Source organism: Urocitellus parryii, chromosome 7 (assembly GCF_045843805.1).
Source record: "Urocitellus parryii isolate mUroPar1 chromosome 7, mUroPar1.hap1, whole genome shotgun sequence".
In the NCBI taxonomy this organism is placed as follows: Eukaryota; Metazoa; Chordata; class Mammalia; order Rodentia; family Sciuridae; genus Urocitellus; species Urocitellus parryii.
The window spans coordinates 60393205-60465293 of NC_135537.1; the positions used below are offsets into that span (position 1 = coordinate 60393205).

The 72089-nt window shown below is 34.3% G+C and overlaps 2 protein-coding genes across 3 annotated transcripts in view; one reads left to right on the forward strand and one right to left on the reverse strand.

Annotated features, from left to right (window-relative positions):
• Positions 1-17139: 17139 nt before the first annotated feature.
• Xkr9 (XK related 9) lies at positions 17140-42065 on the reverse strand. The gene is made up of 3 exons (XM_026397319.1): positions 41794-42065; positions 21005-21225; positions 17140-17768 (listed from the first exon to the last, which is right to left on the reverse strand). The coding sequence occupies exons 1-3, from the start codon at positions 42063-42065 to the stop codon at positions 17140-17142; spliced, it is 1122 nt and encodes a 373-aa protein (XP_026253104.1).
• A 5621-nt stretch (positions 42066-47686) lies between these two features.
• Positions 47687-72089, forward strand: part of Lactb2 (lactamase beta 2) — a 28070-nt gene continuing 3667 nt past the window's right edge. Inside the window, exons 1-5 of one of the 2 annotated variants that reach the window (XM_026397302.2) lie at positions 47688-47936; positions 53214-53377; positions 58208-58334; positions 68301-68479; positions 70341-70489. In XM_026397302.2, coding sequence (XP_026253087.1) covers positions 47815-47936; positions 53214-53377; positions 58208-58334; positions 68301-68479; positions 70341-70489 — 741 coding nt within the window. In that variant the 5' untranslated portion in view covers positions 47688-47814. Of the gene's footprint in view, positions 47937-53213; positions 53378-58207; positions 58335-68300; positions 68480-70340; positions 70490-72089 lie in introns of both variants that reach the window. The other variant, XM_077800654.1, reaches the window with a different exon arrangement.

Consider the following 72089-nt stretch of genomic DNA (forward strand, 5'->3'; position numbering starts at 1 on the left):
AAATACTGGAAAAACATCCCATATTCATGAACCAGAAGATTTAACATAGCTAAAATGAAATTACTCCAAAAAACTACATGTAAATTCAATGCAATCCCTACCAAAATCCCAGCTGACTTATTTTTAGAAATTGACAAAGTGACTCAAAAAATCATATGAAACTGCAAAGGATCCAGAAAAAACAAAACAATCCAGAAAGATAATAAGCTAAAAGGAATCATTCTTTTAAATTTTAACACTTCCTACAAAACAAAAGTAATCAAGACAGTGTGGTATTGATATGAGTGAAGGCATACGGACAAGTGGAATAGAATTGAAAGTCCAGAAAATAAGTCCATATATCAGAGGTCAACTGACTCTCAACAAAGGTGCCAAGAGACAGTCAATGGATAGACTAGTTTTTTCAACTATAATCCTAATTTCTTGGGAGGCTGAGGCAGGAGGATTACAAGTTCAAAAGCCAGCCTCCACAATTTAGCAACGCCCTAAGCAATTCAGTGAGACTTTGTATCAAAATTAAAAAATAAATAAAAAGAACTGGAGAACTGGGATGACTGGATAGCCGTAAGCAAAATTAGTAACTAAAAATGAATCAAAAACCATGTAAGAACATAAACTATAAAACTCTTAGAAGGTAACATAGGAGTAAATCTTTACAATATTGGGTTTGGCAAAGGACATTTGGGAAATGACATTAAAATTATGAGCAGCAAAAGAAAAAAGTTGATAAATTGGACTTCATCAAAATTAAAGATGTTTGTGCTTTGGACTACCAAGATAGTAAAAAAGAAACCCTGAGAAATGGAGCATATACCTGCAAAACATATTCTGATAAGGGACTTATGTTTACAAATATAAGGGACTTAAGTCTACAAAATATAAAGAATCCTTACAAGTCAATAATAAAAAGCCCAATTTTAAAATGGGCAAGGGGGCTGGAGATGTGGCTCAAGCGGTAGCGCGCTCGCCTGGCATGCGTGCGGCCCGGGTTCAATCCTCAGCACCACATACCAACAAAGATGTTGTGTCTGCCGAGAACTAAAAAATAAATATTAAAAATTAAAAAATAAATAAATAAATAAATAAAATGGGCAAGGGACCTAAATAGACAAATAGAAATACATGTTTCCAAAGAAGATATATAAATTATCAACAATAAGCATTTTTTAAAAATGTGTTTGACATCATTAGTTATCAAGGAAACACAAATTGAAACTACAATGTGATACCATTTCACACAACTAGGGTGCCTAGAATAAAAGTCAGATAAAGGATGAAGAGGATGTGAGAGAATCAGAAACTCATGTACTGCTGTGGGGAATATACATTGGTATAACTGCTTTGGAATGTTTGGCAGTTCTTCAAACAAACATGATTACTATAGGATCCAGCAATTCCTCTCTCAAAAGAGGTAAAAACATGACATAGAAACTTGTATACAAATGTTTATAGTACCATTATTCATATTAACCAATAGTGTCCATCAATAGTCAACTGGATATGTAAAATGTGCTTATTCATACAATATTATTCAACCATAAAAGGAAAAAAAACACAAAATATGCTACAACATAGACGACCTTGAAAACATTGTTAAATGAAAGAAAACAGTCACAAAAGACTACATCCTATATGATTCCATTCACATAAACCCATAATAGGGAAATCTATAGAAACAGAAATTAGCTGAAACTAAGGAGAAGGAAAATGGAAAAGGGAAGGCTGTATGAGCCAGGATTCTCCAGAAACAATTAAGGAGAAGAGATATTTATTTTAAGAACTTGGCTTAGACAACTTGTTGGTTGAGATTCTCCCAAGAAACAGAACATAGATAGATGAGAGGAAGTTTATTATAGGAATTAGCTTGTAATTATAGAGACTAAGAAGTCCTGGAAAGCTGGAAAGCCAGGGAAACTTGTGATATAGTTCAGATAAAAACCAAAGACCTGAGACTCTGAGAGGCTGCTTGTACAAGCCCCAGAGACTGAAGGCCAACAAAACCTAAGGTTCTGACATCCAGGGGTAGAAGATGACAGAAGTCCGTGCTCCAGAGAAGAAAGTAAATTTGCCTTTCACTGTTTTGTTCTTTTGGATTATCAACTGTTTGGATGGTACCTGTCCACATGGAGTGAGGGTGAGTCTTCTTTACTTAGTCTACAGATTAAAATGCATCTCTTCTAAAAACACCCTCACAGACATACCCAAAAATAATGATTTTCTACCTACAAGAACATCCCTTACTACAGTCAAGTTGACACCTAAAATTACCATTACATCAATTATATGGGGGCTAGCAAGTCCAAAATCTGCATAGTGGGCCAGTAGATTCTAGACACAGAAATGAACCAATGATGCAGTTCAAATCCAAAGGCCAGAATTCCTTCTTGCTTGGGAGAAAGGTCAGTTTGGGGTTTTTTGTGTATTTTTTTTGTTGTTTCTTTTCAGGCTTTCAACAGATTGCATGAGGCCTATTCATTTTATGAGGGCAATTTGCCTTACTGCAAGTTCATCCATTTAAATGTTGATTTCATCCAAAAACACATTCATAGAAACATCCATAATAATGTTTATCTATAATAATAATAACATATCTGGCCCAGCTGAACTGACACATAAAATCAACCATCATAGAAGTGATAATTAATGGTATAGGTTTCTTTTTTAAGGTAATAAAAATGTTCTAAAATTGACTATGATGATGGCTGAAAATGAGAAAAAGTTTACTATAAAGCACTGTACACTTTAAATTGGTGAACTGTAGAGCATGTAAATGATATCTTGTTAAAGCTGGTACTGAAAAAGAACAACAGACTACCACAGCAATCTTCATGTCCTTGGAGACTGCAATAAACTTATTTTACCCAGAATTTTTTAAAAAGCACTTTTCATCTACAGACTACCAGGAAAATACAAACCACTCTCTGGAATGGTGATCAATCAATAAAGCAACAGGTACTTATTAAGATTTAACCTAACACAATGCTGAATACATTACATAGACAGCACTCAGAAGTACATGCTGATGGACTGATTCCTTGCCCTCAAAGGGGAATCAGATTTTTCAATGGAATAAAATATACTCCATTCACTTTTCTAGGAGTTCAGAAAGAGTTAACAGTATTCTGCTGCTAATAGAAACCTCTGGAAACTATGCAAAGTCCTCTGAGGAACACAGAATTATATTCCCTGATTATGGGTTTGTACTCTAGTTAACAAAGCAATCTGCCAGATACATACACACACACACACATACACACACACACATGAAACATCATAAATTGGATTTTTCTAGTTAATTTGCCAGTGATTAACCTTAAAGCAACCACAGCTAAGGGATTCTATGGTCTAGGAAAAAAAATAAAGAATTAATGTTTATTACAAATCTTATAGTAATAATTTATCCATTATAATAATAATAATTTCATTATAATATATAATGAAATCAACTATTAAATGCATGTACATATATACACCCCACACACATTCATATATTCTTCCAAAGGCCAGAAAATTACTTGCAATTTAAACCTTATTCCTAACCTCATTACAAATTAGCTGTATTTAAGAGTCTTATACATTATATTTTGTACAAATCAGGAACAATATGTAACACAACATCCCAGTGAAAAACTAAGATGTTTTCTACAAAAGAATTAAACTTGTTACTTAATTCCTGATTTTTTCATATGATTGTGGCTACTTATACATATGTAATTAATTTCATAAAGGCATAATAATGACATCAAAATAAAGTTAAAAATATATTGCATACTGGTGGAAAAATGTCAAAAACAAAAAATTGCAGAGATAGTTACAATCAATAAAACACTCTCTCATGGAGTATATTACTGACTTTTACAAAACCCCAAGAGACATTGTTATTATTACTAAATATGTAATTATTATTTTGCATATGGAGAAATAAGGACTTAGGTTAAATGTTTTGTCAAGGCAATACAGGTAATAATGTCAAACCCAGGCATCAAACTCAGGTTTTTTACTTTAAAAACAAACTTCTATAATGCAATAAAAAGTAATTGTTGGTTCAAGTTGATAATTAAGAAACACATATTAAGGCCTTGGGATGTCGTTCAGTTGGTAGAGTGCTTGCCTTGCAAGGCCCTAGGTTCAATTCCTGGTGTTACAAAAAAAGAAAAAGTATATTAAGTTTATCTACTAAGTGAGAATTTTTAGGGATTAGCAACAACAGCAGTAAAAAGTAGCTTTCAATCCTATACCATATTAGGCAGAAGAAAATTTATCAACATCCTGATGAACAACATCTTTTGGTATTCCTCCAGTTCTTTTCTACTATCAAAGTGATAAATCTAGGAGAAAGGAACTATAAATTCCCTATACTCTGTGATCTTTATATTCTGCAAATTTAGGTTTATTTATAGGAAGTTTTGTAAAGAGTATGTGAGCTCCGAATTCACAAAATAAAAGCAGACATTTTAAAACAATAATTAACACTTAATGGGAAAACAATTATTTCCATAACAAATTAGGTCTAATATTAATATTTAAACTTTTTAGAAAACCACAAATGGTTCCTAAAGAGTAAGTATAAGTGCTCATCTAGAAAAGTACAAGTTTGAATACATTGTGATGACTAAATGGGACATCAGCCAGATGACCCCCGTGATGACAAGAACAAGCTTTGTTCAAATTACAATTGAGAATGAGCCCCAAGATACCATGTAGAAAATCAATGTTTGGCTTTGGTGTCCTTATAACAATAAGTAGTTGGTAGAAAAAAACAGAGCTGATTAAACAGTATATCCAATTTGTCTGTGGTTCCATTGCCCTCTAGTGGCTATTTAGAGACTAGGTTCATAACAGTAAAACTAAGCTTAATTTGGTGCTGTTCTTCAAAGAAGGGTGAGGAGAATAGAGCATCAGCAATATCTGGGACCTTGAGACATATAAATTTCAAACACCACCTAGGCCTACTGAAAGAATTTCTGGGAGTGATGGCCAGCAATCTATTTTAATAGGCCCTCAAGGTGATTCTGATGAACACTAAAGGTCTAACCAAGAGAAATATCCCATTTGTATTTAAGTAGATCTGAAAGATACAGTCATATGAGGTTCTTTTTTGAGAATATTGCTCAGAATTACTTCTCTGGTCTTTTTAAATTTCAACGTGTCTTTTATATGCACAGAAAAAAATCTATAAAAAGCTTACATTTAGTTTGGGGAGATTTAAAGTTATTATAAGTCATGACTGGATGATACAGAAAACAAGGGGATAAAATCAATTAAAGGAAATTCATTAGCTATTCAAAGGTCATCTTAAGAGCTTTCAAACTAGCCAAAACATCTGACCATATCTACTCATTTATTCTTGGTTACAAAAATCAATCAAAAAAGTTGTTCAATGTAATATTTAGTCGAATTTTGTGTAGTGTTTAATACTCAGCCTCTTTAGTAGATATATATTGTTTTCTACACATTTTTTCCAGTATGTAAATTAAAATTTCCCCTTACATATATTGTAAATTATATTATTCAAACTATCAGTGAAATAATTCAGCCCTATTCTAATATAAGGCTGAAAATTATTTGGGTGGGAATTTTTTTAATTACACTGGGAGCAAAAAAAATAACTTAATGATTTTAAAATCATGAATAACTCAGTGTCAGTTCTAGCCTACTGTTCACTCAACCTATTCCTTTGATAAAGGCAGCATGGTTCCATAGAAAGTTAACTGAACTTGAGGTCAAAAAGTCTGAGAGTTGATCTGTGTGAATTTCAGCAATTTACGAAAACTCTACAAGTCTTGGTTTTCCCAGTTAAAGGGTACTGATGATAAGATCTATATTGCATGATTTTTGTGAAGGTCATAAAAGTAGGGACAAGAGAGGATTAAGTATAAATAAAAGCCTCTGTATAGTCTGTTTAAGCAAATATTAGAGAAAAATTATTGAAAATGACATAGATTAATAAAAAGGTAGGCATGGGCTCATAGAGCACAACCTTTCACAAATATGACCTCTGGACAAAACATACAAAAAAAAATAGGCAAACACTCAAGAGGGATCAACATTTAGAAGAAGGAATGGCATTGAGTAATGACAAACCCCAGATAGCACACTGACACAAACCATATCACAATAAAAAAAAAAATGCAGTCATAGTGGTTTTAAGACCCAGAGGATAAAACAGAGGGACCACAGCCATTGAAAAGTAAGGGGGAAAATCTTGGGAAGGAAAGAACAGAGAAGAGATTTCAGTTCATATGCTAACTGCTTAAATCTCCCACTGGTCTTGCATATCAAGAGCAACCTCTAAGCAGCCTACAGAAATCTGAACAAATAAAGATTAGAGTTCAGAATTTAAAGTTCAATTTAATTGCCTTTTATCAGGAAAACAAAACAAAACTCTACTAAAGAACAAACAGAAGCAAAAGAGTCTAATATGAATCATTTCTAAAATCCAAGACACAATTCAAAATTAGTGAAAATGTGAACCCTACTCATGAGAAAAATGCAATCAATGAAGACCAATCCTAGGATGACCTAAATATTAGAATTAGCAGACAGATTTTAAGCAGCTATTACAACCATGGTCAAGGAAAATATGCTTATAATGAATAAAAATAGAAGAAATTTCAACAGAGAAATAGAAAAAAAAGAACTAAATGAAAATTCTAGAACATAAAAATATGTGAAATTACTTTAAAAATCCATTGGATGATTGTAAGAAAAGACTTATGGTAGAAGAAAAAGTCAATTAACTTGAAGACAAATCCAATATGAGGAAAGAGAAAATAAACTGGGAAAAAATGAACCTCAGGGATCTGTAAGATAACATGAATAGGACTAACATACATATAAATGGATTCTAAGAAAAAAAAGGCAGAAAGAATATGGAAATAATGCTGGCCAAAAACTTCCTAAATATGGTGAAAGATGAAAATTTACAGGTTCAAGAAGCTTGGAAAAATGTACAGTATATTTCCAAAATTTGGAAGTGATCAATGTTTGAGGAGATAGATATGTTTGACCTGATTTAAACATCATAAAATGTGTGCATGATACTGAAAGATCACATGGTACCCCATTAATATTCTAATTTTTCTGCTTTTATGTAACAGTAAAAACTAAATTAAAAATTCCAGAAATTAAAAAAAAAGAAGCTTGGAAAACCCAATTGTGATAAATACAAAGAAGAAACTATATCCATAAACATAGTAGTCAAAATACTGTAGACCAAAACTAAAGGCAAAAATCCCCAAGACAGTCTGAGGAATTATATACAGGGAAACAGGATCTGAATAATAACTTTTTTATAATAATTTTTTTAGTTGTAGATGAACACAATACCTTTATTTATTCATTTTTATATGGTACTGAGGTTGGAACCCAGTGCCTCAAATGTGCTAGGCAAGCACTCTACCACTGAGCCACAACTCTATCCCAACAACTACGTTTTATGAAAACCATGAAAGCCAGAAATAATGGAATAACTAATAGTGAATTTAATAGCAAATTAAGTCTTCAAGCACTTCAATGGAAAAAATATCTGTCAACCCAGAACTCTATATCCTGCAAAAATATCATATGAGAATGAAATAGAAATAAAAACATGATTAGATAAAGAGAAATTTATCACCAACAAATCTAGTCCATGGAAAATGCTATAGAAAGTTATTCAGGTTGAAGGAAAATAACATATGGACATTAAAACTTCATGAACAAATGAAGAAAAAAATCTTTTGGTTCTTTGTGACTCAAAAATGCTAAATCAGATGCTGCCAAATATACCTAACTTATTTTCTCACCTTCAACCCTTCAAACCTACCAAACACACAGAGAGAGGGAGATACTCAACAAATGAGGTTAATATATACAAGGAACACATGCCCAAGTACACTGCAGATTCCCTAGCTCTTTCAAAAGTAACGGTCCTTCCACACTACCTCTCTCTCACAAAGAGTAGCACAGAGGACATCTTGAGTTTTATATGCTCCATGTAATTATATAAATATAGCTATATTTATATAATTCAATATTTGTTTCATTTACTACTGGAAAGGTTGCAAGTAAATTTATGAAAAATGTTTCAGCAAATATCAATTTCTGTAAATGCTTCAGTATGTAATGTTTTTAAGTAACAGAATTCTATTCTATACCTGTTTTGGATCCACAACAGTATCTCACAAAGTGCTAGGCACAGAATTAGTGCTTAATATTTACATATTGTTTTCATATCACTTTGACAGTTGAAATGTGTTGTGTTCTTTAAGTTCACCTGTGTTCCCAAGAGCTACCTAGCAGTTATATATTAAGTTATAAGACTAAATGTGGAACTGTCCATCTTTTCTGTCAATAATAGAGAATGATGTTTTTGAGGATTCATTCTAAGAACTGAGTCAAGTAAAAGAGTGAGGAACTGAAAAAGAAAAGGAAATTTAAAGCTTTGTTATTTCTAGTTAAGCCTAACCCAAGCATCCTATTACTCCTACAACCAAAATTTACTTTTTAGTAGAAAAAAAAAACTATTAAAATATGATTTGGGCATCACAGTACATTCCCTTTTTTTTTCTTTTCCTAAAAGGAAAATGGCTCAGAAAGGCCTTTAGTTTAAATCAAATGTAAGTTTAGCCATGCCACCCACAGTCGCCCAATCTCCAAATGAGGCCACCTCTGTCTTAGGACATCACCACTGCCGCCATTGCCATCTTGAGATGAGGTGGCCTCCATCTTAGGACACTGGCCAGGGCTTAGAGGTCTGTTGTAAAGGTGTCTGCAGGTTTGGTTGCACTTGGAGTCCTCTTGCTAGATGTGCTGATAGCCACCATCTTGCTGCAGAGGCAGGAGAGAACCAGGCTCACCCCAGCTCCGTAAGTCCTAAGGAACGAAAGGGGCTGACTACAGCAGATCAGGGTTTGAAGACACCTTGCTCTCAGTTTAGCCAATCCAGCACCCACCAGGTTCCCAGGGCCCACTCGGGCAGGCACTCTCTGAGCCAGATTATCAGCCCAGTCCCCAACTCCCTCCCCAGTCAGGCATTTCTCCTGGTCCTACCAGATACAGCATCAGTCCAGTACCCAGCAGGGCCCTCCAGCTCCCCCATCCTCAGTCTCCCATCTCATCCCTAGCCACCAAGCTGGCCCAGCACTCATAGCTACAGGGCCAGCCTGCAGCTCTCAGTGCCTGATTGTGATCTTCCCTATACAGAACAACTCTCCACTACAAACATACATATCCAAGTTCTCAGCCTTCATAACTGCCTGAGAGAAAAATGCCTAGGATCTTAAGAGGAGCTATCTCATTTAAGACTATATATTGTTTGCATTGGGTGCTGTTAATATTGATCTTCCCCTTAAACAAGAGCTACTGGAAACATTCAAGGACACTTTAAGTCTACAGAGTAGAAACTGTACTACCTCAAATCCATGTTGCTAGATGGGAAGACACACAAACAACATGAAAAATCAAGGGAACAAAGTACCCCAAACAAACCAAGATGTTCCAGTAATAGAAACCATTGACAAAACAGTAGAAGAAATGTCAGAGAAGGAGTTCAGAATATATATAGTTAAACTGATCCGCAACATAAAAAATAATGTTATGAAGGAAATCAGAGATAAATTTCAGAAGGTGAAAGATCACTTCAATAAAGGGATAGAGATTATGGAAGGAAATCCAGCAGAAATTTTCAAAACAAATAAACCAAACTAAAAATTCAATGGAAAGTATCACTAATAGACTAGACCATTTGGAAGACAGAACCTCAGGCAATGAAGACAAAATATATAATCTTGAAAATAAAGTTGATCACACAAAGAAGATGGTAAGAAACCATAAGCAGAACTTTCAAGAATTATGATTATACAATGAAAAGACCAAATTTAAGATTTATCAGGACAGAGGAAGGCACAGAGATACAAGCCAAAGGAATGTACAATCTCACCAATAAAATAATATCAGAAAATTTGCCAGAAAGCATGCACTGGAGAAAGGATAGCATCTTCAATAAATGGTGCTGGAAAAACTGGAAATCTATATGCAACAAAATGAAATTGAATCCCTATCTCTCACCATGCACAAAAGTTAACTCAAAATGGATCAAGGATCTAAGAATTAAACCAGAGACTCTGCGTCTAATAGAAGAAAAACTAGGCCCTAATCTCCATCATGTGGGGTTAGGCCCCAATTTCCTTAATAAGACACATATAGCACAAGAATTAAAACCAAGAATCAACAAATGGGATGAATTCAAACTAAAAAGTTTTTTCTCAGCAAGAGAAATCATAAGTGAGGTGAATAGGGAGACTACATCATGGGAACAAATTTTTATCCCTCACACATCAGATAGAGCTCTAATCTCTAGGGTATACAAAGAACTCAAAAAGCTATACACCAAAAAAACAAATAACCCAATCAACAAATGGGCCAAGGATCTGAACAGACACTTCTCAGAAGAGGATATACAATCAATTAACAAATATATGAAAAAAATGCTCATCATTTCTAGCAATCAGAGAAATGCAAATAAAAACTACTCTCAGATATCATCTCACTCCAGTAAGAATGGCAGCTATGATGAAGACTAACAACAACAAGTGCTGGTGAGGATGTGGGGGAAAAAGGTACACTCATACACTGCTGGTGGGACTGCAAATTGGTGCAGTCAATTTGGAAAGCAGTATGGAGATTCTTTGGAAAGCTGGGAATGGAACCACCATTTGATCCAGCTATTCTTCTTGGACTATACCCAAAGGACCTAAAAACAGCATACTACAGAGACACAGCCACATCAATGTTTATAGCAGCATAATTCACAATAGCTAGACTATGGAGCCAACCTAGATGCCCTTCAATGGATAAATGGATAAAAAAAAATGAGGCATATATACATAATGGAATATTACTCAGCACTAAAAAATAATGAGATCATGGCATTTGCAGGGAAATGAATGGCATTAGAGCAGATTATGCTAAGTGAAGTTAGCTAATCCAAAAAAAAAAAAAATCCCGAATGTCTTCTCTGATATAAAGGGGGTGACTCAAAATGGAGAAGAGGAGATGAGCATGGAAAGATTACCTCTACATATGGAAGAGGGGTGGGAGGGAAAGAGAGAGAGAAAGGGAATTGCATGGATGGTGGAAGGAGACCCTCATTGTTATACAAAATATATGTATGAAGATGTGAGAAAAAAAAGAATAGGGATATTGGATGGTAGTGGGTAGAGTAGGTGCCTTAAGAAAATTGATCAACTTCTAGTATCTCTCTCCAATATGAAATTGGGCAGAGCTATGCAGGCAGAAACATTTCTATGTGTATATTTAACTCCTAGTCCTCAATGAGACTTTGGTCGCTAATTTTTAAAAATGGAAATTAAAATTTAAAAAAACACCTCATCTATTTTGTCTAAATAAATTCATCCATGGAGTCAAAGTTTTATAACTTTGAGAGCAGTTTTTATAAGTGATACCTGAATTTATTCTGAGCAGAAGCTCCAATTTCTTCCTATTGCCCCAGGTGAGTGAATCTCACCTTTCATACTCAGGATAGATAATTACCCAGATATAGACATGATAAATATACTACTGTGACTTTATCTTTTCTGACTTCAGTTTATGCTCCAGTATAAGAATGTATTGATGATTTTCATTGACTTGTGTTTTTGAATGTATATGTAAGTCTAGAACCTTTTTATAATTTCTCCCCTGAATATTCCTTGATATTTTCATATTCTGTCCTCATGAATGTTAGCATCATAATAGTTGAATCATATTTACATGAAAAACATTAAGTTTTCGGTGTTTAAATTGTTCTGAACTTCAACAATTATTTTCAGATAATAATGGTATTATTTACAATTGCTGTACCTCTGCTGTCTTTTCTCTACTAAATATGTTGCATGAATATCCAGAACAATGTTGAGCAAAAGCACTGATATGATATGATCCTGATTTTCAAGCTAAGTCTTATTGAATTTTTTGCCATGAAAATCATGCTGATATACACATTTGAAATAAATTAGGACATAGTAACACAATGTATTTTTCTTATTATTAGTCAGTTTGAATATATTGTGTTTACTAATTTGCTGATAAACACATTTGAAATAAATTAGGACATAGTCAAAAAAAAAAGAAAAGAAAGAAAATTTGCCAGGTCTAAAGAGTGAAATGTAAAATCAAATACAACAGGCTTGTGGGATCCCAAAATTACAACAGATCCACACCAAGGCTCATTATACTGAAAATGCCTAGCATACAGAATAAGGATAGAATTTCAAAGCCCACAAGAGAAAAGTATCAGATTACATATATGGGGAAACCAATTTGGATCTCAACTAATTTCTCAACCCAGACCCTCAAAGCTAGGAGGTCCTGGAACATACACCAAGCTCTGAAAGAAAATGGATGCCAACCAAGAGTTTTATAGCCAGCAAAATTAAGCTTCAGATTTGAAGATGAAATAAAAACCTTCCATGATAAACAAAAGTTAAAAGAATTCACAACTAGAAAGTCTGGACTACATAACATTCTCAGCAAAATATTCCATGAGGAGGAGATTTTTTTAAAAAATTGAAAACCAGCAGGGGGAGGAATTACATTAAAGGAAAAGACAATCAAAGGAGAAACTAAGTCAAATTTAAAAACTGAAATAAACCAAAATGAATGGAATATAAATCATATCTCAATAATAACCCTAAATGTTAATGGCCTAAATTCATCAATTGACAGACATAGACTGGCAGACTGGATTAGAAAACAAGACCCATCAATATGCTGTCTCCAAAAGACTCATATCACAGGCAAAGACATTCACAAATTGAAGGTGTAAGGATAGGAAAAAAACATATCACTATATGGACCACATAAACAACCCCTATCTCTCACCTGCACAAAACTCAACTCAAAGTCAATCAAAGACTTAGGCACTAGAACAAAGACCCTGCACCTGCTAGAAGAAAAAGTAGGCCCAAATATTCATCATGTTGGGTTAGGAACCAACTTCCTTAACAAGACTCCTAAAGCACCAGAAGTAAAATCAAGAATCGATAAATGGAATGGATTCAAACTAAAAAGCTTCTTCTCAGCAAACAGTCAATAATGTAAAGAGAGAGCCTAAAGAATGGGAGAAAATCTTTACCATGTGCACCTCAGATAGAGCACTAATCTTCAGAATATATAGAGAACTCAAAAAACTTAACACCAAAAATCCAAATAACCCAGTCAATTAATGGGCAAAGGAACTGAACAGACAATTCAAAAAAGAAGAAACATGAGTGGTCAACAAATGTATGAAAAAAATGTGCAACATCTCTAGCAATTAGAAAAATGCAATTTAAAACTAAGATTTTTATCTCACTTTAGTCAGAATGGCAATTATCAATACAAGCTATAATAAATATTGGCAAGGATGTGGAGAAAAAGGTTACACTCATACATTTCTGGTGGGACTGCAAATTGTTGCAACCACTCTTGAAAGCAGTATAGAGATTCCTCAGAAAACTTGGAATGGAACCACCATTTGACCCAGCTATCCCACTCCTCAGTTTATACCTAATGGGCTTAAAAGCAGTGTATTACAGTGATGCAGCCACATCAATGTTTATAGCAGCTCAATTCACAATAGCCAAACTATGGAACCAACTTAGGTGCCCTTCAACAGATGAATGAATAAAGAAATTGTGGTATATATACACAATGAAATATTACTCAGCCTTAAAGAAAATGAAATTATAGCATTTACAGGTAAATGGACAGAGCTATAAAATATCATGCTAAGCAGAATAAGCCAATCCCCAAAAATCAAAGGCTGAATATTTTCTATGATATGTGGATGCTAATTCACAATATGGGGTAGGTGGCACTAGGGAAAAATAGAGGTACTTTGGATTAGGCAGAGGGAAGTGAAGGGAAGGGAGGGGTTGTGGGGAAGGAAGGTCAGTAGAATTAACTGACCATTATTATCCTATGTACATATATGATTACATGACTGCATGATTCTACAACATGTAAAACCAGAGAATGAAAGTTATACTCCATTTATGTTTGATGTGTTAAAATGCATTCTATTGTCATGTATAACTAATTAGAACAAATTTTTAAAAGGGAAGTTTACTCAACTACAGACTTGAAAATGGTAATGAATTCTGGAGACGGACCTTCCAGAGCATAGAGCAATATGATCTTTCAAGCTCAGGTCTGAAGCTTACAGCTGCTCTCAATGATTGTCGTTAAATCTTCCTTTTGCTTAGAATTATACAAGCAAAGCAAGTGATCAGCACCTATCTTTAAAATGAAATAAAAGGAGGTGGATGAGGAAGGCAGGAAGAAGAGAAGGAAGAGAACAAAGTAGAAAAGGAGGAGGAAGAAAAAAAGAAGATGACATCAACAACACCTGGAAATACAGTCCCCAACAGAGAAATGGCCTTTCTCTGCATCTTAGTGATAAACCAGCCCATGTGGGCCCTGCCATGTTCTCACTTAGAGGGGCACCCCCACTAGCAAACTGAGGCCCACCACTCTGGCCTGGGAACCAGCAGCTGCTAGAAATATCAGTCCAGCACACTTGAACATGTTGATTTTCTACCTAATTCCCTTCTTTGATCACTCTAACATGTTTAGCCTGCTCCAATACTCCCAGCCTCTGCTATCTCTTCATTCTCTCCTATCCAATTCATCTTTCACTCACTGATTAATTCAACAACTAACCTCTATACTGTGTTGGGTATTGGATTTTCTCAAAATGAAGTCCCTTTTCTGATATGTGGAGAATGGGTCACAGACAAAGAAGACCACTTAAATGTCCCTTAACTTCCCATTTTTAAGAGGTTACATTTACTTTGTAGCATTTCAATAAAACTCATCTTTCCCCCAAAAATAAACTATTTAAAATAAAATATAATTTGGTTACCTCAAGTCCTTTTCATTTTGTGTGTGTATGTGTGCATGTGTGTGTATGTGTGCATGCGTGCGCACACCAGGGATTGAAACTCAGGGGCACTCAACCACTGAGTCACATCTCCAGACCTATTTTTTTGTTATTTAGAGACAGGGTCTCACTGAGTTGCTTAGCGCTTCAACATTGCTGAGGCTGGCTTCAAACTCATGATTCTCCTGTCTCAGCCTCCTGAGCTGCTGGGATTACACCTTTCCATTTTTAATCAGGTTATTTGGAGTTTTGCTGCTATTCTAGAGGTTTAGTTCTTTAAATGTTAGATATTAACCCTTATGAAATAGATATTTCTCTACTGAAGATATACAAGGAAAACATGAAAAGATGCTTAACATCACTAATCATTGGAGAAAGGCAAATCACACTACAAAGAGAAATAATAATAAAACCAGAAAATAACAAATGTTGGTAAGGATACAAAGAAATCAATATTTTTGTGCACTGTTGGTAGGATTATAAAATGGAAAAACAGCATTAGGAAAAACAGCATGAATATTCCTTTAGAGTTAAAAACAGAATTGCCATATGATCCAACAAACCCACCTTGGGGTATATACTCAATAAAATTAAAAGCAGAAGCTCCAAGAAATACTTTATTTCACCCATGTTCATTGCTGCGTTATTCACAATAGCCAAGAGAGAAGTGGAATCAAGACAAATGTTCCATAATAAATGAATGAATAGAGAAAATGTGGCACATATATGTAATAGAATATTATTTGGCCTTAAAAAAAGAAGGAAATGCTATTACATACTCTTAATAGGGATGAACACTGAGGAAGTTTTCCTAAATTAAATAAGCCTGTCACAAAGACAAATACTGCATGATTTAACTTACATGAGATATCTAAAGGAGGATAAAGGGAAAAATAGTAATTGTTCAATGGATATACAGTCTTAAGTTTTGCAAGAGGATAAAGTTCTAGAGATCTGTTGTATAACAAAGCAAATACAGTTTAACACTACTGAACTGTACTTAATGGTTAGGATGGTAAATTTTGATATATAATTTTTACCATATTTTTAAAACACATCTAATACAAATAAAATATTATAACTTTTAGCATAAATAGAATTAATATATCAAGAATAAAATTTTAGTTTTATTCAGAATGGAGGAACTTTGATTGGGCAAAGAAAAGGAAAGGGTGGGGAGGGGGCATGAAGGCAGGAAAGATGGTGGAATGAGATGGACATCATTACCCTAGGTACATGTATGACTGCACATATGGTGCGATGCTACATAGTGTACAACCAGAGAAATGAAAAATTGTGCTGCAATTGTGTACAATGAATCAAAATGCATTCTGCTGTCATACCTAATTAATTAATAAAATTATTTTAGTTTTATTCAGAAAATCTAAAAAATAAGTAAATAATGAAATTTTCAATCCTCTCAAATGCATGCAAATTTTCTTTCATATTTACTGAATTGGGAAATTCATGAAAAGCAGCAGAGTAGGTGCTCACCAAGAATTTAATTTCTTGGGCTGGGGATGTGGCTCAAATGGTAGTGCACTCGCCTGGCATGCTTGGGGCACTGGGTTCGATCCTCAGCACCACATAAAAATAAAATAAAGATATTGTGTCCACCTAAAACTAAAAAATAAATATTAAAAAAGTAAAAAATAAAAAAGAATTTAATTTCTTCACCTTCCCTCCATTCCCTTTTCTTCTACTTAATCTGTCCCCAACTCAAAATACATGCAATGAATCAAGACAGTAAAGAAAAGAAGAACAAGGTGTTCTGCTCTTTTGTTCCCCTTGTAGTTCTCCACAACAGGTAGAGCAGTTTTAGGAACAATCAGAGAAAACCTGGAGAATAGCTCAAGGCCAGCCTTTATGGGAACCAGATTATTTCTTCCATTTCGGGCTCAAGATGGTAGCTTTACCAGATACAGTAAGAAAACATCTTTGTACTCACGACCTTCAAAACCAAATAAGAGGGCAGAAGCTGGAGCTCAGTGGTATAATACTTTGTCCAGCATGCACAAGGCCCAGGATGCAATCCCCAGAACCACAAAAAACACAAATAATAATAATTTAAATAATAAAATATCATTATGTTCTCTCACATTCAAAATTAATGTACCAGAACCATTCTCAAATTAAAGGTAGCAAAAATAAAGAGACAATACACACATAACACATATTTTTCTTTACTAACCAATGAAACAAGTAACAATAAAACATATCTTATAAATTAATAGCTATTCCATTAGGAAATACTTCATTCTACAATCTCTTTGAACATATCTTCCATCAGTTTCGTCATATTTTGTTTCTTCACTTCTATTTGGGTGAAAAGCCCCATAATAAATAATAAGAAAAATAATCCCAAGGAGAAGAGAAAGAACTAAAGTGATACTGATAGGTACAAAGTAATCTGAATTAAAAATAGAAAGTGGATAAACCCAGAACCCAATCAATATACCCAGTGTGGTCAGCACTCTTACAACATAATAAAAAGACATTGGACATTTAGTATTATGTCCCTTAATATTAAAAAATGTAAAGACAAGAATAAATCCAACAACAATTCTATATAAGAATTCCATACTTTTGGAATTACAAAACTGAGTTTGTTCTTTAAATGCCCATATTAAACCTACAATCCAAAGTAATAACAACATAAATAATCCAACCTTAACATTTACAAACAATAGAAGTACAACACTAAGCATCCAAGACAATAATGTAAACAACTTGTAAAAGAGATAGGTGGCTTTGGGACAGAATCCATTAAGGAGATTTTTATCAGGCAAGGATTTTCTTAAAGCTATTTGAAAATCAACAGTTGACCAAGAAATGGCACAGCAAGAAAGCATGATAGCTGCATCTACAAAACAAAAAATAAAAAAGACCTATTGTTACAGGAATAGTAATAGCAATATTATATTACTAGATGCCATAAATGCTTTATCTGTATACATAGAGTCTCACAAACACATTCAGGCAATTTACTTATCTAATCCTTGGAGATAATATTCCCATATTACATGTGAGGGAACTGAAGCTTGACAAAATATATTACTTGGTCAAAGTCACATAACTAAAAAATTATAGAACTGAGATTTGAATCTAAATTTTCTTGATTCCAAAGTTGGTATACTAATTCACTACCATCAGGCTGCTTTGAAGTGCTTCTGAATAATTCACTGAACAAATTTTATTAAGCAATTGGAATAATGAAAACTGCATACTCTGGTTGTTTAAAAACAAGTATAATTCTAAGTTTTCCAGACATTTTAATTTTGACCTTGAATATATACCTAATTCACAAGGTACAGCTTCATGGTGCAGAGAAGAAGAGCAGTTAAAAAGAAAATTTAACATAAGTATAAAACATTAACAAGCTCAAGTTTTCATATCCTGAAGATAATGACTCAAATGAACAAATATACTCTAAAACCAAACTTCTATAGGTTTGACATCTTTACCCCATTTTTCCCTAATAAGGAACAGAAGAATAAATTCATTACTATTTTGGAAATGCAAGTTATTATTAGCCCCACAGTTAAAGCAAGGGACTTCCATAAAGCAAAAGCAAAGCATCAGAAAACTAAAATGAAATAATTTAGAGACTACAGAGTGCTAGTAATTTTAATTAAACCCCACTGGAAGTCTATATGATAGCTAGACTTACAACAATTTATCTACTGATGAGGATAATGAGAACAGGACCTGAAAAATGTCTCTGTATACTCTTTCTTGGTTTTGGCACATGACACAATGGACCTCACTAGTAGGACTTCTTTTCTTCTTTAATTCAAAAACATTTGAATTAAAAACATCATTTTCTCCTAAATTGTCCTATGAGCTATTTTTATAATTGGTTTTAATTTCTATCAAATTAATACATACACATAATTTAAAAAGCTAAACATTTCTACAAACTTTACTAGAAAAACAGCAGTACCCTTTTCTACCCTTCCTTACCACTTAATTTAAATCCCCAGAAGAAATCACTATCAGTTCTCCTAAGTTTCTACTGTAACAGGTAGTTATTTCTACCTAAAATATGTATTATGTTTAACTTATCTGTTTTAAACATTGTTTACTGATTTTCTATTTAGAAAGAAGACATTTTAGTACATATGTGCATTCCACATAGCCTCCATTTATCTCTTTCTAAAAGAGTAACATCACAACATTTGGTAAAATCAATATTTATTTTACTTTATTACAACTACTTAAATATACAGGGACTTTTGGTTTGATTTGGTTTTGGTTTTTTAACTGCTCAGTCACTCTGATTATATTTTCTTTTCTTTAAAACATTACATTTTTTCTACAGTAAACTCTGCTTTTGCTCACTTGCTTATTTTTTTTACCCTATCCCTATTTCCTAGCAAATACTTCAAACTGATTGAGAAAACCTCTGTGTATACATCTCTCATTTCTTTTCCTTTATATCCCCCTCCAATTTTTTTCTAATACCATCCTCCTGCTCTAGGCTGGTTATTCTTTTTTTTAATAATGCTATTGTATTTTTTAATACTTTTATTTATTTATTTATTTATTTTTATGTGGTACTGAGGATCGAACCCAGGGCCTCACACATGCTAGGCAAGTGTTCTACCACTGAGTTATAACCAGAGCCCTAGGCTGATTATTCTTTTTTTTTCTTTAATTTTTATTGTTGGTTGTTCAAAACATTATATAGTTCTTGATATATCATATTTCACACTTTGATTCAAGTGGGTTATGAACTCCCATTTTTACCCCGTATACAGATTGCAGCATCACATCGGTTACACATCCACTGTTTTACATATTGCTATACTAGTGTCTGTTGTAGATTATTCTTGAGGCTTGCTTCCTATCATCCCAGAACTTCCCTTCACCTCTCTTCTGTGTTGATGTCCTATTTCCTGATTCTCGTTCCTTCTCATGTTGCACAAAAGCTAAATATTTTGAGACCATGTTAGGGCTCAAAAAGTCTTTATTCCTTTCTCACTATTTTTTATTTTATTTTATTTTTAGTTGTTGATGAACCTTTATTTTTTTATATGCAGTGCTGAGAATCAAACCCAGTGCCTCACACATGCAAGGCAAGTGCTCTACCATTGAGCTACAACCCCAGCCCCTCCTTTCTCACTCTTGAGACACAGTTTTGTTAAAAATAGAATTTAAAAGTTGATTTTTTTTCCATTGAAACTTTGAAATCGTCACTGTTATTCCAATTTCAACTGTTACAGTTAAGAATGTTAATCCCATTTGGTTTCTCTATCTTAGTAAGTGATCATTTTTTTCCTTCTCAAATCTTCTAGAATTTTATCTTTGCTTTGCTGAAATGATAACAATGAGCTTGGTGAGCCATTTTTATTCAACCTTTCAACTTAATAACCCACATCCTTCAATTATATGCTCTGATATTATTCTTTGATCATTTCCCTAGAAACCACAGTATTCATATTAAACATAAAAATGTTTAAAGATAATCAATACTGTTACCTAAGAGGTGGATTTATCACAAAGGTAGTAAAACTTAAATTTCAAGGACCCTCACTTGCTCAATCTCCTTCAAGCCTGGCAAAGTCCTAGCAATGTGTTCACTTTGCCATAGTTTTATAAAATTTGCAAATAAGACATTTTAATTACAGTTGATAAATTCCCTGTCTCTTCCTCCGATTTACACTCCTCATATTTTGCCTTAGAAAACTGAAATGGCTTTGGGCATTTTGGGGATCTGGCTAAGGAAAACTTGAGTTAAGAATACATCTAGGTTAAACATAGGGGGACATGTTTACAAGGTTTTCTTGAATTACTGATGTTAATAAGTGGCATGACTAGAATTTTCAGTCAGCTTGCCTGATCTTAACATCTCATTATACAGTCAGCCTTCCTTCAGCAGTGATTTCCTTTCTTGGCAGACAAAGGAAGGAATAGGAAGAAGAGAAAATGAGGCAATATATCTTTATATTTTTTAATATCTGAACCATATTACTGAATTTACTTTTCAAAAAATAATTTTTAAAGGATTGAAAACTCTAAAACCTGCCTGAGAGTTATATAGTTGATATAAGATTTCAGTGGCATCCAACATCTAACATGGTGTTAATAAAGACTTACACTGACTAAAATTTGCTTGTCCGTGTTCCAGAAAGATATAGAGCTGAAGAAGTAGTTGTGGGCAGCCTTCCAGGTAGGTCTCAAATAGCCTGAGCATGCTCAAATCAGTCACTCTATCTATAACTTCTTTATGTTGATCAATTTGCTCTTCGGTGAAGCTATTCGTTTTGCTACTACATTTGAAAGCCACGTGGTAACCCTTTTTTAAGGCAAACCAATACCTGTAAAGTAAACATGAACATTTAACTTCAGTCATACATTTTTATAAATTTAAATTTATTTTAAATTCAATATAAAAATATGCATTTAAGGAGTATCATGAGTATTTCAATAAAAATATACCACTGTATAATGTTTAAATCAGGTTAAACATATCATCTCCTCAAATCCTTATCATTTCTTTATGGTGAAAACATTCAAAACCCTTTCTTTTAGCTTTTTGAAATATAAAGTACATTATTGTTATCTATAGTCCTTCTATCATGCAATAGCACACAAGAGCTTCTTACTCCTCCCTAAATATTCACCAGGTTGTTCAGACAAAAATGTGGGACTTCCTCAGATCCTATAAAAATTCAGGTCTCTATTCAATTATCACTTCTACTTAGAATTGTCAGAACACACATTCTATATCTTTATTATTTTTCTTTGTAATACCACAACACAGTATTTATTTTGGTTATCTTTACTTTCTCAAAAAATGTAATCTACATGAAAAGAGAGAATTTGTTTTGTGCATTGATACAAACTAAATAACTAGAACAATACCTGGCACATGGCAGGTGCTCAAAAACATTTACTGAATGAATAAATGAAAGCTCATCACACTTTTTCCATAAAAAGACAGTAGAAAATAGCCAAAGCAAAACTGAAAAAAAGAACAAAGCTGGAGGCATCACAATACCATTTTTCAGGACACAAGAGTCATATTAATAAAACCAACATGATAATTGTCATGAAGACAGAAACACTGACCAATGAAGCAAAAGAAAGAACTGATCAGTCAACTGATCTCTTGGCAAAAATACTCATGAAGAAAAGGCATTCTCTTCAATAAATGGTGCTTAGAATATTGGATATCCATATACAGGAGACCCCTATCTCTCTACCTATACAAAACCCAACTCCAAATGGATCAAAACCTTAATGTAAGAGCTCAAATTTTGAAACTACTGAGGAAAACATAAAATGCTTCAAGACATCAGCACAATCAACAGTTTTCTGGATAAGCTCCAAAAGCACATGAAGCAAAAAGAATTGGCAAATGGGATTGCATCCAATTAAAAAGCTTCTACACAGCAAATAAAGCAATCAACAGAGTAGCAACTATCTACAGAAAGGGAGAAAATCTTTACCAGCTATTCATTAGACAAAGGATTAATAGAATATTATAAAGAACTAAAAAAAATAACAAAATGTACTCAAATCAAAAAATGGACAAATAATTTGAACAGAATCTCAAAATAAAAAATACAATTTTGACAATAAATATATAAAAAGTGCTCAATATCTTTAGCCATCAGGGAAATGTAAATTAAAACTACAATAAGATATATTCTCATTCCATTGAGAATGACCATTAACAAACAAACAAATGCTAGCAAGGATGTGGAAAAATAAAAGGCCATCTACACTATTGGAGATTATATAAATTATAATAACCACTGTGGAAAACTGTATGGAAGTTCCTCAAAAAACTAAAAAACAGAACTACCGTATGTTTATTGCTGCATTATTCATGATAACCAAGATATGGGGATCAGTCTACATGACCATAAATAGTTGCACAGATAAAGAAAACATGGTGTGTGTGTGTATATATACACACACACACATACATACACACACACACGATAGAGCCCTACAGAATGAAATTCTGTCCTTGCAGGAAAAATGGGTAGAATTGGAGGATATCACAACATTAAGTGAAATAAGTCACACACAGAAAGCCAAGTATCACATGGTATCTTTTATATGTGGAAACTAAAAAAAAAAAAAAAAAAAAAGATGACCTAAAAGTAAGAGAGAAATTATTAGGAACTGAGAAGGGAATGAGAGGAAAGGAGGGAAGGGAGAGAGATAGAAGAAGGTGAATGCACAATATAGGCCTGTATGAAAATATTATAGTGAATCCCATTTTTGGAATAGCATAATGTACTAAGTATCGGCTAGATGCCAGAGTAGAAACAAATGTCTACAAAAATGATGAAGGCATGGTCTCTATTTCAATGATCTTACAACCTAATTGGAATGTCAAATCTATGAAATACTAGTTGCAATACAAGGCAGAAGAAATGAGTACTGATTAAGAAATATAAATACAATATTGTGAAAAAAGAAGAAAAATGATTAATGTCTAGTATTTATCCACAAGATTTATGGGGAAGTTGTGCTTAAGTCTTTGGGAGCATATATCACAATAGGGAATATGTGATTCCTGTTCTTTGATATGGTTTATAAACTAAAAGATAGATACTATTAAAAATTTTGAAAAATTCATAAATATTAACAGTTACATACCCAGAGAATAATTAGTATAGGCAGCATAAACTGGGAGAAGCAGCAGCAGAGCACAGTAGCTAAAGAGTACAGACCGCCAGGGATGGTGAAATGTGCCTCAAGTCCTAGATACTTAGAAGGTTGAGGTGTAAGGATCACTTGAATCTAGGAGTTCAAAACCAGCCTGAGCAACACAGGGAGACTCCCATCTCAAAAAGTAAGTAATAAAAGAGTACTCTAATAGTACCAGAATGCCTGGATTCAAATCCTGGCTTTCCCTCTTCCTAGCTTAATTTCTTTTTGCTTCAGTTTCCTAATTGGAAAATGGAGCTAATCATCATATCCACTCTCACTGGACTGATGGATTATTAAATGGATTAATTTATTTATATATAAAATGCTTAGACATAGCACAAGTTAAGTACTATGTAAGTGTTCATTTAAAAACAAAACTGGGCTATTTACAAATGTTTACATTCAAATTTCCAGTGACTTCAGGGAATAGTTTAGCCCAACATCATAATAATAAATGGCAAATCTACAGGAAGTTCTGCTTTTCTGAGGATAAATTCATGGGGAAGGGAAATATGAATATAATTTTTTTAATCAACAGAGCACTGTTTCAGGGACAAACGGTGAACAAGCCAAAGAAAAGAAACAGAGGGTGCTTACCTAGCATTGTTTATCCCTACATACTATTTTATTTGAGATAAAAAATTAACATCATCCAGGAATGATGAATTACCTTTTATCAGGCAAAAGTTTCTACTGATATGAAACAATAAATTCTGGACAAAATTTTTTTAAAAGGTACACAAGAACAACTAAAAGTAGGACAAAACTTGAAGGCACTCAACACTTAAAAGAAGAAAACCATATTACATGAGTTTGCACATTTGTCTAGCTTTTCCTCTGAAGGCACAGCACAATCTAAATGGCACAAAGGAAATATATAACCTTATTTGCCCAAAGAGTTAGAGGACTGAGTTTGAGTTTACCATAGTGGTTAGAAACTAAGGAATAATCTCCCAAAACAAGGAGCCACAGAATAGAGACTGCCAAAATCTGCATATACTTTTTTCAAATCTTTGGCTAATCCCTTATTGTGCATATGTGAAGCAAGACTCAAGAAATTGAGGGGGAGTAGGGAAACAGAAGGAATCTTAGCAGAGATTTAAGCAGTTATCTACCATAGGTAGTTTAGAATTTTAATCTCAGCAAATTTAAGGGGATTAGTAATAATCTCAGGCATTCCTCAGGAACCTCATAAGTGCCATGCCTTAGAAGTAAAAACCATATCTCAGAACTATGAGATATTCCCCTAAGACTAAGGCCAAAAGCAAAATAGACCTTCCCTTTTACATTCTATATGAAGCCTCTGTAAAACATCAAAGGAATTTGCCACTAATTTAACTGTCTTCTTTCTTATCAGAAGATAAAGAAAAACCTGTGTCTCTACAAATTATCACTTACATATAATATCTACAACACAATAAAAAATTACTTGACATACAAATAAACAGGAATATGAGACTCACAATAAAGATTTTTTTAAAAAGTTAACAGAAACATATCAGTTAATAGAAACATACCTATTGATGACCCAGATCCTGAAATTAGTAAATGAAAATTTTAACCATGATAATTTTTTAAGTCTCTAAGAAAAAAAAGTATGTAATAATTGTAAAGATTGCAAAGACTGGAAATTCAGGAAAGAGATGAAAAATGGAATAAAAGAGCAAATGGAAGTCTGTTTTTTTAAAAATGGACAAAGAAACTGAAAAGTTACTTTATACAAGAATAAATATGAACAATCAACAAATATATGAAAAAATTTTCAACATCTCTAGCAATTAGAGAAATGCAAATTAAAACCACATTGAGATTTCGGGTCTCCAATCAGAATGGCAATTATCAAGACTATAAGTGACAATAAATGTTGGCACATTTGCTGTGTAACCACTATTGAAAGCAGTATAGAGATTCCTCAAAAAATTTGGAATGAAACCACCATTTGACCCAGTCATCCATTCCCTGGTTTATACCCAAAGGACTTACAAACACCATACTACAGTGACACAGCCACATCAATGTTCATAGTAGCTCAACTCACAATAGCTAAGCTAAGGAAACAACATAGGTGTCCTTCAACAGATGAATAGATAAAGAAAATGTGGTATATATACGCAATGAAATATTTTATGCCTTTTGCCAGTAAATGGAAGAATCTGGAAACTATCATACTAAGTGAAATAAGCCAATCCCCAAAATACAAAGGTCAAAATGGTCTCTCTGATACGTGGATAGTAACATACAATAATGGGGATGGGAGGGAAGAACAGAAGTTCATTGTATTAGATAAAGGGGAATGAAGGGAAAGGAGGAGGGATAGGAATAGGAAAGACAGTAGAATGAATCAGACCTAACTTTCCTATGTTCATATATGAATACACCACAGTGAATCTCCACATCACGTACAACCACAAGAACAGAATTCTAATTGGAGTAAGATATATTCCATGTATGTATAATAAGTCAAAATATACTCTACTGTCATGTATATCTAAAAAGAACAAATAAAAAATAAAAAGCCTGGAATAGTAAAAAGAAAAGATGTTTGGTTTTGGATTGTATGGTGTTTGCTATTTAAATACACTAATTTATAATTTTTTCATAGCTTTTGAGTTTATGTCATACTTATAATTCTAGTGGTACACTTTTTCAAGTTTTTTTTCAGATGATCACCCAATGCTTCAGTGTCTTTAAGAGAATAATCCAAATTTTCTTCTACAAAATACAACCCATTTTTCTACTCAATTACCTTATGTTATAAAATATTTTTTGAATTTTATTTTCTCTTTCACTGGTCTATTCTTATACAAATACCATAATATTTTAATATGTATTAGAGCTTATCCCCTTAACAGTATCCCATCTTTCCAAGTTTTCTGGATTTTCTTTTTTTTTTAACACAGCATTGCTTTTTATTTTTTATTTTTTTAATTTTTATTGTTGGTTGTTCAAAACATTACATAGTTCTTGACATATCATATTTCACACTTTGATTCAAGTGGGTTATGAACTCCCATTTTTACCCCGTATACAGATTGCAGCATCACATCGGTTACACATCCACTGTTTTACATATTGCTATACTAGTGTCTGTTATATTCTGCTGCCTTTCCTATCCTCTACTATCCCCCATCCCCTCCCCTCCCATCTTCTCTCTCTACCCCATCTACTGTAATTCATTTCTCCCCCTTGTTTTTTCCCCCCTTTCCCCTCACTTCCTCTTGTATGTAATTTTGTATAACCATGAGGGTCTCCTTCCATTTCCATGCAAATTCCCTTCTCTTTCCTTTTCCCTCCCACCTCTCACCCCTGTTTAATGTTAATCTTCTTCTCATGCTCTTCCTCCCAACTCTGTTCTTAGTTACTTTCCTTATATCAAAGAAAACATTTGGCATTTGTTTTTTAGGGATTGGCTAGCTTCACTTAACATAATCTGTTCTAATGCCATCCATTTCCCTGCAAATTCTATGATTTTGTCATTTTTTAATGCAGAGTAATATTCCATTGTGTATAACTGCCACATTTTTTTTATCCATTTGTCTATTGAAGGGCATCTAGGTTGGTTCCACAGTCTTGCTATTGTGAATTGTGCTGCCATGAACATCGATGTAGCAGTGTCCCTGTAGCATGCTCTTTTTAGGTCTTTAGGGAATAGACCAAGAAGGGGAATAGCTGGGTCAAATGGTGGTTCCATTCCCAGCTTTCCAAGAAATCTCCATACTGCTTTCCAAATTGGCCGCACCAATTTGCAGTCCCACCAGCAATGTACAAGTGTACCCTTTTCCCCACATCCTCACCAGCACTTGTTGTTGTTTGACTTCATAATGGCTACCAATCTTACTGGAGTGAGATGGTATCTTATGGTGGTTTTGATTTGCATTTCTCTGACTGCTAGACATGGTGAGCATTTTTTCATGTACTTATTGATTGACTGCATGTCCTCCTCTGAGAAGTGTCTGTTCAGGTCCTTGGCCCATTTGTTGATTGGGTTATTCGTTTTCTTATTGTTTAATTTTTTGAGTTCTTTGTATACTCTGGATATTAGGGCTCTATCTGAAGTGTGAGGAGTAAAGATTTGTTCCCAGGATGTAGGCTCCCTATTTACCTCTCTTATTGTTTCTTTTGCTGAGAAAAAACTTTTTAGTTTGAGTAAGTCCCATTTGTTGATTCTAGTTATTAACTCTTGTGCTATGGGTGTCCTATTGAGGAATTTGGAGCCCGACCCCACAGTATGTAGGTCGTAGCCAACTTTTTCTTGTATCAGACGCCGTGTCTCTGATTTGATATCAAGCTCCTTGATGCAAATGGAAGTCTTATGACAAAAAAAATACAATATGTAAAATCAAATATTCATTCCATGGAAGTAATAGCAAATTGGACACAAATAAAGGAAGGATCAGTGAACTTAAGATGCATGCTATAGATTGAAATTCCTGTACCCTACCCCAAATTCATAGGCTGTATCTGGTAGAGCAGGGGGCTTTGGGAGACAACTAGATGAATGCTCTTACAAATGAGACCACAGACAGGGCCTTGACCTTCTATCAGGTGAAGACACAACTAGAAGGCATCATCTATGAATCAGAAAGCAGGAACTTACTAAACACTGAATCTACTAGTACCTTATCTTAGACTTCCCGGCCTCCAGAACTGTGAGAAACAAATTTCTCTTGTTTAAAAGCCCCACAGTCTACTCTATTTTGTAATAACAGCCTCACCAGACTAAGACAATAGAAATCATCAAACAAAAAATGCAGAAAAATACAGGGGGAAAATGAACAGAGTTTCAGTAACAAATGTATAAATGAAATCACAGAAGAAAAAGAGAACAGGGGAAAATTATGACAAAATAATGGTGAAAAAAGTATTTCCCACATTTAATCAAAAACCAAAACATACAGATCTAAAATATTCAATAAACCCAAGCAGAAACAAAAAATAGGTACATCATTCTTAAATTGCCACAAATCAAGTACACAGAGAAAATATTTAAAACAGAGAGAAAAGACACATTCTCACAGAAAAACAATGAAAAGTTGACTATCTCTCACCAGGAATAACACAATCCAGAAGAAACCCAAATCTATAATTACACTAAATGTAAATATATTAAGCATTTCAATTAGCAGAGATTTTCAAACTCAATTAAAAAGCAAGCTATAAACTTTATGTGTTTAGCAAAGGATTCCCTCTCAATATAAAGACACAACTTGAAAGAAAATCATACACAAAAAAGTTAATTTGGCTATATTAACATCACACACACAAAATAGACTTCAAATCAAATAATATTACCAGAGATAAATAAGGTCTGTCTGCATCTTGTCTTTACACTTAAAAATATGTCTTAGAGATCTTTTCATTTCAGTATATAAAGTACTTTATCATTTTTATAATTGCTATGAAGTTTGCCATTGCATATATAACAAAACTCCATGAAAGGACATTTAAATTGTATTCAGTATTTTGCTATTAAAAGTAATGATACAATTAAAGACTTGTGTACATATGTCATTTTACATGTATGCAAGTAGGACAAATTTCTATAAGAGGACATTCTGTGACTAAAAGTACATTATATTCTTGCAACATATCAAAGTACCATCCACAGATATTGTACCAACACATACTCAGCAAGGTATGAGAATACTTGTTTTCCGATGCCTTACAAAGACAGAGTTTTATCACTGGGACTTTTGCCAATTTGGTAGATAAGGAATAATATTTCCATGTTGTTTTAATTGGCATTTTTATTATGTATAAGGCTTAGCATGTTTTATACAACTCAAGATCATTGTCTTTCCTTTTGTGTGAACTATTCTTATATTCCCCATATTTTTCTAGTGAATGGATGGTCTTTTAATTTTGATTTCTAGAAGTTCTTTAAACATTGGAGGACAAGCCCTTTATCTGCTATAAGGTATGAATATTTTTCCCTGTTGTTTTTCTTTTGACTTTGCTTTTGTCTTTGTCTGTCCAGTGGTTTTTGCTTTTGTTTACTGACATGAACTTCATTTACAGTCAAATCTACCTTTTGAAAGTTTAGAATTTGAGTCATGGCTAGAAAGGCTTTCCCCATCCCAAAGTTATAAAAGTACTTCTATGATTTTTGATATTAGATATTTGATTCATTTGAAATTTATCTACTTGTCTGATATCCTACCTAGAAATATAGCCATAACATGATATATTAAACTATCCCAATTCCAAAATTAATAAAATTTTTATGGTGTCATACTGCATACACTGGGTATCACTTTCTCTTTTTTAAATATTTTTTTAGTTGTAGATGAACACAATACCTTTATTTTATTATTTTTATGTGGTGCCGATAATCAAACCCAGTGCACTCACATGTACTAGGCAAGTGTTCCTCCACTGAGCTACAACCCTAGGACCCCGGGTATCACTTTCTATTTGATTCTAGTTAATTTCCAAACAAAAAAAAATCTGTGGTGTATTTATATGGTGTACAGAAAAAATGTTCTCTTGTTCTTGTAGTTTGAATTTAGGGGGAAAAGAAATACCACTCTGGAAACAAAACTCTTTCACATTATCACTTCAGACTATATTCTGGCTAGAAGGAATTAGATCTTGTATTGTGTCACATCAAAGACTGTGGGAGACTGAAGACATAAATTGAAACATTTTAAAATTCTCCCAGTACCCAACTCTATGTTTATATCAATATATTTCTGAAGATTTCAATTCCATTACAGAAGAGGTTAAACTCTTCCAAATTATGTGCCATAGTAAAGTATGGCCTAAGCCTGACCATCATATGAAAAAATATTATCCAATTAAATTTACATATTTTATTTCTACACATTTTTCCCAACACTAACAACTAAGTATAAAATCAGTAAGTCCACATAATGCCTGTATAACTACTGACTACACTCACTAAATTTCATTTAGAGACTACTACAACCTATCGTTGCAGAAATGCACATTCCAAGTACACATGAAGCATTCAAAAGGATGGACTGTATGTTAGGCAATAAGACAAGTATAAATAAATTTCTAAAGATTGAAATCATAAGAATGTTATCTGACAACAAAGAAGTTAAATTATTAATATTAACAATATCTACAAAAACATCTAATTATTTTAAAATTTTTTCAGTAGTCTAACCCTTGGGTAAAAGAAGAAATCACAAGGAAAGCTAAAAGGTATTTTGAACTTATGGATAATGAAAACATATCAAAATGTCTGTGATACAGCTAATGCAAGGGTTAATGGGAAAGTCATAGTTTAAATGCTTTCATTAAAAAAGAAGAAATGGTTAATAGTAATAAGTTTCTACAGAAATGAAATAGATGAAGAAAAGCAAATTAAATCCTAAGAATATGGAAGGAAATTAAAAAGATAAAAGCAGAAATCAAATAAACTAGGAAGAAAATGCAATAGAAATTAACAAAGCCAAAATCTAATTCCGTGAAATGATAGAAGAAATTGAAAAACCTCTACTAAGACCATTGTAGTATATATGCACAATGGAATAATACTCAGCAATAAAAGAGAATAAAATCATGGCATTTGCATTTAGGAGGAGGGGGAGAGAAGGAGAGGAAGAAAATATAAAATGCCAATATCAGAAATGGAAAAGAAGACATCACTAAAGATCCTATAGATATCAAAACTATAGCAAGGGAATATTAGAAAAAAAAACATGTCAAAAAAATGGAAATGGGCAAACTCCCTGATGAAGCGGATAAACTCTAAAAAATATAACTTACTAACACTGATATAGGTCAACTAGAAGATCTGAATGCTTCTAAATCTATCAAAGAAGTTAAATTTTTCCTAAAAATCTTCATACAACATTCACATCATCCAATACATTTTACCAAATATATAAGGAAGAAATGACACAAATCTTATACAAAATTCTTCAGAAATATAACGAAGCAATATTTTCTAACTTCTGTTATGAAGCAATGTAAAACTAATCTCAAACATACCAAAGAGGGCAGGGATATAGCTCAGTTGGTAGAGTGCTTGTCTTGCATGCACAAGGCCCTGGGTTCAATTCCAAGCCCCCCCCCCCAAAAAAAACCCTACCAAAGATATTACAAGAAAAGAAAATTATAGACCAATATCCCTCAAGAGAATGGACACAAAAATGCTTAACAAAATATCTACAAATAGAACTCAACAATTTTAAAAAGCTAAGGGCTAGGAGTGTAACTCAATGATAGAGAATTTGCCTAGCAAATTATGAGGCCATGGGTTCAATCTCCAACACAGAAAAAAAAAAAAAAAAAAAATATATATATATATATATATATATATGGGATATTAAGAATGTAAAAATATAAGCCACAGACTGGAAAAAATATTTGCAAAAGATATACCTGATAAAGGACTGTTATTGGAAATATACAAATAACTCTTAAAACTTAACAATAAGAAAAAGAACTACCCAATAAAAAGTGGATAAAAGATTCAAATAGATACCTCACCAAAGAAAATAGAGGTGGCAAGTAGGTGTATGAAAAGATCCTCCACATCACATGTCACTAGAAAAAATACAAATTAAAACCAAAATAAAATACCACTACATACCTATTAGAATGGTCATAATCCAGAACACTGACAACAAATGCTGATAACGATATGGAGTAATAGAAAATCTCCTTTGCTGGTGAGAAATTACACAGTCACTTTAGAAGATATTTTGGCATTTTCTTTTTTTAATTAATTTTTTATTAATATATGACAGCTGAACGCATTATAATTCTTATTAAACACATAGAGCACAATTTTTCTTATCTCTGGTTGTATACAAAATATATTCACACGAATCTGTGTCTTCATACCTGTACTTTGGATAATAATGTCCATCACATTCCACCATCATTTCTAACCCCATGCCTCCTCCCTTCCCCTCCAACCCCTCTGCCCTATCTAGAGTTCATCTATCCCTCCCATGCTACCCTTCCCTATCCCACTATGAATCAGCCTCCTTATATCAGAGAAAACATTCAGCATTTTTTGGGGGGGGATTGGCTAACTTCACTTAGCATTATCTTCTCCATCCATTTACCTACAAATTCCATGATTTTATTCTCTTTTATTGCTGAGTATTATTCCATTGTGTATATATGCCACATTCTTTTATTCATTCATCTACTGAAGGGCATCTAGGTTGGTTCCACAGTTTAGCTATTGTGAATTGTGCTTCTATAAACATTGATGTGCCTGTGTCCCTGTAGTATGCTGTTTTTAAGTCCTTTGGGTATAGACAGAGGAGAGGGATACCGGGGTCAAATGGTGGTTCCTTTCATTTTCTTACAAAACTAAACATATTTTTAGCATACAGTTTAGCCACCCTGCTCCTAGTGTTTAAATGATTAAATATCCTCCTGCACACGGATATTTACAGCGGCTTTCAAATTGTCAAAACTCAGAAGTAACCAAGATGTTCTTGAGGCAGTGAATGGATAAACAAACTATGGTACATCCAGACAATGGAATTCTGCATTAAAAATAAATGAGCTAGGGCTGGGGATGTGGCTCAAGCGGTAGCGCGCTCGCCTGGGATGCGTGCGGCCCGGGTTCCATCCTCAGCACCACATACCAACAAAGATGATGTGTCCGCCGAGAACTAAAAATAAATAAATAAATATTAAAAATTCTCTCTTTCTCTCTCTCTCTCTCTCTCTCTCTCTCTCTCCTCTCTCACTCTCTCTAAAATAAATAAATAAATAAATAAATAAATGAGCTATCAAGCCATGAAAAGGAAGAACTTTTTAAATGTATTTTGCTAAGTAAAAGAAACAAATGTGAAAAGGTGATATTCTGTATAATTCCAACTATATGACATTCTGGGAAAGGTAAAAAACAACAAGACAGGAAAGGCACAGTGGTGCACTCCTGTAATCCCAACAATTTGGGAGGCTGAGGCAGGAGGATCGAAAGTTCAAAGGCAGCCTCAGCAAAAGCAAGGTGCTAAGGCATTCAGTGAGACCCTGTTTCTAAATAAAATACAAAACAGGGCTGGGGATACAGCTCAGTGGTTGAGCACCCTAGTTCAATCCCTAGTACCAAGAAAGAAAAAAAAAAAAACAGTAGTTGCCCAAGGTTAGCAAGGAGGGAAGAATGAACAGGGAGAGCTCAGGTGATTTTTAGGAGAGTGAAACTATTCTGTATGATACTCTAAAGAAAGGAAAATATCATTATACATTTATCAAAACTAATAGAGTGTACAACACAAAGAGTGAGCCCCAATGTAAACCACGGACTTTGGATAATAAAGATGTCAATGTAATTTCATATATTGTGACAGACGTACCAATCTAGCACAGAATATTGATAAGGACCCTGTGCAGTATGTGGGGGTAGAGATTATATGGAAACTCTCTTCTTTTTTCTCTATTTTGCTATGAACCTAAAACTGCTTTAAAAAAGTATTCTATTTAAAAAGAAGAAAAAGTATATAATGTAAAATATATTATGAAGCTACAGTAATCAAGACAATCGGGCTTCTTTATTTACAAATAATATGATTATCTACATAAAGAACCTATGGAGTCCACAGAAAAGTTACTAGAATAAGTGGCCTTAACAAAATCATATGCTAAAGGATTAGTATAAAAACAACCAATTCTATAAACCAGAGAAATTGCATCTATTAGAGGAAAAAGTAGGCCCAAATCTCCATCATGTCAGATTAGGCCCCAACTTCCTTAATAAAACTTCTATAGCACAAGAATTAAAATCAAGAACAATAAATGGTATGGATTCAAACTAAAAAGCTTCTTCTTGGCAAAAGAAACAATCAGGTGAATAGACAGCCTACTAATTGGCAATAAATTCTTACCACCCACGTCAGATACAGCACTAATCTCTAGAATGTATAAAGAACTCAAAAATCTTAACACCAAAAAAAAAAAAAACCACAAATAAACCAATCAATAAATGGGCCAAGGAACTAAACAGACACTTCTCAGAAGAAGATATACAATTAATCAACAAATACATGAAAAAATGTTCAACATCTCTAGCAATTAGAGAAATGCAAATCAAAACTACTCTAAGATTTCATCTTACTCCAGTAAGAATGGCAGCTATTAAGAATACAAACAACAATAAGTGTTGGCAAGGATGTAGGGAAAAAGGCACATTCGTACATTGCTGGGAGAACTGCAAATTGGTGCAGCCAATATGGAAAGGAGTATGGAGAATTCTTGAAAAACTGGGAATGGAACCACCATTTGACCCAACTATCCCACTCCTCAGTCTATACCCAAAGGACTTAAAAACAGCATACTACACAGGCACATCAATGTTTATAGCAGCACAATTCAGAATAACTAAACTGTGGAGCCAACCTAGGTATCCTTCGTAGATGAATGGATAAAGAAAATGTAGTATATATATACAATGGAATAATACTCAGCAATAAAAGAGAATAAAATCATGGCATTTGCAAGTAAATGGATGGAGCTGGAAAATATAATACTAAGTGAAATTAGTCAATCCCAAAAAGCCAATGCCAAAGAATTTCTCTGATCTAAGGATGCTGATTCATAATATGCTTAATATGATGTGGGGTGGGGTGGAGATGGGAGGATTAAATGAACTCTAGATAGGGGAAAGAGGGAGGGAGGGAAAAGGAGGGAGCATAGGGATAGGAAAGATGGTGGAATTACCCTAAGTAAATGTATGAAGACATGAAAGATGTGACTCTACTTTGTGTACAACCAGAGATATGAAAAATTATGCTCTATATGTGTAATATGAGTTGTAATGCATTCTGTTGTCATTAAACAAATTAAAAATTTTTAAAAACTAATTCTATTCATCAGCAATAAACAACTAGAAATTGAAATTAAAAATAAATACCATTTATAATAGCCTCCAAAAATGAAATACTTAGGGATAATTATACCAAAATACATACAAGACTTCTACAACAAAAACTAGAAAACATTACTAAGAGAAATTAAGTCTAAATGAAGAGAAAAACACCACAGATTAGAAGAATCGATATTTTTAAGATTTTATTTGCAACTCCGTGTTTTAAACATGTACATTTTATTGTATATAAAATTATACCTTAATAAAAGTCATTTATTTAAAAATTAACTGAAATATTACTGACACAAGATTTTCCTTGAACAGATCTGCATCCCAATCCTGTATGACCTATGTAGGCCGATGAACTTCAAGGCATGAAATTAAGTATAGAATGCACTTGAGAGAACCTCCAGGCATCATCTACAAACAACCTCAAAGCCTTTAGGAAAGACTTGGAGAAGGCCCCACACATTATTTTTTCAAGTGAAATAACCAGGAAATGATTATTGACACCAGGCCTACAGAAAAATGAGGCAGTATGAGCACTCAATAGTAGAAGCAGAGCCCATAGTAATAAACCTAAAATGTCTTCAGATACTACAATTATAAATTAAACAACTACACTTGCTATGTTTAAAAATAAAAATGACAAATCTGAAAATATCTGCAGTGAACAAGAAACTATAAAAGTTACACAGCAGACTTCAAAAAAAATAGAGCTTCTTAAAAATAAAACGTAGAATAATCCAATTTAAAATTCCCAGTGGTTGAATGGGATAATATCTTGACCACAACAAAAGTGAACACTTATGAAGTTATTTAAAGTTCAAAAAATTATGCAGACTGTAGAATACAGTGTAAAAATTAAAATTTAAAAATCTAACATGTAAGAGTCATTTTACATGCTGTAAGAAAGGTTGCCTTAAATTTGACTGGATTCCCATAAGAAACAGAGAAAAATGTAGTAAAAAAAATGTTAAAAAGATAATTGCTATGAATTGTGCAGAAATGGTGGAAGATAGTAAATGACAGAATCAACAGGACCAGCAAGTTTCAAGTGAGAAATAAAAAGAAATCTTCTCCTAAATATATAATAATTAAAGCATAAAAAAAATTGTCAGGCCCAGTGATGCATACCTATAATCCCAGGGGCTTGGGAGGCTGAAACAGAAGGATCACAAGTTCAAAGCCAGCCTCAGCAACTTAGGCGCTAAGCAATTCAGTGAGACCCTGTCTTTAAATAAAATACAAAATAGGGCTCGGGATGTGGCTCAGTGGATAAGTGCCCCTGAGTTCAGTCCCCAATACAAAAACAGAAGAAGAAAAAAAAAGAAAAAGAAAAAAAATACCCAAGAGTTGCCAAAGAGGAAAAAGATGAAATACTTTCAAAAGAATCCAATAAAACTGAAATCTAATTCCTCCAAAGCCAAAATAGAAACCAAAAGACAATGGAATAAAATACACTGAAAGTAACTACTTATCTAGAATTCAACAGAAAATTCTATAGAATTTTCAAACAACAATTTTCAAGCAATCAAAAATTAAGAGATGATATCACCAACACACCCTCTATGGATGAAATTCTAAAAGACAGACCTCAGAAAGGCAGGAAAAAAAGTGATCTGGGCTAGATCTTATCAGCTGGCCCTGGGATCTTGCCTGGACTCCAGCTAGCTTGATTCCGTCACCTACTGACATAAAGAAAAAGTGAATTTTATATAGTTTGATCACATTGAAGAGAAGCTGCTAGATTGCTACTCCACTGGTCCCACAGAAGTGGTTATAATACATAGAAACAAAAGCCAAGTGCTACACATATGTAAATTTAGTTAGCATGTGCCAATCAGGCTAGGGAAGAGCCAATCTCCCTCTCAGGGTCCTGGCATCCCCCAAAGAAGAGGGAGGGAGCTCTCCAGCCTTACTCTCAGTATGAGGAAATATGGGATGCAGAAAACAATTATCATGAAGTCATAATTTCAGAAGGGCCCTTAAGTTCAGTATTTTTCAAAACGGTTAAGAGACAAGAGGGAATGAAAAATAGAGTAGTAAATATTAACAAAATTAATAAAATTTAACATCATAAAACAACTTAATAAGGCAGTAATAATATCATCTAGTGGATTTAAAATAGGAATTAAAGTGCCAAAAACATTAATATATAAGTTGGGAACATGATAAATGGGATTCAAGTGTTTTGAGGTCTTTTTATTCTCCATGTGAACCATAGAGGTTTTATTTTACTTTATACTTAGAACTGCACATTATGGACTATACTTCTAGGTGGATTTAATAATATATTAGAGAAGAACAATGGTCCTGCCAAGACTACTATAGAAACTAGAAACTGGGAAGCTGTTTCCACAGATACTCATTTTGTGGGAGTATTTGCTGACTGTTACTCAGGACAAGAGGCTGAAATTCTGGATTTTGACTAGGCAACGGGCTGTCAAGAAACAAATTAGCAGAGATTTTGGAGATCTGACAGAACTGTGGGACCTCAAACTCAGTTTTTCCCCCAAGACATTTGCCAAACACTGAAACCATAAGAGAGAGTAAAGGTTAAGCAGAACACTTTTGAAAAACAAAGTTTCTAGTAGTCTTATAGTGCCAAGGAAAGACAAACGTTCAGAATCTCTGGGGTCAGGAAGACCACACCAGGCTACCAATGCCCTGGAGGCTGTACCCTAGAAGCAAAGGCAAATCAAAAACAGACTGACCCTTACTCTAAATGCCCATCAGAGAAAAAGGATAGTCATATTGTCCAGAGCCTCTATAATTTTATGACACTTAATCAAAAATTACTATGCTGATAATCCTTAGTAAGAAAAATGAAGCAGAAGGCATCACAATATCAGCCCTTAGATTATATTACAGAGCTATAATAACAGTACTTGGTACTGGCACCAAAACAGACATGTAGACCAATTGTACAGAATAGAAGACACAAAGACAAACTTATATAAATATAGTTACCTCATACTAGACAAAGGTGCCAAAAACATACACTGAAGAAAAGATAGCTTCTTCAACAAATAGTGCTGGGAAAACTGGAAATCCATATGTAGCAAAATGAAATTAAATCCCTATCACTCATCCTGCACAAAACTCAACTCAAAGTGGACCAAGGACCTAGGCATGAGACAAGAGACCCTGCACCTGCTAGAAGAAGAAGCAAGCCCAAATCTTCATCATGTTGGGTTAGGAACCGACTTCCTTAACAAGACTCTTAAAGCATAAGAAGTAAAATCAAGAATCAACAAATGGGCTAGTATCAAACTAAAAAGCTTCTTCATTGCAAAGGAAATAATTAAGAATGTGAAGAGACAGCCTAAAGAATGGGGGAAAATCTTTTCCACCTGTATCTCAGATAGAGCATGAATCTCCAGGATATATAAAGAAAAAAACCCAAATAACCCAATCAATAAATGGGCTAAGGAACTAAACAGACACTTCACAGAAGATGAAAGATGATCGGTCCACAAATATATGAAAAAAAATGTTCAATATCTCTAGCAATTAGAAAAATGCTAATTAAAACTACACTGAGATTTCATCTTATTCCAGTAAGAATGACAATTATCAAGAATAAAAGCAACAATAAATGTTGGCGAGGATATGATACACTCATATGTTGCTGGAAGAACTGCAATTTGGTGCAACCACTCTGGAAAGTAGTATGGAGATTCCTCAGAAGAATTGAAATGAAACTACCATTTGACACATTTATCCCACTCCTTGGTATACCCAAAGGACTTAAAATCAGCATACTATAGTAAAGCTGCCACATCAATGTTTACAGCAGCTTTCAACAGATGAATGGATAAAGAAAATTAGTGTATACACAATGGAATATTACTCAGCCATAAAGAGAAACAAAATTATGGCATTTGCCAGTAAATGGATGGAACTTGAGACTATCATGCTAAGTGAAATAAGCCAATCCCAAAAAACCAAAGGACAAATGTTCTAATATTTGGATGCTAACTTGCAATAATAGGGGGTAATGAAAAATAGAAGTACTTTGAATTAGACAAAGGGGAATGAAGGGAAGGGAGGAGGGTTGGGAATAGGAAAGTTAGTAGAATGAATCAGACATTACTTTCCTATGTTCATATATGGGAAGTTGTACTCCATATATGTATAATATGTCAAAATACATTTTACTGTCAAGTATAAAATAAAATTATAAAATTACTATGCTGATAAAGAAACAATGAACATCAAAGCAATTTTGCCTTTTTCTTTGGCGGGATGGGGTACCAGGAATTGAAACTTGGAGTACTTAACCATTGAGCCACATAGCCCGTTCTTTTTTATTATTATTTTTACTTTGAGACAGAGTCTTCGTTGCCGAAGGCCTCACTGAGTTCCTAAGGCTACCTTTGAACTTATGCTGCTCCTCTCTCAACCTTCCCAACTGCTGCAATTACAGGTGTCGCACCACCATAGCACCCTGCTCAATTTTGCCTTCTTTTATAACAGAATTACTTATAATACAATATCTTGCAATATTTTAACAGAGGAGGTCCCTTTCATGCAACAGGAGCCCACTTTATGTTTTGAATGTAAACCTTGCTGCTCAATCGCTGGAAACTTCTTTTAAAACTGACATTTTTTTCCTTTCCTCCTTTCCTATCCATAACTGAAGGGAAAACAAAAACACTCTTCCCTGCCTAAGTTATCTGTCCTTTGGTTTACTGCCAACCTGAACAAAGAAACTCTGGACCTGGAAATAGAAAAATAGCTCTCCTAAGGACAAAGTTAAACGTTCATCACATTTACTGACAATATCTGGAAAATAGGCCTATACTTCCCTTTATAAAGCCCTCTGTAGTAGTTTGAATGGTAGCCTCTGTGACTTGAGTCTATTGCCTTTCTCCTTTGCTAGCAAAGCAGTAAAACTTTTTACTTTTTTTCAAAACCTTGATCAGCATCAGGGACAAGGACCAAACTTTCAATATCAACATCTTGAGTCATCAGTTCAAACACCAATGAAAATAATTAGGAAATGTGAAAATTTAAGAGAATAACAAAGAACTCATGTATACCATATTTTTAAACTCTCTACAAAGTAATTTTTATCGTCCTTCAGATACTATATAATTTTCATTATTGCTCATACAGAATACTCATTAAAACTTATTACACTCCTATTTATTTAAAAGCACTTTCATGGGCCACGGTTGTAGATCAGTGGTAGAGCACTTGCCTAGCACCATTAGGCACTGGGTTGGATCCTCAGCACCACATTAAAAAAAAAAATACTAAATAAAGGTACTGTGTCCATCTACAACAAATATATATATTTGTTGTCCATCTACAATAAATATATATATATTTGTTGTGGATGTATATGTGTGTATAAAATTCTTTTAAAAAACACTTTTACCTCATTCCTTTAAACATTTTCATCTTGTACAATGCCAAAACTAACTCCCAATATCAATAACTAAAGTACATTCTTTTCAGATTTCCTAAGACTTTAAAACTTCTCATTGTACCTTTAGTTCCTCTTACATATTATAACTAATAACTCTAGCTTTGAAAAGACTAAATAAAAACTAATATTTACAAAACATTAAATTTCTACAGTAATGTAATGGCATCATTGGTAATATAAAAGCCTTCTTTTAGTATTTTCAATTAATGACCATGAATTTGTTGCCTCTTAACAAATAAAAAGTTAACCTCTATGTTATCTTAAAATAGACCAAATTCAAAATATAACTGTAAAAAAAAAATGTACAGGGCTAGGGATATGGCTCAATGGCAGAATGCCTACCATGCATGACACCCTGAGTTTGATCCCCAGCACCACAAAAAATAATAGTAATACATTATTATTTTTAATAGGTATATTTTTCTCTTTACTTTTATGAAAAATTCTGTCTTAACACAATAAAATCATTTAAGATAATAGTAAAAATGTCATATAAAATCAGATATATAGAGAATCACAGAATTCTCAGACCCTATTTAGATTCTAGTTTAACTATAAAACAAGGTTTTAACAACATGATTCTTAACGTTGATTTTATTTCTATACCTACCTAACTGCATGGCTACTGCATTATTACAGTAAAGCTTTTTTCATCTAGTTAAATCAGCATAAATAAGTGAAGTACTCTCTCAGAGGTGCAAGTGATAAGCTACATTTGCACTATCAGGCTTACAATATACACAGAACACAAAACTGAGCACATACCCGAAAAAGCAACTTAATTAGCTAAATGAATCTGGGAAATTCTGACAGCACAGCAATGACTCATGTGCACACCCACAGTGAGGAGCAAGTAACCTTTGTGCTCCTTGCAAATAGGGAAACTTTGTACATCTGACTACTTACATAGAAAAAAGGTAGCTTGTTTAGGTAAAAGGAAAACAATGTTAGTGATCAAAAGCACATATTCACCTTGTAAAAACTCCTCCTTGTAAGCAATGAAGTAGAAGAAAGCAATGCTGAATTTCTTGGCCTGCTTTTTTTAAATCGGCCTTGAACCAAGAATAACTAAAACACTGGACCACAAGTGTTCCAAAAAGCATAAAGCTTAATGTTAAAATACCAAAAATATACTGTCCTTCGTGGAAAAACCTGACAGATACCCAGATGTCCACAATTAAATCAGCTACATAGATTATAATGCCAAGAACTGACATCATAAAATTGCATTTAGTATATTTCATTATGAATACTATAGCTCTTGGCTATCTACTCTCTTCTCTGATACAAAAAGGAAAAAAAATACCAGAACAAATATTATTGCATCCTCTGGTAGAGCAATGAATTTTAATTTCTTCTCTCTAAACCTATTTATTAAAATAAATAAATAATATGAAATTGGAATACAAAAAAAACAAGTGACTAATTTTAACTCTCTGTTCTAAATTTCTAATCCAGGTCCAAAGTTACAAGGCCCAACTCAATCTTCTGTTTCACGATGATCTTCATTACAGATGACAATGCCTAAAATGAAACAAAAACATAGTTTCTAAAAATCCTAAGTATAAAGACAGGGCCATGATTTTATTAAAGCTCTATTTTTTTTCTAAAAATTATATATTACCAAGTAAAATTATAATAATATATTGCCACTAAATATAATTCTTAAAATTGTTTTTGGAAAGTAAAGTCTCAGAGATATACTTGCTAGTTGAAAACTTCCTCTCAGATTGAAGTGTTTATATTTTTAAAATATAACCTACTCACAAAGGTTATTTATTGCAAGATCACTTATAGTAGCAAGAAAATGGAAATAACCTAAATGTGTCATCATAAGGAAATGGTAAAGTAAATAAAGATAGATTCATAAAATTAAATATTATAAAGTTACAAATATATATTTAATAAAGGCACAATAACTTTGAAAATTCTTAATATTCCTTTAGCCGGAAATTCCATGCAACATTTCAACATAGAGAAGTATTTACAAATAAGCCCAAACATACATACTCCTTGCAGAGTCTTTTTTATAACAACAAATAACTAAAAACTACCTAAACTGAGAGACCTAGTTTAATAAATTAGGATATATTCATAGTAAAGGATAAATCATGCAACCTTTGAAAAGAATGATGTAGCTTTGTTTGAAATTACTTCAGAAGATTTCCAAGATGTATAAAAGGGAACAGAGTACTAGAAAGATAAACACAGCATTCGTGGCTTTTAATTACATATAGGGAGGGGAAGGCAATTGGGAATGGGAACAAAAAACGAATGCAACTTCAATCATTTGCTCCCTCTGCTTCCATGTTGAGGTTTTACAACACACTCATGCACTCATATATTATTTTTACAATTTCTTAAGATAAAAATGACAATAAATGACACTGAAGAGGAATTTTGATGACTAGAAAAAATGTTTATCCTACTAAAAAGAGCTAACATATACTTAGCACTATGTGCATGGCACTGAGCTAAATGTTGTATATAAAATGCTCCAATTTGATTCTTACATCAAACTTAGAATAGATACTAACATCCCTATTTTATAAACATGTACTGAATGCAATCTGCTGACACAGTTTGTTTGACTTAAGTGCCTTTTGTTTTTCTAATTAATTCCAACATCTCATTTTTAAAAATCCAGATTTCTGTCTGCAATTAAAAAAAACTGAAAGATGTGCAATGCTACATTAGCATTTCTTCATGCATAGTGTATGCCCTTAATATGGGGCATGCTTTCTTCAGTTTGCCACAGTGGCCATTTGGCCTGCTTCAGTAATTTCAAATTCTGGGTCTCAGTGCTAATACACTTATCTACTCACAATGTGTCCTTAAATCTTTTCTTTTCTGTCCTCTTCCCTATTTTTTAATCTGATACAAATAATACTATATACCTTAGAGAGTTGTTATGAAGATTAAGAAAGATAATGCACATGATACATATAATCTTCTAGAAAACTACTTGGCACATAGGGCTCAAGAAATGTTATCATTATTTTGCATGCCTATCTGACCTCTGTAAGCATGTAAGTTTGCAATCTCTGACTTCACATTATAAAATGTTAAGTGAAAAATTATGATTTGATCTCAAAGTTTTGAAAATGAAAAAGAATGTCCATAGTTAGTTAGACAAAAGCATAACTCCAACAGGAAAGAAATCTACATGGCAAGCTAAGATGATAATTCTCAAAAAGACAGCCTTCATTTCTTTCAATATCTACTTATTCATCTCTACCTCTACAGTTGATCACTGTTCCAATATCACCTTAGGAAAAATAATACCACCTACAAAATTGACTTCCAGGGGACTTCTTACACTTAACTGACTTAACAGTACCAATCCAATTTCATTCAGAGGTCAACATAGCTATGTGTACCTGGTTGCCCGCCAAAAACATAACCCTTGCCCTTGTACATGATCTCCTCGCATTAAAGCAGACTTCTGAAGAAATAAAAACTAGGAAACTTTCACTTATCAGTCAAATTTAACACATTAAAAAAACTTACTTGTCAAATATTAAAAGCGTTCTTCAATTCAAAGTCCTTTCTGGAAAATCTGCATTTTGTGAATATTTTATTTCTTCACCACTGAAAACAAGCAAAATTAAAGGGCATATAATCCTTTAAGATCGAATACTAAAATGAAACTGAAATCACCAGTTAGACACATGTGACATTTTATAAGCTAGTGATAAGAGTATGCATCATTATGAATACAGTACACCTCTATACAACTACCTAATTGAGAGGAAAAAAAAAAAACATTGTTCCTTTGTACCCTGACTAGATTCCAAGCTTTCATTGTATTTGCCAAACAAATATTAAGAAATATGAAAAGCTTAAAAACATATCAAGGTGAGAATCTTAAATCTGAAATATCACTTAAGGAATTTACAAAGTATTATTAACTTAGCCCTACCTACTTTTTCTCAATCTATATACCTTCTCAAACACTATGCCCTTAGAACATATACATGCCCTTAGATTATGTTGGTCTCTATTACTGTGCTAGCTTTCTGTTCCTATAACAAATACTGAGATAAACAAAAAAAGAAAAAGGTTATTTTGGCTCACAGTTTTGGAGCTTCTGGTCTATGATCTTGTGGATTCATTGCTATGCTGGGAGTTGGGAGTCAACTCTTCATGGCAGGAGTTGTGTGGCAGAGCAAAGGTGTTCATCATACCACCAGGAATAAAACACAAGAAGAGACCAAGGTCCTACAATCCCCTTCAAGGGCATGCCCTCAATGACCTGAAGACCTCCCTGTGGGCCCCACCTCTTAAAGGTTTACCACTTCCCATAGTACTACAGGCTGAGAATGAAGTCTCTAATGCATGATCCAAGGGATCCAAATTTAAGTAATTCCCAAAATAAGAACTACATTTCTTCTAAGTTTTTTGCTCAAAGATATTTACTATCTAGAATAACCACCATCTATATCTTGAAATTCTTCCATTCCTTTAAAAACCAGCTCTGGCCAGGCTTGGTGCACACTTGTAATTCCAGGGGCTCCAGAGGCTGAGGCAGGAGGATTGCTTCAAAGCCAGCCCTAGCAATTTAGCAAGGATCTAAGCAACTCAGTAAGATCCTATTTGAAATATTTTTTAAAAGGGGGAAGAGCTGAGAATATTTCTCAATGATTAAGTGCCCTTGGGTTCAATCCCTAGTACAAAACAACAAAAGAAAAACGCTCTAAAACCACCACCTTTAAGTTCCAAATCTTCCCAAACAATGAGTCTCCCCTTCTTCCTTGCAATCCCATCACCTTAACTATACTTCTAGGATTTATCAACATATGCTTTAAAATAATATCATGTATGTCTCCTTCATGGTTACAATCCTCTAAAAAGCAAAAATTATATAATTTTTAACATCTCCTCACTATGTTTACAACAGTACCTTGCATGTTGTAGGCAGGTAACAAATGACTTAATATAACTAAACAGACTGTAACACCTTTGGTCTTATTTTTTGAAGAGAAACTTACACTCCATAATTCACACTGTTAAATATATCCACAAAGATTCACTTCTGTATTTTTAGTGTAGATCTCTTTTCAGAGCTCAATTCATATATCCAACTGTCTATGAATTCTTTACCTGGATATCCCACAATCACCTCAACTTCATCATATCTAAACCATGTTCATATCTATTCTGCTTTTGCTCTTCCACTGTCTATTGTATGACCCTATACATGTCACTTTACATTTATATCATTTATTAGGCCTATTTCTTCATCTGCCAAATGAGAAACTTGGAAATGGATTAATGAAATCAAAATGGAAAGCACAAGAGATAATCTAGTCTTCAAAAACAGGAAAGGTGAGGGAGTTGTCCAGAGTCCCAGGAAGAGCACTGTGATCCAAAAACCACTATAATTCTCTTCTCCAAATTTACCAGCACAGTTCTTAAAAAGGAAGCATGGAGGTAGCTTCCCATCTGAATGACCATTAATTAATGGCTATCAATAGGTAAACATGGGTAGAATGAAAATGACTAAGTGAAGATTTTGATAGTTACTGCAAGGTTTTTTGTTTTGTTTTGTTTTGGCATTCAGGGAACCTAGGGAAGCTTAACTAATGAACCACATCCCCAGACCTTTTTATTTTTTATATTGAGACAAGATCTAAGTAACTTAGGGCCTAGCTAATCTATCTCACAATGATTTATACGACAATTTAAGTAACACCTTTGAAACACTTCCGTTAATAGTCATTTCTGAGACACAAGACAACTTCTCACACATAACACAGGTATCTTTCAACCAATGTGAGATATTAAATTACTGCTTTGTAAAATAATTATAAGCAAAAAAGCAGATTGTCTTTCTACAGGAAAAAGACTTAAAGAAAATCTCTTCTTTAAAAAATGCTGAAGATACCTATCCTAAATTTTAACTAAGCATTCAATGCGTCAGTTATTCATTTAATTCTTTTTAAAAAGTAGATGGATATTTTCCGCATCTCTTTGGAGGTAGTGGTTATATACAATTATCTTAATTTGATGGAACTGATAATAGGATTTGTGCATTTTCTTTTAGTTCGTTTATAACTCAACTTTTTATATGGGAAACAGTAGCTAATACTAAGGCAGTTAATACTCGACCAACTACAAAACGACTCGTTACAGAGCAGAGGAGTTGATTCCATCTTAGCAAAAAAGGCTTTTCCCCAAGTCCAACTCTCCTTTCAGGGGAAAGTGGGTAACATTAACAGGGAGAGGCAAGTTCCTTCAACCTCCGTGGCTGGGTCAAGTGTTGGCTGAAAATAGGCAGGAACCCAGTCCCGGACACTGAGCCCGGTTCACCAACCCTGTCACCTAGGCAAGCCTCTCAAACTCCGTTTTTCAAATACGAAATGGAGACAGAAGTAGTGCCCACTGCTTCGGGTGTTTTGAGGAGTAAAAGAGATGTTTGTAAAAAGTACTTTGTACAGCAGTAAGCACTCATTAAGCTGGAGCTACCACTATTCACTATAAAAGACATAAGGTTATTCGGACACACTAACCCCACCACTTCCTAAAAGCCTGCCGGACACTCCTTCCCAGGAGTTGGTAACTCAGTTACCTCAAACCTGTCTAATCCTTGCTTCCTCACAAGATTTCCTAAATTAAAATGTCTCTCATCTAATTCAAGGCACTCGCCTGCCCGGTCCTAGAAAGTCCTAGAAAGGCAGCAGGCTCTACTACACCGCGTCGCCTCAGCGCCTCAGAAAGCTACTAGCCTTGCAGCCCACGAGCCGCTTCCCGCCCCCGCCTACGCACCCCGTGCGGCGTCACGTGACATATGGCCCCGCCCAGCTGCCAGATCCCGCCCAGCTCGCGCGGTGTCACGTTTTCTCTGGCCCCTCCCCTGCTGAGCTGCTTATCCTCTCGCTACCGGTTCGTGCGGTGTTCCGAGATTGTTGTCCCCGCCCATCCGGCTGGCTTTTTAGTTCCTCGCTCTGGTTTCCTAATACGCTAGGGGCCCGCTGGCCGCCGGAACTCAAGATGTCTGTCACGCTGCAGCGCATCGAGCGGCTGTCCAGTCGGGTAGTACGCGTGTTGGGCTGTAATCCGGGTCCCATGACCCTGCAAGGCACCAACACCTACCTGGTGGGGACCGGCTCCAGGTAAACGTCTCGCCCCTCCCCCACAACGTACACTCGCCCGCGGGACCGCGGAGCTGAGGCCGCGACGACTGCTCGCCCCGGGGAGAGATTGCGGGAGCACGGCTTCTACTCCCGGGAAGGGCAATCCCAGTCAGGCCCTCGTGCACATACCAGGGCCGCAGAGTTCTGCTGAATTACAACCACCCCGGTGGTACCCTCTCTAACCAAGCCAGAAGTGGTGAAAAAAATAAAATTTTAAAAAAACTTAAGCTTTTGAAACCCGATTTACTTTGCTTAATGTTGAATGCCAGACTTCGTGTTTAAGCTGTTCTGGAGGTAAGACTCCAAGAAAGCGTTTATACTACTAAAGTCCATTGGCGTTTTGGCCAGAGTACAGTTTCCCATCAGGAAAGCAGTTATGTTGAGGCCACTTCCTTAATTCAGCAGCAGAGGGCAGGACTTTCTTGCTTCCAACTTACTTGAATCTGTTAAAAAACAAAAAAAAAAACAAAAAAAAAAACCTGGCTCTTGGGAAGGAGAAACTGACCGTAAGTAATTTTGGTTTTTATTATAGTTGTGACCAATATAGGTCATTGAGTTTTCCTTTGAAGTATGTACTGCATATCACTCTTTTTTCGTTAACTAAGAATTTTAGAAGCTGCAGAATAGGAAGGACTGAGAGTACTTGCAATTAAGTAGGCCAAAGGTTAAGTCCAGAGTAAACTGGCAGGATCAAGTAAATACAAGACCTTTATTTAGGCAAACTCCAAAATGTAAGAGGGCAAAAAATTAAGCAGTCCCTAAGCCCAGATAGTCCACAGGCATTCCTGTCTCAGCATGTCATCTTAAATTGGTTCTAAAGTCTACATAGGATGAAAATTGCATAGGCAAAATTACTCTAGAAAGACTCATAGAATACCATGTTGGAGTTAGATGAACGGTCTCAGTTCAACTCAATTTACTTTCCTCCCACCCAGATGACCGGTTCTCTTTAAAAAATGAGATGAACAAATTGGCTATTTAACGCCCATGTTATGTGAAAAGTACCTATGTATCTTTACAAACTAGAATCTCACTCTGGTAGAGTGACCCTGGGTTCAGTGCCTAGTATCAAACCAAAAAAGAGAGAGAATTGAAACACCTTAAGTATTCTGTCTCCCATCTCATTAGGCTCATCTCAGACCTCAAGTAGGCTATGCTTCTCTTTCTGCAGTAGCTCAGCAAAGCTGTATCATTTCTGCCACTGAGCTTCTGGTCACACCTCCTTCTCTGTCTCCAACTCATTCCTCCCTTCTTCAACTCGCAATCTTTACTCATCCTTTAGAGTACATTTGAAATAATTCCTCAGGGAAACCTTCCCTGACCCTTTGGACTAAGTAGTACACTGTTTTAGCATTCCATACTTTTCATGACCCTTACTCAACAGAACATAAATTCAATGAAGACATTAATCACTGTATCCTCAGCACCTAGCATAGAGCCTTGTATAGTAGAGGTACTACAGTAAATGTTTGCCAAATGAATAACCATTCTTTAAATTTTCTCTTAAATTTTTACTATTATTCTAGGACTTCTGGATAGCTACAATTTTAGCTTGTCTTCCTCATTCTGATCAGCCCATGGATGTTAAATGAATTTCACTGAAGCACTAGTAGACCTGCTGTGATACTTAGTATTATAGGTGCTCAATAAGCACTTGAATCAACAAATGATTGCCCAATTTTCCTTCTCTTCTCAAGAATCCCTGATAGTTGCAATTTGAACATTTTCTGTCAAAACTACATACTGTGACTTCATATATTGTACCTTATAATACAAAGAGCAGTCCAGAAGAGTAGAGTTACTACTTTGGACTTTGATTACCTAGATTATTATCCTGCCTCCATTTACTAGCTGTGCGACTTTTTTTTTGGGGGGGGGTGAGGGGGGTAACCAGGGGCACTTAACCACTGAGCCACATCTCCAGCCCTTTTTTTTTTTTTTTTTTTTTTTTTTGGTATTTTATATAGAGACAAGGTCTCACTGAGTTGCTTAGTGCCTCGCTATTGCTGAGGCTGGCTATGAACTCTGGATCCTCCTGCCTCATCCTCTTGAACCATTGGGATTACAGGTGTGTGCCACCACACCCAACTAGCTGTGTGACTTTCAACAAGACAGCTACCTCTCTTAAGTTTTACATTCCTTACCTATATAATGAGGGCTATATAGTACCTGCCTCATAGGTATGTTTTGAGGATTCAGTGAAACCTATGAACCAAAAAAAAAAAAAAATACTAACGTGGAAAACAACATTAGGTATTTATCACTTCTGTTTTTCTTATAACACTGGTTTCATAGTAGCTATTCAGAGAAGAGCTAATGACAGCATATTGACGGAGACCAGTTGATAGCTTAATATTGATATAAAATACCTATAAGGAAATAGTTAATTCCACTAACTTGCCATCAGTTAAAGAATTTTTTTCTTCATGTAGCAGCTTATTATTACGTGCCTACTACATGTCAGGCACTGAGCCCTAGTGAATAAATCAGTCATAGACCTGTATAGATTCATTTACACTCTTCTCTTAGACCTTTTATCAGTATTACTTGCATTTGCAGGATGAACTCCTGAGAGAGGTATATTACCTGTGACCATGAAGAATAAAAGCAACCAACTCACATAGAAATGATACTATGTAATCATCTGCAATAACTATTCATAAGCTTTACAGATGAGATAAATATTTAAGGAGGAAACAACTTTGTGTTCTAGTCTAGAACTGAAGTTTCATTTTTGCCACATGAGAAGTGATTCTAGGTGCTTTCCTAAACAGTCACCTTCTGTCCAAGAGGTAATAGGGTCCTAGTTCTGAAGAAGTCACTAAAACTTGTACTTGAACATTTGTGCCTCCTAGCACTGCCTCTTGCTGACTGTAAGACCTGGAGCAAATTGTTTTCTGAAGACTAGTTTCTTTTTCTATAAATAAAATAATCCCTCCCTAAAGTTGATCTAAGGATCAAAATATAATAAACATAAAATCTCCAAATGGTTTAAATTACTGTGTCAGCATAAGATGTTATCTGTATGATCAGATTTTCAGTTGCCAGATATTTCAAAATAGAGTTTCTTGGGAGGAAGGGAAGCCAATGATTTAAATAATAACAATTAGGGGACTTTGTGGTTTAAAAAGACTTGAGAAGTCTTGATCTGAAGCATGGAAGGATTCCTCTCAAGGGCCAGAAGACCTCCAAAATAACCCAAGTGACACTAATTAAGGGGCATAAAGAATTTGGGATAAACACCAAAGAACCCCAAATTCATAGAGCCAAAATCTAGAATTATAGGTAAGAGAATATTATAAGGAAGTATCGTAATATAGTTTTATGTATTTTTAATGTAGTATGACTAAATGTACACATGGACAAGCATTGCATAGTGTGTTGTAGATGTACAAATAAATCCATAAATCACTTCAACCAGATAGACAAGGTCCCTTCCTCCTGGGATTACATTTGTAGAGTGGTAGAGAGTATGGAGATAGACAATAAGTAAATAAGCATGTAAATACATGTTACATGATTATAATTGCTATGGAGAAAAAGCAAGGGAAGGTAACTACAAATACTATCAAAATTCACTGTGACCCAGTTCAGACTCATCTTAGATTTATTCCCTCCAGCGTTTCCAGTCTTTGTTAACAGCACGTCAACCATCCCACCCAGAAACTCAAAATGATCTGATCTGTCTTTCCCTTCCCTTCCAAATCTCGCTGTTAAAAAAAAAAAAACAACTGTGATTGTGCCTTCTGAAAGGTCTTTAAACCATCTCTTCCTTACTACCATCTCTTCCTTTCACTACCAAGATCTTCTAATGTTCCCTCAGACCTGTGTAACATGTGGTACCCATCTCCAGAGCAGGCATTTCAAAGTGTATTTCTAAAGTTGATTCACTGCTTTACAGAACTTAGGATATAAATTGTGGCCCACTGTCTTCCTCTCCAGTGAGGGACCTTTTCTAAAGTTTGTGTTTATTCATTTATATAATCACAAAATTGTACATATTAATGGCATATCATATATACATGTTTTTATACACATATATGTTGCATAATGTTCAAATCAGACTAAATTTTATCTACTCAAACATAATTTCTCTAAATGGTGAAAACTTTTCAAAATATTTTCTGCCTTTTTGAAATGTACGAGATATTGTTATCTGTAGTACCCTACTGTGCAATAGCATGCTAGAACTTCTTGCTCTTATCCAACTGTAACTTTGTATAAGGCCAGTTTGAATTGGATTTTAATTATCTGTAAAATGTTTTTCTGTCACCTGTTACTTTATTGTTTGTTTTTGGTCATACACACCTCCCTGTTACCAACCTCTCTAGAAAGTAAGCAAGGTTGTTTTTCTTGATTTCTGCAAGAAATAAAGACATGGCAAGTTGTCGGTAATCTGTGAACAGTTTCTGATAAAGTAATGAATGATTCAGAATTTTCATCAAGACTAATATCTTGGCTTAAATGGGTGTGAGGTATTACTGTTAAAGTTGCTTGGGTTAAATTTGTGAATTGGTTCGTTCTTAAGGAAAATATCACAGATTTCTTTTGTTCACGAAAATAGAGAGAAAGGCTATTCCATAAAATAGTGAGGAAAGAAAACAAAGTATAAGAAAGGCTCAAAACCACAAACAAAAATATATGTATATAACTAATGGGATTGTCTTAGTAATTAAATATAACAGTTCAGACCTTCCCCTATACATCCTTACATCCTTTTTCACATGTAAGAGTACAATTGTAAAACTTCAGTGTTAAGTTAGGTATCTCATGAAGAAAACCAGGTTTCTTTTGAATTGCTATTGAATCAAATTCATATCCGTGAGGAATTTTGAGGGCTTTGTAAAAGATCTGGAAGGCTAAGTAGATGTAAACATATATTGGCATCAGGGCTTGAATGCCGATTCTGTCATTTATTTGTGGAGTAACACTGAGGAAGTTACTTAACTTCTGAGTATATGAAATGCCTGCCTTGAATAGCCATTAGGAAGAATACAGTGGGAACAGTTACTATGTAAGTATTCAAGATTACTGCTGTTATTCCTTGTATAGTCTTCCATTTAGATATAATTTGTTTCAAAGTACTTACAGTACTATCACTATAGTTAAGCTGAAGTAACATGTAACTGGTTTCCAAGCATGTTGAAAGAAACTGCTACAGAGTTTCTTAAATTTAATATAAATTATCTGTGTGAGAAATATGCTAACATTAACCCTTTGTTCCAATTGCATGATTATCTTCCCCTTAATTTTCAGGAGAATCCTTATTGACACTGGAGAGCCCTCAGTTCCAGAATACATCAGCTGTTTAAAGCAAGCTCTGGCTGAATTTAATACAGCAATCCAAGAAATCATAGTGACTCATTGGCATGTTGATCATTCTGGAGGCATAAAAGATATTTGTAAAAACATCGAAAATGGTAAACAGAAAATATTTACAATACACATTGAAGAAAATTATGTTTGGGAATCATTTATAATGTAAGGTATAGACCATTCACTAAGTACCTTTTACTTAAATGGCACTTTTAAAAAAGTACTATTTTTGTGACTTGAATACTGTTCCCAGCTTTAACAAAAAAGGACAGGAACAGTCCTGATTTCTATTTCTAAATCCTCTTCTCCCTCTTACTTTCCCCTTTTTCTCTGTGATAATGGACAGTTTTAATTTCGTCATTTGTGACCTTTACTGCCTTACACTTAATAACTAATAACTATTGAGCATTTTCTGTGTGCCAAGCACTCTGCTCAACATTTCATGAGGGTACTGTGAGTAAGATGCTGCTTTTGTCCATGTTCTAAACAGATGATATCAGGGCTTCCATAACAATTGATTCCAAAGCAACTACTAATACAAACTGAAATTCAGACAAAGTATCATTGAATTTCTCTCTTCCTGAAACCTGTTTGCCAACTCTGTCCTTATTCTGTCATCCTACCACCACATACTTCTATTTATTCATTCAACAAGTATTCCAATGACTGCTATATATCAGGTACTGTTTTTGGCTCAAGAGAACATAGCAGTGAAGAAAACAGACTCTGCTCTCAGAAAGCTTTCATTCTGCAAGATGAGCTTCCCTAGTCCAAAAATCCAAAATACTCCACAATACAAAACTTCTTAAGCACCAGCATGATTCCACAGTTGGAAATTTCCTGCCTGACCTCATGACAGGTCACAGTCAAAACATAAGCTCTCTAAAAATGTTGTATAAAAATACTTTTAGGCTTTGGGTAGAAAATATATACCAAGCATAAATGAATTTTGTGTTAAACTTGGGATCATCCTCAAGATACCTCATTATGTTTTTGCAAATATTCTTACACACTTCTGGTCCCAAGCATTTCAAATAGGGTATCCTTAGCCTGTACTGGAGAAAGTAATGGGAATTGGGGGAAAAATAAAGTTATGCAAAGAGAAAAGGGAAAGAATGAAGGGGAAAAAGCAGTGGCTATTATCCAAGAGGGGGTAAGAAGAAGGGGTGAGCCCCTGAGAGGATTGCATGCCAGACTAAGGTCATTGCAGGAGCAAAGAGACTGGAATAGGAGTATGCTTGGCATATTCAAGGCATTAGCCAAGAGGTCAAGGACTTTAATCCACACAAGGATGTGCATGTGCATTAAACTAGTATTTTAAAATATTTGCAAGCCTTTTTTAGGCCTTGAGACTATAGTTAAGACCAAAATAGTCTCAGCTACTGCACCCAGTATCACCAGGCTGCCAGTTATTAAAAAAAAAAAAAAAAAAAACCTTTCTGCTGGGTGCCATGGCACAGCCTGTAATCCCAGGGGCTAGGGAGGCTGAGACAGGAGGATCAAGAGTTCAAAGCCAGCCTCAGCAACTCAGTGAAGCCATAAGCAACTCAGCAAAACCCTGTCTCTAAATGTGAAGGATGTGGCTCAGTGGTTAAACACCCCTGGGTTCAATCCCCAGTACCAAAAAAAAAAAAAAATTAACCTAATGTTCTTGTCATCTTTCCTCATTTTGTCCAACCCAAGGGGATGCTAAAAAAAAAAATAAAAAATAATTTCTTAGCCTAATGAATTTTCCTTCTCTAGACAATTCACCCATTGCCCAGTAATAGTCTCATGTATAAATACACTATAATTTATTTGTTCATTCTTCTGTTAGATTTATTTTTAAATTTAAAGTTTTAGGTTCCATACAAAATATTAACTATTAGATTACCTATAGTAATGTAGACTTACCTAATATTTAATATACTTAGATAGTATATTACCTATTCAACTGATGTAAAGAATCTAAAGGAGAAAATTGACACTGCTTTGTATAGCCACTGAAATTTTAATACATTGAGAAGTGACTTGTTGTCTTTGTTTCTGGACTTTATTGAAGCTAGACAAGGTGCTAAGGACCTTGAGATGCTGGTCATTAAAATCGTACAGAGGTGTCTTCCAGAATCTTCCCCAGCAGTTCCATGTTATTTCTTCATTCTCAAAATCCTATATCATCAGCATTATGGTCTCATTTTGTTTTACTTTTGTTACTTTGTTCCATACTTCTTTGCAATTTTGTTTAATTATTGGTAGAGTAGAAAGGATTCAAATAGCTTACAATGCTACAATATTTTTATAGGCCACCACCAAAATACAAATGCCATTTACAAGATTTCTGTGGGAAGATATAAAGACTGGAAAGCAATCTGCTTATTTGGGAACTCTTAGCGGCTTACAGAAAGCCATAATTTTGCTAGGCATGCAAACTCTGTAATCCCACACTGCTTACATATTTTGGTTTGGTTTGGTTTAGAATAAATCTTGTAAAATATATTTTGTTATTTGATAATTTTTAATTATTTTTCAAGTAAAATTGAGTCTCTGCCACATATTTCACAACTAAGCCCAAGGATTCAAATGATTGTATCTATGCTATTCAATTAGAATGTTTTTATTAGAAATTATAATAAATTGACAATATCACATTTGTACTAGCTTAAATGATAAGCATTTTCAATAATATTATAAACCATTATGCAAACCTTAACAAATGACTGAGCTATATAATAGAGACAGAAAGTAGATGAGTGGTTGCCAAAGGCTAGAAGGGAATGAGCAGGGAGTGATTACCATTGAGTTCAGAATTTCTCTTGGGAGCTTCCAAAATTAGATAGTGGTGATAGTTGCACAATTCTTTGACTATAGTTAAAACCTACTGAGTTGTATACTTTAAAAGGACAGATTTTATAGTATGTGAATTATATCTCAATAAAGTAATTATTAGAAATGTTATATGATTGTTTTCAGCATGTTTGTCCATTCTTGTAAATGGTTATTGTGAATAAGATATTTTTTTCTTTTATGTATATTGAAAATTTATATGTATATTGAAAATTTATATATTTGAAAATTGATACAAAGTTATAGTATGAATTGTTTTATAATTTTAAAGTAGTTGTGATTTTTTTATGAAGATTGTCAACCAAAGTCTTAAAACTAGAAACAAATCTCTACTTCTTTACTGAAGTTCTAATTAGGCAAATTAAAAAACAAAATAAGCCTCACCATCCTAATTTATTATGCAGTACCAGTTTCCAGATCTGGTTGGTTGGTTGGTTGGTTGGTTTGGTTTGGTTTGGTTTTTTGCTTCAACCTCCAAGATACAAAATAATGGAATTTTAGGTTGGAAAGGAAAGGTGCTGTTTGTTATTGTTATTATTTTTTTCAGTGTTTCTATCTCTTTTATACTCCATACTGGCCAGATTTCTATGCCTTGTTGGTTTTTCTTTGGGATGTCTTTTTCTCCCTCATGTGTTTTCAGTTCTACCACCTTAATATTAATTATCTTCAATGTGGGTTATTGCAGTCATCCCCTCTTGGTTCTGTTCTGTCAGATTTCACCCTTCCATTCTCCCCACTTACAACTGCCATATTGCCCTACCTGTTAACACCATCTCGTTGTCTTCCTGAAAGTGTGGAATGGCTACACTTGGTAAAATTTAAATCCCTCCATTGTGTGAAAAGAAAGGCAGTCTAAGGCCCTCCATAATCGAGCTCATCTTACCGAGCCCACTTTCTCCACTCTTCCACCCAGTGTTTTCCGTTAGACAAGTTGGTAGCATTATCTTGTCACAGGTATGCCATGCTCATTCTCATTCCTATGCCATTACTAATGCTGTTCTCCATTCCTCCATGTCTTTCTTATACATCTTACTTATCATGTAAATCATACCCTAAGTTCCATCATATATCTGAATCCTTTCCTATTTTTTCTTTTCTCTGGACTCCTGTTGGGTTTCTTTTTAATTTTGTTTACTCATTTATTTTGGTGGTACAAGGGATTGAATTTAGGAGTACTCTACCACTAAGCTATATCCCCATCCCTATCTTATTTTTTTGAGACAAGGTCTTGCTAGCCTTGAATTTGACAGTTCTCCTCCCTAAGCTTCCCAGTAGCTGAGATTGCAGATCTGCACCACCGTGACCTGCTCTGTTGCTCTTACTAGTTGAATTGTCCTTTTAGCATTCAAGAAATGGCATTGTGTATAGGTCTTTGTTTCTGTTTATAAATTTCATTTCCCCCCACTATGACAGTTTTTAAATCCTTTGATGTCATGGTGCTTGTATTCACTATACATAGATAATTGGCACTCGACTATTGATGGGTTATTTAGCTTGATTTTCTTTATATCAGTGAGTAGTAGTTTGTGCTGAACTTACTTAGCCTCAGGTTTGGAGTTTCCTTTCAATACTCATGGCATGGATCATAACAGCACATCCCCCAACCCTTGTTAATATTTTATTTAGAGACAGAGTCTCGCTGAGTTCTTATCACCTCCCTAAGTTGCTAAGGCTGGTTGTGAACTCGTGATCCTCCTGCCTCAGCCTCCCAAACAGCTTGGATTACAAGCATGTACCACTGCTTCTTTACTGTAGGTAGGCACCTAGATAGAGATAGTTCTTGGGTTCTGTATTGTTACTCTTTTAACACTTGTCCTAATGTTAAAGCTGACTAAGATTATGAAGAACTACTTTCAAACTTTTATATGGAATGACTAAAAAAATCATACAGGCTTCCATGAGAGGTGCATGGAAGAATAAAAAGTTCTTTCATTAAATTATATTAAAAGTTACATCCAGAGGGATAAGCTACAACTCATCCCATATTTCTGTGGTCTTAATGTGAGTATTTTATGTAGTCATTCACAATTGTAAGCTGTATTAAAGTTGATCTCTTAAAAGGCTAAATCATTTAAAGTATGACCTAATATATTTATATGTTTTGTGGCTAGAAACTACCTATTGTATTAAAAAACTCCCACGGAATCCTCACAGGAAAGAAATTATAGGAAATGGAGAGCAACAATATGTTTATCTGAAAGATGGAGATGTGATTAAGACTGAGGGAGCCACTCTAAGGTAAGTTAATGTCCCTTAGGAAAGATGGGGTGGGGGTATATGTGTGATAAAGAAGGGAAGCAGATTTAGGTTTATTTGCTTGCATGTTCAAAGACTGTCTCAGGAAAGATACAAAAAACATCTGGTAACGTGAGGTATCCTGGGGGTAGTGGGGGGGAATAGATGCTGGAGAAACCAATACAGGAAGACTTCCCTCTATATATCCTTTTTATTTGTTTGAATCCTACCATTTTTTTCTACATAAATATTTAAATTTTAAGAGCCAATATTTTCTTCTTAGGGTGGCTTAATTATCTACTTGTAAGTCAATTCAGGGCTTTCCTTGTTCTTACTTTGAAAAGATGACCCATACCTACAATAAGTACATTTTAGGCCAGACCTGTAATCCCTCATGACCTGCATGAGGGATTCAGAAAGGTATTTCAAACTCAGTAATTTTAAAACTGAACTAATCATGGTCTCTTCTATCCCCTGCGATCTATACTGACCTTCTGACCTCTACTTTTACTTGGGACTTTACCCCTTCTTCTGAAATATTCACTTCAGTATTACCTTTAATCTTTAACTACTATTCACCTTTACCCCCGCAGCCACCTGCCACATCTAATCAAGTTAGTTTTTGTCTCAAAAATATTTGTCAGTGCTATTCCTTCTTCATGTCCATTATTAATGTTTTATGCTTTTTCTTCCTATCAATCAGTTCAACAAGTGGAAAAGAGCACAGAGGGATATTGTATAGGTTTTTATGTAATAGGTTTTTATGGAACAGGCCTTCTGTTGCATGGGCTATAGATTCAGTCATATGCCACCCCTAACCATAGGTAAGCTGGGAAATTTAGTTTAACTGCATGCCCAGGAAAAAGAAGATACAGCTTTGGTTAGTAGCTAGCTATTCTCCAACCTAGGCAGATACCAGATTCTTCCTTTAATCGCAATCCCTGTCACATACAAGGCACTGAACATTCATCCTACATGTAGTAAATGTCTATAAAGAGGCAAATAGATGAACAGTTGAATAAGAAAAAAATTAAAGTGATGGGTATCTATGTCTACTTTGAAGCCAAAACCTTTTTCCACTACACTAGTGATTTACAAAATCACTGTATAACTTACACACCAGCTAATTACTGGGCAGTTGTCCTAAAGTATTGTCGTTAAAATACACTAGCATCTCATATAATTTTTTTTTTTTTTTTGGTACCAGGGATTGAACTCAGGGGCACTCGACCACTGAGCCACATCCCCAGCCCTATTTTGTAACTTTTATAGAGACAGGGTCTCACTGAGTTGCTTAGCACCTCGCCATTGCTGAGGCTGACTTTGAACTCGCAATCCTCCTGTCAGCCTCCCGAGTCAATGGGATTACAGGCATGGGCCACCGTACCCGGTTCTCATATAATTTTTCTCATGATATCAGAGGAGAATAAACATTACTACTTCTTCAGAAAGCATTCTGAACAATACTGAATTTCGTTCATAGCACACCAGCCATGGGCCAGCTAGTGAAAGAGGTGGAGACAGCAAAGGGTTCATTGAGTCTTCTGTCTCAAAGGTTTGGGAATAGTAGTACTGGTTTATCACCCATTACAGAATATGGATATTAGATCTATATCAAATCTTATATATTAAGAATATTCAGCCCTTGCAAGTTAACTACTACCAAAGTAAGCAGGACCACATTTTTTTAAAAACTTTCTATTAAAGTATTATCTGTAAACAGAAAAATGTTCATATCCTAAATGTATAATATGATGACTTCTTACAAACTGAACAAGCCATATGAGCAGCACCAGATGAAGAAACAGAACAGTATTAGTGCCCCAAAAGTCCCCCTCAGGCTAGCATCCTATCACTATCTCCCCTTTAGTTTCTGAATACTACCTTGGACTTGTAGAGCAAATCTCAATATTGTATAATTTCATTAAATAGATGTTTTTAAATATATGGTTAGTACAAATTAAATGTAGAAATGTATTTTAAGATTGGAAGGAAACAACACAAAGAATCAAAAATAAATAGCGTTCGCATTCTTTAAAAATGACTTGGTAAATCTTTTCTTAAAATATACATTTCCAATTATAATAAAGCTTGATGACTGTGGTTTCAAATTTCCATTTTTATAGTCAGTAAAACCCAGTTGTTTTCAGTATTTGCCTGAAGATTTGTTCTTAAGCAAAAGTTCCATAAATAGATGGTTAAAAATGTGCATAAGTCTTCAAGTACTCATTGTCCAATTAATATCTTGCCTACATGCCAACTTTGTAAAAAAAAAAAAAAAAAAAAAAAAAAACAAGAGGACACAGGTAATATCCACCAAGAACTTTTGTAGTAAAAAGTAGAAAGCTAGAATTTTTTTTTTTTTTTGGCAAAAATTTGACTCTGGATATCACTATGAGGAATTTTCTAGAAAACTAAATTTAATTTCTTAAAGAAAAGTTGACCAGATGACTGTCTTTTGAGTGCCATCCTTATAAAGTCCACTCTGTCCAGAAGAGTGGACTTTATAACTGATGAATGGGAACAATACAGCTACATTTCTTCTGATTAGCAAAGCACCTCTGATGTCATTTCCTTTTCTCCTCCTGTTTGTGTGAGTTGAATTTTAACACAGTTTTATGCAAATTAAGACATTAACCACACAAGTGACTTAGAATTTCCAGTCCCCTAGTTTAAGATACCTTACTGCCTTCGACTTAGAAAATAAAAAAAAAACTGCTGAGTTCTGGTGTGGCAGAGGTGAGTAATAATAAAGGAAGTATTGCAAGTGTGTTGACATATAAGACAGTTTGCAGACGAAAACAGAGTAGCTCTCCAAGTGAGTATTTACAAATTAAAAGGAATGGAGTTCTGCTGATTAATGCATTCTGTGTATTCAGAAATTGTCCATAAGAGATGATACACATTCACGCACTGACAAAGTTTTATAGTATAATAAGAACTGACTTTTGTTAAATGGAAAACGACCTCCTGGAATTATTTTCATATAACATTGAATGCTTCTGTTATCAGGTGGTTGCAAGTTTAATCATACAAATTATTTCAAACAGCTCTTTAATACCTCACCATTGAAGCAAGTATAATATTATAAATGTCTGCAATATGTGAAGCATACACTTAGAAATCAGAAAAGCCTAATGGTTATTAAAGGCCAGGCTTTGATCTTTCAAAAATAATTGTTCCTATCAAGCACAGTGACACATGCCTGTAATCCCAGTAACTTGGTAGGCTGAAGCAGGAGGATCATAAGTTTGAGGCCAGCCTCAGCGATTTAAAGAGGCTAAGCAATTTACTGAGACTCTTTCTCAAAATAAAAAATAAAAAGGGCTGGGGACATAGATTAGTGGTAAAGTACCCCTGGGTTTAATCCCCAGTACCAAAAACAATAATAATAATTGTTCCCCACTAATTAATATTTTGTATTCTTAAACTCTATCATGTTTTAACAGATTTTTTAAAAGACTTTACTATTTCAACATTTAATATTAAATGTTTGATTAATTTTTCTTTTGGCAAAGAAGAAACTCCTCTAAGTTGTAGTCATTTCACTTATTAATTAGTAAGAGTGGGGCTGGGGTTGTGGTTCAGTGGTAGAGCACTTACCTAGCATGTGTGAGACACTGGATTCAATTCTCAGCACCACATATAAATAAAAATAAATAAAATAGCTTCATCAACAACTAAAAAAAATATTTAAAAAAATTAATAAGAACTGACTTTTGTTAAATGTCATTTTCAAAGCATATGGAAACAAGCTTATTAGTTTTCACCATAATTTTATTATTTTCAGGGATCTTATAAATTTTATTTTGTCATGATACTATTTTTGAATGTGTTTTTTATTCTGTTAATATTTTAGCTAATATTTTTATAACAATATTAGTGAATTGGGTAGTAGTCAAGGATCTCCAGAGAGAATCAAAAAGAGATTGCCCCAAAAAGAGGGGAAGAAGGAAAGAAGAAGGGGATTCATGTATTCAATGATTACATTATTATGACTATAAGCATTATGATTACATATTATGACTTTTATACAGCTGAAACATATAGTAAACTATGTTTACTTTTACTTTTCTGTTTTCCCTGTCGTTATTACTTCGTTTTATTTGCATAGTTTTCTATGCACTTATCACTAATTCAAATCTGATTATATAAACCTTTTCTCAGGATGTTTAAATGTATCAGGGATTCTCTCAGTTTCATTTTCCAAGAAGCAGCTTCCCCTCTGCCCCTTCCAGTCTGAACTGGTTTTCCTCCAAGTCTAGTGCAGCTATCATCAGAGTTTCTTTCATTCTCAGGGAGTGCTTTTCTTTGCCTCTGTATTTACCATAACCAATAAATTTTAATGCGGGATCACCTATTTCCTATAATCAATAAATTCCTATACCCCCTCTATTTGGAAACCCCACTCTAAAAGTTTCCAGAGAAAGGATAGAAAGAGACTTGAGACTTTAATTTGTTGTTGTTACTGTTTTTTTCTGGCACTGAACCCAGGCCTCATAGCAAGTGCTCTACCACTGAGCTACGTCCTCAACCCTTTTGAGACAAGGTCCTTAGGTTACCCAGGCTGGCTTTAAACTTGTGATCCTCCTGCCTCAGCCTCCCTTGCAGTTGGTGAATGTGTCTTTTTAAAATCTAACTAAAGGTTTGCTGTATGGGTACTAAGTTACAGTTAGATGGGAATAAGTAATTCTGCTGTGCTGTTGCAGAATAAGGTGACCATAGATAATGATCATATACTATATATTTTAAACAGCTGAAAGAAAGGATTTTAATTGTCTTCATCATAAGGACTTGATAAAGGTTTAAAGATATAGATAAGTTTAACCTGATTTAAACCTTGTATACTGTATACATGTATCAAAACCTCACATGGTAGATACCCCATAAATATTTTGATGCATCAGTTGAGAAATTAATTTATTTTTTAAAATTTTTTAAATTTAGATTTTCTGGGTATAAAACATGAATTGAAACTTTTCTCTTCACCATTTTGTACATAGGATGTTATTTCATTCTAGTTTCAACACTGCAATTGAAAAATCTAAATCTGATTTTTTTATCATGTAGTTTTTGTTTTTTCTCCTTGTCCATTTTTTTTTTTCTGAAATTTCTGAAGTTATATGTCTCAAGTTTATGGTTCTGGGACCTCTTAAGGAGAAAACTATTCATGATACTTGCTGATGACATAGACAGACTTACAGACTTTATTAAAGGGGGCCCATGGCAATAGATACAGGGACCATTGCAATGGAATCTTGCTGTGTATTAGAGGGATTAGACACAACAGTAACTCCAACAAGATCAAGTAGTGATTTATAATGAAGGAGCAGGGTAGGGCTGTGTGGCTGGAAAATTACAGTAGAAATGGGAAAGGGATTTCTGCCTAAACCAACTAGATTGGATTATTGCTAAAGGCAATAGGGTGATAAGATATTGATGGCAGTCAGATAACAAGGGTAGGAGGTTTTCCTTAAACTGACTTAGCAAGATTCTTGCTCAAATTAGACAGAGAGGTAAGCACTCCTATCCCTTTTTAAGGTCCCCCAGCTAGATCTGAAAATAGAACTAGCAGATACAAATTAATAGAGAAAAAAGCATACGACTTTATTAAGCTTTGTATGGCATAGGTCAAAATGAAGACCAAAAGAAACTTGAAAACCTGTGCATTTTTATGCTAAGTTTGGTGAAGTAGATAGTCATGAAGAAGCATGATTGGACAAAGGAGGTATGGTCTAAGGGAACTTAGCAAAACCAATTTTTCATATTATTCTCTGTGTCTTCAGAAATAAAGATGTTCCTTCAACAGGATATGGAGAAGGCATCTCTCATGTGAGGGACTTGTGACCTATTTTGGAGGAAGGTCAGAATTCTGTTTTATGACCTACTTCAGGGGACAACAGCAGGGAAGTCAGACAGAATTTCATGCTTTTTCAATTTTCTCAGATTCCTTCAGCTTAAAATACTCAGTATGACAAGGTGGCATATTTTGGAGAATATTCTACACCCTATAATCAGAAAAACTGAAAGGAGCCTGAACAAAGTTTTGGTCACATAAAAGTGTCTTCGTCAATCCTTGATAAGCCTTTTCAATCTGTTCTTCAGTCCTAGAATTTTTTCTTGAAATTGCTTGTTGATTATTTTCTCATCTGTTTTGTTCTTTTTCATTTGCTTTCGTTTACTTAGAACTTCTATTTTGTTAGAATTTCTGTACTCATCATCTAACATGTTTTTTTCTGTTTTCCTTCTTTTTGCCTTTTTACTATGTCAACTATATTTGTATCAATTTTATCTCCTAATTCTATGTTTTCATTCATTTCTGTTCTCAAATTTTTAATTTTCAATGAAATTTTTTGTTCCCTAAATGCTCATTGTAAGCTAACCTATCTTGTTTCTTGTTCTTTTACCACACTGAGGACTTCATAATCTGTGGGGTTTGATGTTTTTGTTTGTCTGTATGTTTTGAAAGATTTTCTCATAATTCTTTTGTCTCTAAATTTCTTTGCTTATTTTTATTCACTGTCTTCCATGTAAGAGGCTTTCCTTAGATTCTAGAAATCCTGATTATCCTCTGATGTTTACAGATTGTCCACTGATAGAAACTATAGAGCTATTTGGGACCTCTGAGAAGAGAGGCTTTTGTGGGTTTTGAGCCTCACTGTAAGGAAATCTGGATGAACTGTTTAGTTGAGAAACTTCCAGCATTGTTACCTTAGAGTCTTTTACTCCTGAGCTTGTGAAATAACTTAGAAGACTCTTCTAATTTCATGTAGGGGAAAGGCCTTACTGCTAGCACTATAAAAACTAGTGTTGAAAGGCATCTTGAAAATTTACCTGTATTTGAAGTAATTCATTTTTTAGTATATTGTCACTACCTCCATCTGTGCCTGTTTTCTCTTCTTCAAATAAATCTGCTGTCTTTCCCTTAAAAGGAGTGAAACATTTGTCTCACTGTTCAAAGAAGAGAATCTGAATATTTGTGGGAGAGGGGTGGTTGTTGTTTCTGGGTTTGAGGAGAGGGGTGTTGTTTGCTTGTTCAGTTCTGGGGATTGAACCTAGGGCTTCATGAATGACAAGCATGACAAGCTTCCAGATACCTTATGTCCAAATCCTTAGACTTTGGGGGATTCTGCAGCATAAATCTGATTGCTTGTCAGCTTTCACCACTACCTGTTTAGGTTTCAGTTTTCTCATGGCTGAATAAGTCACTTATCACTCATCTTTCTTTTTAACTTCTAAATATTTGATGATGTGTTGCCTCTCCCATTCTTCTCATTTTTGTGGGTTTATGTCATTAAAAAAAAAAATCTCCTTTAGGGTAATTTTATTGGTGTTTTAGGACAAAGAAAACAAGTGTTTACTATCTTTAATCAAAAACCTGTGTTTAGTTCCTAAGTATTAAATACAAATGTGGCAATTGTTTTAACCCTTTCCCCAAAAAATATTTTATTATTGAGACTTTATTAAAAATATTCCATTCACATAAATATGCAATACTCTTCTGGGCACAGTGGCACACACCTGTAATGCCAACCACTCAGGAGGTTGAGGCAGGAGAATCACAAGTTCAAAGCCAGCCTTAGCAACTTAGGAGGCCCTAAACAATTTAGTAAACTCTGAGGATGTGGCTCATTAGTTAAGCCCCTCTGAGTTCAATCCCTCATACCAAAAAAAAAAAAAAAAAAAAGCAGCACATACTTAATAATTAATTTCCTAAGCTAAATATAATTTAAGCTATACTCCATCAGGTATTTATTGCTATCTCCTATGATTCATTTTTTCTAAAATATAAATTGAGAGGTGGCTAGTACTGTGTTGGGCAGCTTTGCATAGCTGTGACCATAATACCCAGCAGAACTACTTAAAGGAGGGAAAGTTTATTTCATTTCATGGTTCCAGAGAATTGGTCCATGGTTGGCTGAGTCCATTACTCTGGGCATAAGGTGAGGCATTAGAGCAGAAGGGCATGGTAAAGGAACACTGATCGCTTCATGGTGACCAGGACACAGAGAAGATGATCCCTTTTAGGTCAGAATCCCAGTGACCTACCTCCTCTAGCCACACCCCACCTGCCTACGGTTACCACCAAGACCATTCAAAGTCAGATGGACTGATTAGATTACAACTCTTGCAATTCAGTCATTTCATCTCTGAACATTCCTACATTAACATAAGAGCTTTTGGGAGATACTTTATATCCAAACCATAACAAGTACCCACCCCAAAGTAATGTAAGTACTAAATGTGTAATATCTGTCAATCGCTGAAGACAGTGCCCGACACATAGAAAGCAATGCAAATAAATTAGGTTCCACTAAGTGTCCAGAACTGGGAATGTAAAGTTAAGAACAAGACAACCCTTCAGGAACTTAACCTTGTGAAGTTCAATGATAAATAAGAAAACAATGTGAAACCTATGTAAAAGAATTATAATCCAAAGTATAAGATGAATACAGAAGAAATATTAGTACAAAGAATTAAATCTTTATGTGACAGAAATCAAGGGGTATGTGCTTTTGTAAACAAATTATTTAGACTTAGTTCTTTATTTAATGAGTTTTTTGTAGATATAGTTATAAAATAAATAAGAATTCTTGAAATAAAGTATTTGTCATGCTTTAAAAGTATTGATTACAATAACAATTATATTGATTATAAACAAAAAATTGAAAATTGAAAGAGAAGAAAAAATAAAAGCATGTTATAGAGTGAAATCAATCCAAACTGCTTTGTTTTTAAATTTTTTAATTAGAAAAAAATAGATTAACCAGGCGAGGTGGTGTACTCCTGAAATGCCAGCAGCTCAGGAGGCTGAGGAAGAAGGATCATAAGTTCAAGGCCAGCCTCAGCATCTAGGCCCTAAGAAACTCACCGATATCCTGTCTCAAAATAAAAAAGGGCTGGGAAGGGGCTGGGGTTGAGGCTCAGCAGTAGAGTACTTGTCTAGCACATGTGAGGCCATTCCATTATTGAGACTTATTAAAAATATTCCATGCACCACATAAAAATAAATAAAGGTATTGTGTCCAACTACAACTAAAAAATAAATATTGAAAAAATAAATAACAAAGGGTTGGAGATGTGGCTCAGTAGCTAAGTGCCCCAGGGTTCAATCCATGGAACCAAAAAAAGAAAAATAGATTTTTTAAAATGTCATTTTTTTTTAAACCTACAGATGTATATCTCAGTTCCATCTGGGCACCACAAAGGCAGAAAGAATACACAGCAATTATTTTCTTTGACATCCTAATGAAAGATTGTTTCTTTTAAATCTTTATAAACTACTAAAATAAGGTGTTTATCATTTATGGAGTAACTTTGTTCCAGCTACTTAGCAAAGCATTTAAATACTTGTCTTTGAAAAATATTTAAAGATGTTATAAAATCATACTCAAACAGAGTGTGTGTGGGGGGGTGTGTGCACGCACACCACGTGCCTACCCAGCAGTTGAACCCAGAAGCACTGTACTTCTGAGCTAGATTCCCAAACCCTTTTTTTTTTTTTTTTTTAAGAAAGGATCTAAGTTGCCCAGACTGGGCTCAAACTTGTGATCCTCTTGCCTCAGCCTTCTGAGTAGCTGGGATTGCAAGGCTGCATCACCATGTTGGCAAAAACAATTACGTTTTTAAATAACAAAAGTAATAGAAATGTTGCTGATTTTTATGTCCTTAAGTTCTTAATTTTTCTGTTTTCCAAATTTGTTATAATCTGTACTTATTATTTATAAAATTTAAAAATATGGGAAAAGTATTAAATTTTCACTTTAAAGTCATAGATGTGATTTAGATAAAGAATTATTTGTTGATAATTTTCAGTGGGCACAAGAAATAAATTTTTTAATTCATTGTTAAATTTATTTGTGTTTTTTACAAAGGTAAGGACAGATAATAATTGAGTTCCCAGTATTTCGTCTAAGCTCAGGAGTTTACACTTGTTATTTCATTATTTATTATTCTTTTTTCAACAAGAGTTCTATACACACCTGGCCACACTGATGATCATATGGCTCTACTCTTAGAAGAGGAAAATGCCCTCTTTTCTGGAGATTGCATTCTTGGGGAAGGAACAACTATATTTGAAGACCTCTATGATTATATGAACTCCCTGAAAGAGTTATTGAAAATCAAAGCCAATATTATATATCCAGGTGGGTATTTTTTTTTTTAACCTAGAAAGTTGTTCTTATTAAATGATGAAGGCTCATTTTAGCTTGCATAGAAGAAACACATATAAACTATTTCCTTAAATTATATTCCTAAGTTTTATTTAGCCATATAGTTAAATTTAAAGAGAAGGCCAAGAGTTACATTGATAACCTGTTAAAAATCTATGAGAATTATTTTTCAGCATCTACACAGCTGTTGATAGAACTGTTAATTAAAAACAAAATAAGCTTACATTAGAAAAGGAATATTTTTTATACCATAACTTCCCATCATTTTTATTAATTTGATTTCTATTGTGGATCACATTGTAGCTTTGTAACCTTGGATTACATTTGACCTCACAATATTAAAAAATCAATAGTTTCCGTAGAAACTGAAAAACGGTATTTTTATTTCCATTCTCCAGAAGAAGAAACTTCTTGTTAGTGTCTCAGAAATCTCTGCACTGCTCTGCAATATAAATCTCTCCTCCACTCCTAAAAGTTAAGAAAGGCACAACCCAATAAGAAAGCTGAGAAGAAAAAGTGGATTAGGTTACTTAATTTTCCAAGTCCATCTAACTTGCTCCTAACCAAATATCCATGGAAAGATCTGTGTGCTGACATTCTCTCATTAATTCCTAAATCTGAGGGAATAGGAAACATACACTGGAGATGGGCATTTAGATTAATGTTATGATTTAAAATGAATAGACACTTCATAGCTATTTTTAAAGAGAAGACAATAGATGTTGGATATACTCACTTTGAAGCCAAGTTGCCTACAAAGGGTTTTAAGAGTGTTTGCTTTAGTAAATGCAGTGAACTGGCTTATTAGCACAGCAATTGTTCACAGGTAAGTTATATTCTATAACCATAGTTACCAAATAATAAAGCTTGCTACGCATCAGGTTCAATGCAGAGGCCTTTCTAGCTATCATCCTCACAAAAACTGTTTGGAATAGGTAATGGTATACCCATTACAATGCTGAGGAAACAGAGATTCGGAAACTTCCTTGCAGTCACGCAGCTAATATGTGATAGAATGTTATCTAAAGCCCAGTAGTCTTTACATCATAGCAGGTTAGCCTGCTTCTGGATGTTTTGTTCCCAAATATTTGAAACATCTCTTTTACAGACTTGTATAACACATTAAATTTGTATTATTTAAAATTCAGTACAATTTAATTTTTATGGTCAAAATTTCTAAACTACTAGCCTAGACATATTCTTAAAGTGCTACTAGTGTTTTGTGAATGTTTAATAGATATTGATCACTTACATTGATCCACTTTTTACATTCCCCCTTTTTATAAGTCTTTTTTTATAAGTAAGCTTATCATAGTGGTTATGAGCACAGAGTGGTTAAAAACTACCAAATCATAATCCCAGCTCCAGTCTCTTAGTTCTTTTATTCTGGGTGGGTTATCTACCCTCCCTGTGCCTCAGTGTCTGCTATCACAAAGGGATAATAAAAATACCTACCTTATGGAGTTCTTGTAAAAATAATGTATGTTTAGCATGCAGAGCAGGGCCTGGCACATAGTGAGCACTCTATAAATATTACATGTTGTTGTTATTATGGTTGCTGTTTTTGTTGCTATACTTTATTGTTAAAATCTATTTTGTATTTTTAATAATATCTAATAGATTAGATTTTGATATAATTCTCTAAGGCTGTTTGGGATTGCACATAATTTTTAACACCTTATACTTGTAGAGCTTTCCAAATAATATGTATTTGTAGAGTTAGTATGCTTTTCCAATATATCATCTGAAGTATTTTTATATAGAATGAAGTAACTTCAGTTGTACTTAATGTTTTTTATATGGTGGAGTAATTTGTATAATTACTTTAATTCAGGACATGGCCCAGTAATCCCTAATGCTGAAGCTACAATTCTACAATATATTTCTCACAGAAATAAACGAGAAGAACAAATTCTTACATTAGTTCGTGATAATTTTGAAAAAGCATTTACAGTAACTGATCTTGTCAAAATTATCTACAAGGTAATTTTCATTTATCTTATTGGTACATACAAAAATTTCTTAGAATAAAGAATCTACTTAATAGACTGTATAGGGCTGGAGATATACCTTGGTGGTAAAGTGCTTGCCTAGAATATGTGAAGTCCTGAGTTTTATACCCAGCACTGCAAAAAATAAAAACAAAAGGACTATAAATGGTAGGTAAATTTACTACAGCCCAGGTCGGGACAAGTCTGTTAACTTTGTAGGTACTGCCACCTGTCTAGACTTGAGAGCAATAGAACATCCAACAAACAAACAAGCAAACAAAAACTGGCCATAGTGAACAAAAAGCACTTTATTAAGCCATCTTAATTAAACCTTATATACTTTTCTCTGCAGGAGAAACTGCATCCATTTTATATTGATAAGTATTATTCTAGCGATCATATGGTGTTCTGACTGGCAACAGAGGAGGTGGGGTGATCTGCTAGAGACAGATATTGAGATAACAGCAATGGCTGACAATGGAAAAAAATACCCATCAAAAAATATGAATAATTTTATATATAGTGAAAGAGCCCCATGCCTCCGAGTGTGATGTCTGAGCCCATCACTGAATAAATAGCATTATGTGGCAATCAAATAATTTTTAGTTTTTCAGCAAATGTTCTTTAGATATCTTCTGTGTTGGTAGAAATAGCTTAGCAGTTAAGAACATAGGCATTGGAGTTAGATTACCAAAGTTTGCAGGATACTTTGGTGCATGCCTATAATCCCAGCAACTCGGGAGGCTGAGGCAGGAGGATCACAAGTTTGAGACCAACCTTAACAACTTCACAAGGCCGCAAGCAACTTAATGAATCCCTGTCTCAAAATTAAAAAATAAAAATAAAAAACTGAGGGGTGTAGCCCGGTGGTAAAGCACCCCTGGGTTCAATTCCCAGTACCAAAAAGAGACAAAAAATTTTTTACCTGAATTTTATTTCCACAACAAATACAGCCATAAAATATATGAGATGGTTACTAAAGATAAGTTTAGAAATATAATCTGGAGCCATTTAGAATTAGGGAAGGACCTAATGTCCCTATAGTCTTAAGTCATCAAGAAACAGTTCATACTCATCATGTTTTGTTCTAAAAGAGAGGGATAATGATTAAAACAGCTTAAGATTTTTTTTAAATGTCATTGTCTGGAGCTGTCGGTAGAGCTCACTGATAGAGCATTTGCTTAGCATGTACTAAACTCTGAATTCTATACCCAGCACTGCAGGGAAAAAATACTAATTTGCAAAAGAGTAATGTAAATATTTAAATTGTATGAAACAGTTCATTTCCTCAAAATTCTAGAGTGTAACCTCTATATATAGGTACATAAAGGATGGGGTTTTTTTTCTTTTTATTTTTTTCTGACCTAAGTACAGATAGAAAAACACTTCTAACCCTTACAAATGAGTCATCAAGAAATTGCCCTGACCTAAACAAATGTCTATTCTGCATTCAGAGGTGTATTCAGAAGTGTATTCCCTGTGTGAGTGTTAAACATCTTATGATTATAGGATGGCATTAGGTATTCTAGAGTGACATATTCATTCAGCATTTGTTGAACACTTTTATATGACACACTATAAGAAAGTGCAGA

What these genes read in the sequence shown, in the direction of transcription:
- Xkr9 (XM_026397319.1), bottom strand. Translation starts at nt 42,065, where the DNA reads ATGAAATATACTAAATGCAATTTTATGATGTCAGTTCTTGGCATTATA. An exon ending in CAAGGAGGAGTTTTTACAAG is followed by an intron (nt 21,226 to 41,793) that starts GTGAATATGTGC and finishes TTTACTTTACAG; the next exon opens with GTATTGGTTTGCCTTAAAAA. An exon ending in ACAAGCAAATTTTAGTCAGT is followed by an intron (nt 17,769 to 21,004) that starts GTAAGTCTTTAT and finishes TTTGTTTTGTAG; the next exon opens with ATGCAGCTATCATGCTTTCT.